The 72,089-nt window shown below is 35.0% G+C and overlaps 3 protein-coding genes and 1 long non-coding RNA gene across 6 annotated transcripts; 3 read left to right on the top strand and 1 right to left on the bottom strand.

The window, feature by feature from the left end:
• The first annotated feature begins 35,358 nt into the window (after nucleotides 1–35,358).
• Nucleotides 35,359–40,674, top strand: LOC127091111 (L10-interacting MYB domain-containing protein). 3 transcript variants are annotated; one of them, XR_007791875.1, is made up of 4 exons: nucleotides 35,557–35,820; nucleotides 36,007–36,330; nucleotides 38,690–39,269; nucleotides 39,453–40,674. XR_007791875.1 is itself a non-coding variant. In XM_051029661.1 (3 exons), exons 1-3 carry the CDS (start codon nucleotides 35,707–35,709, stop codon nucleotides 38,957–38,959), a joined length of 708 nt encoding a protein of 235 aa, XP_050885618.1. In that variant the 5' UTR covers nucleotides 35,557–35,706; the 3' UTR covers nucleotides 38,960–39,322. The 3 variants fall into 3 exon arrangements, 2 of the variants coding, with proteins under 2 accessions (XP_050885619.1, XP_050885618.1); XM_051029661.1 differs by lacking the exon at nucleotides 39,453–40,674 and having other exon boundaries at nucleotides 38,690–39,322; XM_051029662.1 differs by lacking the exons at nucleotides 36,007–36,330; nucleotides 38,690–39,269 and having other exon boundaries at nucleotides 35,359–35,820.
• Nucleotides 40,187–40,861, top strand: LOC127096098 (protein ALP1-like). Its single transcript, XM_051034717.1, has one exon. It carries the CDS (start codon nucleotides 40,187–40,189, stop codon nucleotides 40,859–40,861), a length of 675 nt encoding a protein of 224 aa, XP_050890674.1.
• Nucleotides 40,862–47,024: 6,163 nt separating this feature from the next.
• Nucleotides 47,025–47,802, top strand: LOC127091110 (uncharacterized). Its single transcript, XR_007791874.1, has 2 exons — nucleotides 47,025–47,309; nucleotides 47,398–47,802. It is a non-coding gene; the product is annotated as an uncharacterized LOC127091110 (long non-coding RNA).
• A 5,017-nt stretch (nucleotides 47,803–52,819) lies between these two features.
• LOC127091109 (transmembrane ascorbate ferrireductase 1) lies at nucleotides 52,820–65,604 on the bottom strand. The gene is made up of 4 exons (XM_051029660.1): nucleotides 65,260–65,604; nucleotides 63,784–63,832; nucleotides 63,481–63,680; nucleotides 52,820–53,260 (listed from the first exon to the last, which is right to left on the bottom strand). The coding sequence occupies exons 1-4, from the start codon at nucleotides 65,401–65,403 to the stop codon at nucleotides 52,955–52,957; spliced, it is 699 nt and encodes a 232-aa protein (XP_050885617.1). The 5' UTR covers nucleotides 65,404–65,604; the 3' UTR covers nucleotides 52,820–52,954.
• Between the last annotated feature and the right edge of the window lie 6,485 nt (nucleotides 65,605–72,089).

Raw genomic sequence — 72,089 nt, 5'->3', positions numbered from 1 at the left:
ATCTGTCTTCCGTTTATTTCGGAACCAGTGGGTCAGAATTGTGATTGTTTGTTCCTCAGATGGTTATGATCTGTTCAGAGACCAGATTCAGTGCAGATGATCAGATGGCTTGGAGGATGGCAACGCATTGCATTCATTCATCAGCATCATTACATCTTGCATTAATTGCATCTAACACATGTTTATCCATATGCAGGGACACTTTTGATCGAGATTCTGGTTGAGAGACTTTCTGTTTAGAGATGAGGACCGGCCTGAAATACAACATTGCCTACAGTTTCTTCGATCCAGAGATTGGTGTGCTGAAGGAGATGATAGCATTGATCACTCCCGACCATGTGGGGACGTTTAGAGAGGCATATGGCGGTATCCTGAAGATGGTTTTCAGGCTCACTGACAGTGACAGAAGCGCCATCCATACCCTTCTCCAGTTTTATGACCCGGGGCTGAGATGCTTTGTATTTCCAGATTATCTGTTGGGACCTCTGATGGAGGACTATGCTGGCATCCTGAGTATTCAGATCCGTGATCAGATTCCGTTCCATGTCACCAGAGCAGAGCCAGATGTCCTTGGGATTTCACGCGCTCTTTATTTGAGTCCGGAAATGGTCAAGGAAGGATTGAAGGAAAAGGGGAAGTTACCCGATTTTCATTTGAGTTTCTTGGAGGCTAATACCAAGGAACATGCTGCTATGGGTAACTGGAAGACGGTGTGCGCATTGATTGCTGTGAGCATTTATGGGATTGTTTTGTTTCCTAATCAGAAGAATTTTGTGGACTATAATGCTATCAGATTGTTCATGCAGAAAAACCCTATTCCTACTCTGGTCGGGGATGTTTACTATTCAGTGCATAACAGGAATGAGAAGAGGCGTGGTGGCTTGATCAGATGTTGTTCCCAGTTGCTCTTCAAATGGTTCATGGGGTATTTGCCTTCTCGAGGTGCCTTCGTTCAGATGGATCCTAGTGTCAAGTGGTCCTTCAGGTTGATGGGTCTGCGGGCTGATGATATTTCTTGGACTCATAATGGTTTGGCTGGCCGGGATCTTATATGCAGTTGTGGGAGTTTACCTAATGTGCCTTTGGTAGGAGTTCAGGGTTGCATTAATTACAACCCAATGCTTCTCAGGAGACAGATGGGGTTTGCTATAGAGGGTCCTCCTCTCGGGCAAGAGATTCAGGAGTCCTTCTATTTCCCGATTGATGGTAACCAGACTAAGCTGAGGCAGGTATTGGATGAGTGGCGTGACATTCAGAGGAAGGGTAAGGTTCCTTATGGGGAAGTTAACTGTCGGTATTTTCCACTATTCAAAGATTGGTTGCGAAAGAGGATTGAAGCTACATTTCTACCATTTCCTGGAGGTGATCCTGCGTGTCCTATGATTGAGGGTCCAAGTTCTTCTGTCAGCATGGAAGAATTCCTTGAGATGAAGAGGGCCAGAGACCAGTTACTTGCAGAGAAAGTTGAGTTGGAGAGAAGTGTTGCTCGTTTTCAGGCAGTTAATCAGGAGATCAAGGTAAAGATGGAAGAACAAGACAAGCGACATGCTTTGGAGGCCAAACGCTTCGAGATGGATACAGCCTACTATGGGGAGATCAGCCAAGCTTTAGCATCATCCAACCGGGAGCACGACATCACGAAGGAGAAGCTGTTCAGGGCATCGAAGGTCATTGAGGATGAAAAGAGGAGGCAGATCCTTGTCAGAGAGCAGAGAGATGAGAGAGCCAGAGTCCTCGCTGCAGAGTGGGAAGCGGAGAAAGCAAAGATCAGGGCTGAGAGAGATCACTATATGGCAGAGAGAGACCACTACTTCAGGCAGATGAAGATTCATCAGAAGGAAGTGGGGAGACTACAACAGGAGAACACCGAGCTCAGGTTCGCCGCAGAGTTCGCGAGGATGGAAGATGAGATAGGGCCATCTGTGGGACCCTCATCCAGTTAGATCTTTCATTTGTGTTGGATTACCGTCAGGCTTGTTGACGGAATTCACTTGTCTGTATTTCTTTCCTATTCTGGAGGATTGTATTTGATTTTATCTGGTTGATGTATGACTATGGCACTGTTTGTGCACTCTTTGGTTATGTGATGGTTATTTTCAGTCAGTGATTAATCTTCAAGCTTTATTTGCTTTGCCGTATGCACTCACACAGGCACACACATGGTTGGGGGTATCATGCTAAATCACATATCTCCGATCTGCACGATAAAATCAAACGCTGAATATCAGAATATTGATGCCGAATTATTATTTGTCTCAGTGATGCCAGGATCGAGAGACAAAGTGTCCTTCATATGAATAGACACTGCATCCATGCATTGATCATAATGACTGTGCTTTATTTTGCAGGTGTTTGTTATTAACGTGCTTGCTTGTGACAGGAATCATTGCTCGCGCTCGAAGGACAGTACCTTTGCACTCAACACGCCCTCACAGATATTACACCCGAAGGAATACACCCAGACTCATGGAGCTTCCTAGTGCAGACATGCTTGAACTAAAGGATAAGATGAACGAGCTGATCAATATAATGCAAGGTTTTGCAATTGGTCAGAAAGCGCTGGCGGATAAAGTTGAGAAACTCGAGCGGGTTTCTGCTCAGAACAGTGGGGTCAACCTGGATGGAGTCTCCAACCAGGGGCAGGGATCTCGTGATGGGGGAAAGAGGACAACCATTGGTGTGGTGAATAATGCTGGTGCTGGTGGCCAACCGGGGCAAAATATGAAGGACAATTTTGTGCCTCCGTTCTATGGTTTTGATGAAGATCAGGAAGAGGATAGGGAGGCTGACCAATTTTCTATGCAGAACGAGCCTTTCGTGCCTTACAACATTCCTCCTCAGAATAAGGAAATTCAGCTGCTGACTGAGAAAATCAAAGTGCTGGAGAGCTATGCCACGCCTGGGGTGGTAAATATGTCCAACATGGGGCTGGTGGAGGGGATTGTAATCCCTCAGAAATTCAAGGCGCCCGCATTCGACAAATACAATGGCAGTTCTTGCCCGGAAACCCATCTCCAGGCATTCGTCCGCAAAATCTCGGCATACACCGCAGATCAGAAGCTATGGATGTACTTCTTCCAGGACAGTCTGTCCGGAGGATCCCTGGAATGGTATACCAAGCTGAAATCTGCCGATGTCAAGAGCTGGCAGGATCTTGGTGACGCATTCTTTAAACAATATCAGTTCAATGCTGATATGGCCCCGAGTCGTACCCAGCTGCAGGGTATGTCTCAGAAGAATAACGAGGGGTTTAAAGAGTATGCTCAGAGGTGGAGGGAGTTGGCTGCCAGAGTGCAACCTCCACTGGTGGACAGAGAGATGTCTGATCTCTTCATGGGTACCTTGCAAGGGGTTTTCGCTGAAAGGATGGTTGGATGCCCGGTTACCAACTTTGCCGACATTGTGGTGGCTGGGGAGAGAATTGAAAGTTGGCTGAAAATGGGGAAGATACAAGGTAGTGCTTCGTCATCAGCATCGAAGAAGCCATTCGGGAATGGTCAGCGCAAGAATGAGGGCGAATCAAGTGCTGTGTATGCCCAGGGAGGACACGGTAGGGATCGTTACTACCAGCACACTGCTGCTGTAACCATTCCTGCTGGTAATCAATCAGTCCGACAGCAACGTCGGCCACCTCAACAGAGAGCTGGGTATCAAGTAAGGGGAAAAGGGGTTGATCGCCATTTTGACAAGCCACCCGTGACATATGCGGTTCTGTTCAAAAAGCTGATGGATCTTGGTTTGGTTCAGCCGAGGGCGATGGTTCCGATGAGAACAGATCAGAGGCCACCTAACTATGATGAGAACGCCCAGTGTGAATTTCATTCTGGAACACCGGGGCATAACATTGAGGGCTGTAGAGCATTCAAGAATGTTGTCCAGGACCTGGTGGACTCCAAGGCTATTAACTTTGCACCATCTCCGAATGTTAATGCCAATCCCATGCCGGCACATGGTCAGGCAATGGTGAGTGCAATTGTTGAAGATTCGGATCACGTCTATACCGTGGGTGAAGAGACTGATGGTAACTGCAAGTCTGATGGTTGGATAAAGCTGTACGTACCAGGGCAGCAAGTCCTGAACTGGAAGGCTTAAAGAGATCAGCACTGTCACTCGTCCGGAAGAGTAATGATTTCTGTTTTGATTTTATCTGCATGAAAGCCATACGTGTTGCCCGACACGTAATGGTCCATTGTAAGGGCCACCTCATGTTTAAATTTGCATTTCTGCATCATTAATAAATGGATGTTTTTCAGTCAAAAAGCGGTGTTCCCTGTTTTTCATTTATTTTTACAGTTTAAAAACAAATAAAAATGGCAATGTTTATTTTCATTTTTCCTTTTTGTTTTGTCTCGTTCCTACTTCAAGAATAATTCTCCGGATCTCGTTGATAACAACTTGGTTACCCCTCATATGACTTCGACAAACTGAGCTATCATGCCGAAGAAGGAGGCGAAGAAGATTGTGATCTGCTGGAATTAGCCAGGTTGTCAAAACAAGAGGAGAGGGTGATTCAGCCGCTCGAGGGCGATGCGAGATTGTTATTCCAAGCACCGCCGAGGTCAGGAAGGAAGTGAAATTAGGGCCGCTTCAGAGGCAAGTCGAAAGCAGAATGGTAGCCCTGTGGAAGGAGCATGTGGATACCTTCACCTGGTCATGTAGGGATATGCCAGGGTCGAATATCGGTGTCATTGCGCACAAGCTACCGCGGAGAGGAGGCTGTCCTCCAGAGAAGTTGAACGTCGATGCTACTTATCAGAGAGCCATGGTGACTTTGTTTCATGATATGATTCATCATGAAATCGAATGCTATGACATGATAGCAAAGTCCCAAACAGGAGTGGGGCATCTGGTGGAGATAATTCAGACTGAGGTTGAATTCGAGTAAGGGCGCTATCAGAGTGCGATCCGGTAAGCTGTTGGGGTTCATTATAAGAGAGGAATCGAGGTTGATCCTGCTAAAAAAAAAAAAAAAAAAAAAAAAAAAAAAGTGCCTGAACCGAGGAAAAACAGAAAAAGAGGTTCGTGGTTTCTTAGAAAGATTGAACTACCCGTCATGGTTCACATCTCATCTAACAGCCACGTGCGAACCTATATTCAAGATGTTGGAAAAAAAAATCAAACGGTCAGGTGGAATAATGATTGCCAAGGGGCATTGAAAGAATGAAAGGAAAAGCTGCAGGAACCTCCGATTCTGTTGCCTCCCTATGGAGAGAGACTGTTAAATCTGTACTTGACGGCCCTCGAGGGGTCTACGAGGTGTATTGGGTCAGCATAACGCGTCTTGTCGAAAAGAGCATGCAATTTACCTTAGCAAAAAGTTTACCGACTGTGAAACAATACATTCACTGTTCGAAAAAACTTGATGTACTTTGGCATAGGCTGCTCGCCGACTGAGACAGTTTATGCTGGTTCATACCACTTGGTGGATTTCTGAGATGGGTCCGATCGAGTATGGGTTTGAGAATCCAGCATTGACCGGACGGGTTGCGAGAAGAGCAAAAGAATGTTGACTGATTTGGGATACTCTCAGAAGGAGATTAAGGGGAGTGTATTGTCTGATTACATCGCTCCGCAACCCGTTGAGATTATCAACCGGTGAAGTTTGAGTTCCCTGATGAGGACATCTCGGGGTGCTCTGATCGAAAGATTGAGAGTAGCCGATCCCGGAGGAGGGGTCTGACCCTGAATCCGAACGGATTCGGATGTCTGATGGGGAGGTTAAGGTGGATGAGCTTTTGTTGCCCGGATAACGTCTGAATGCACCGACGGTGCGATTGTGCAGAAAATGGTGGTAACCTACAAAGACTGGCCTGAGATGTCGCCGTTTGCGTTGCATGGATATAGAACGTCGGTACGCACATCTACTGGGGCAACTCCTTTCTCATTGGTATATGGGATGGAAGCGGTATTACCTGTTGAGGTCCAAATTCCCTCTTTGAGAGTCCTGATGGACGTAAAGTTGCAAGAGGCTGAATGGGTAAGGACCCGGTATGAAGAGTTGAGCCTGATTGAGGAAAAGAGGCTAGCGGCCATCTGTCATGGGCAGTTATACCAGCAACGAATGAAGCGTGCTTTTGACAAGAAGGTGCGACCTCGGGTGTATCACGTAGGTGATATGGTGCTGAAAAGGATCCTTCCTCCTCAAAACGATTGAAGGGGCAAATGGACACCGAATTATGAAGGTCCATTCGTGGTCAAGAAGGTTTTCTCTGGCGGAGCCTTGTTGTTAACGACCATGGATGGCGAGGATTTTCCATCCCCTGTGAATGCGGACGCAGTTAAAAAAATACTTCGTATAAATTGACCCGCTGGACGAAAAGAATAAAATAGTCCAGGCAAAAATGGGCATCCCGGCGAACCAAAAACAGAAGGAAAGGTTCGGGCAAAAATTAGGGATATAGATGAAAAAATGTACACCCGGCAAGTCGAAAACCTGAGATAGGCGACTTGGGCAAAAAGGGGTATCCCGGCGGACTGAAAACCCGAAAGGGCGGTCCAGGCAAAAGAGGGATTGAAACGAACAGCTGCGTCCAGCATGATCGTTTGCGCTTTGGTTAAGGCATCATGGATAATACCCGGTAGGGATCAATCAGAAACGTCTTGTTTAGAAGGCAGAAAGCATGGAGAGTCTGAGGACATATGGGGTGTAACCGAGTTGGAACTCGATGAGATTACGGGTTTCACATTGCCATTAGGATAGATTTTTCCTTTTGTGCGCAATTACCTCTTTTCAGGAATTGCTTCCTTTTGTATTACTCATTTGAGCCACACACTTTTCAAATCAATAGAATGCAAATTCAGTCAAATAATTTTGTTTTTGTTTTTCATAACCGCTTTGATTGCAAAAACATCCAGATATTTTTGATAAAGAATCTTGCATTTTAAGACATACAGGTTCCTTCCAATGCATGTTTATAAGATTGAAAGCTGGAGATCTTATTTGGAAGGTTGAATGACCCAAGTGTTGAAATCTGGACACGCCTGGGGCACGGTTTTATCTAACGATCTGTTTTGCAGGAACTGTTGGATATTTTCCCTCACTTGCAGGTTGTGATGTGGAAGCATTGACAAAGCAAATCCCCAGAGAGTGCGCTCAGGGACGAAGGAATGAAAGAAATGACGAAGACGTTGCGACGTACGACGATCCTTGATGGTAATCAAGAAGACTCTTCAAAGTCGGAAGGTTTGAAAGTCTGCAATTCCCCGCAGAGTTCGATCAGGGACGAAGGAGGAACGGTGGAGAGACGACGAGAGACGTCCGACGACCCTTGAAATTAATCAAGAAGACTCTTCAAAGTCGGAAGGTTTGAAAGTCTGCAATTCCCCGCAGAGTTCGATCAGGGACGAAGGAGGAACGGTGGAGAGACGACGAGAGACGTCCGACGACCCTTGAAATTAATCAAGAAGACTCTTCAAAGTCGGAAAATTGAAATTTCTGTATAAATCCCAGGAGTACGTCTCTCGTCGAGCGCGGAGCGACTTGGAATGCAAGATGATGGAGCAGAAAAGGTCCCGACGAGTCTGGAAATTCTCAAAAGTGGAAAGCCGAAGCGAGTATTGGAGGTGGATACCATGGTTCGATGAGTCGACGGGTGTTCTGTACTTACTTTTCTCATGTCCCAGCTAGGTCCCCCAAGCAGAGTCATAGGACTAGCTCCCCCAGCAGATCCAAGGTCTGTGAATTCCCCAGCCGAGTTAAGATGGTTATCCCCGGCAGGTTCAAAATGGTGTTTCCTTAGCAGCCAGGCCAGAAGGTTGCTACCCCCCGAGTGGAGCGGGTCTTTTTCAAAGAAAAAATCTCCAGCAGTGTTCATCCTACCAGTGGATTGAACAAGTTCCCGTAGCGGACGAATTTCTGCATCCACAGCTGAGCTGATTCTACCTATGGATTGCAGGGGTTGTCCCAGCGGAGTAGTATGCGGTTCCCTAGCAGGGTCAAGGTGGTTATCCTCAGCAGGTGATATATGGATGTTTCCCCAGTTGAGCCTGGAGGTTGGTATTCCCCTAGCAGAGTCTCTGTGAGTATTTCCCCAGTGAAGTCGGCGGGTGTCTGTGAGGGTTTCCCGAAGCGGAGTCAGGATTGATATCCCCAGCAAGTCAAAGACTGTGTCATCCCCACAGAGTGTTGGTGGTGCTTATCCCCAGCAGTTTCTCGAGTGGATTGGGTGCAAAGGAGGTTCTTCCCCAGCAAGGGTGGCCTTATTCCCAGCAGCAGTGTTATTCCCCAGCAGGATGGAATCGGAGTAATGATGAGTTCTCAGCAGAGTGTCTCATGTTCCCTAGAAGAGTCCCTTGAGGGGATGTTTTTATTTTTATTTTTATGCATTCATCATGAAAAAATAACATGGCATATTGCATAGAAAAATAAATAATCGCGTAGCACTTCCATGATTGTGGAGCATTACGCAGAAAAAATCAATCATGCATCATTTGCGAGCATAAGCTAGTCTCAAGCTGTGGTTACCGTTTGAGGAGTGGTTTTGGCCAGACAGTGAAGGTGTTACTCCGAGGAGTTTAGCCTCATGATTGGATCAGAGTTATTTCCCCCAGTAGTGCGATACTGGAGGAGTTTGTTTCCGTCGTGCGAAGATGGAAGTATGACGCGATCAGTGCGATTCAAGCCGTGGTTACCGCTTGAAGTTTTGTTGCATCAGATGGTGAAGGTGTTACTCTGAGGAGGTTAGCATCATGACGTCAGAGCAGCAATGTTCCCCAGTAGTGCGATATTGGAGGAAATGTTTCCGTCGAGCAGAGATGGAGATGGAATCGAAGGACGTTTTGCGATCAGCGCAATTTTCGGGGTTCAACTGGAGAAAAGGAAGTGTTGCGGCATTTTCTGGGGTTCAAATGGAGATTGGAGTTGAAGATTGTATCCGGGATGAGGTCCTTAGGAGCGTCTTCTGTTCATGTGTCACCTTAGGCTTTGGCGGATGCCAATGGAGGTCGTTATAGGTGTCTTCTGAGGAAGAGATACACATGCTACCTTCCTTTGTGAAGGTTTACCCTCTGACATGTCGCCCTCAGAGTGGTTGAGTGTTATTTCCGACGTTGCCAGCGTAATTATCACGAGAGATTGGAGGAAAGGAGATGCTGAGGCATTTTCTGGGGTTCAAATGGAGAAAAGGAAATGTGGATGCATTTTCTGGAGACGGGGTTCAAATGGAGAAAAGGAAGTGTGGATACATTTTCTGGAGACGGGGTTCAAATGGAGAAAGGGAGATGTTGCGACATTTTCTAGAGAACGGGGTTCATTCTGGCGATCGAGAGTTATCGTCAGGCGACTGGGGTTCAAACTGGAGATGGGGTTCATTATTCTGGCAAAAAGGAGTGCTGAGGCATTTTCCGGGGTTCAAATGCAGAGATCCGAGGATCGTTTGCGCAGAGAAAAGTTTCGGGGTTCAAGAAAATAAGAAAAGAGAAAAGAAAATTTCGGGGTTCAAGAAAAGCAAAAAAAAAAAAGAGAGAGAAAGGAAGAATGACAATCCCGAGGGGATGTGTGGTGATCAGACCATGGTTATCCCTGAGTTACCGTTTATTTTGGTATCCAGGTCGACGTTTCAGAGACTGTTTCTTCGCCGATTCTAACAGGCGTTGTTGATTATTTTCCCATCAGAGCGCAAATTGTTCGTCTGTTCTTGGTATTCAATCACTCTTCATCCTGATCATCCGAAAGCCGAGGCTATTTCGTATCGACAGGTTCACAGTGGATTGAATAGGGGCAGCTGTAACACCTCAAAATTTGTCCTCCTCTCTTGGGACTAGCATAACATATTGCATATCATTTTAGGTCATTAGGCATTGCATATTGCATATCATGTGGTTACATTGTGCAAGTCATCTTCCCAAGTCTTGGTCAGAGGATGGGAAAATCAAAGTGCAAGCTAGGGTTTTATTGATTGATCATGGCCATCTGAGGATTGGGCTGTGAATTAGGGTTTCATGATTCTCCAATGGATGTTGGTCTTTATCTTGATTGCAGTGATACATCATCATCATCATGGTTGGATGTCATCAGAAGATTGAAGAAGATTCCTTGAGATTAGGGTTTTGACCACTGGTCAACCCTAATCAGCTGCATTGGGCCATTCAGGGTTTAATCAGGAGAGGGGGTCTATGATGGTTATGGGGTTCATTCTATGATTATTTTGAGCTTCTTGAGGCTAGGGTTTCACCCTTGAGCCATTTCAGTTGGAGATTGAAGCTTAAATTGATCAATGCATTGCCTGATTCATCTATCAGTTGAAAAAGTCAACTGTGGTCAACTGTACATGATCTGATGGATTTGGAGGTGGAAATGAGTTGGATACACTTCATTCATGTTGGAACAAGTGTTATATGACATCTCAAAGCTTAAGAATGAAGAAAATCAAGTCAGGACAAAAACTGCCAAAAATAGCAAGTGACTTGTAATTGAAGTTTCCAAAAATGGAAAGTTTTGGACCTCAAAGCCACGTATCCAAGGAAGCTTCAAATGAAAATTTGTTCAACATGAAAGTTGTAGATCTTGTTCTCACCTTTCCAAAAAGTCCAAGAACTTGAAAATCCAATGTATGGTTGGAAAGTTATGGCTCAGTGAAATTCAAAAATGACCCGTAATCAGGAGGCCATAATTTCCACATACTTTGTCCAAATTGCAAGTTCTTTATATGCACAAACTCCATTTGATATGTACTACAAGGGTGCATCATTGGATTTGTCCAAAAGTGGCCAAGGCAAAAAGTCACTTTTCAACTGGGCAGCTGAATTGGACCAGGGGCAAAATTGTCCAACTCTCAAAATAATTGGAATTTGGAGATGGGACTTTTTTCTACACCTCATAAATGGAATTTAGAGTGTGTTGGAATCATCATTTCTTGCATAGGCCTTGTAAATTGAGATTTGGCTTGAAAAGTGGAATGGTGAAAATTGGACATTTTGCATTCACATGTGAATTTGAGAATGGAGCAACCAATAAGCATGGGACAAGTTTCTATGGTTCACATATGTCATTTGGAGATTGCATGAGCTGTCAAAACAGCTGGCATGAGCTGGCATAGTGTATTTACATTTTTGCCCTTGTTTACAAATTGCCATTTTCACTAACTATGCCAAATTGGTTAATTACATGATTAGTGATGGATTAGTGCAATGTATATAAACCAAATCACTTCCTAATCATAACAGACTCTCACAATTACCAAGATTGGATCTGAAACTTCTTCATTCTCTCAAGATTGCTCAAGAACTCAACATCTTCAATCTCAAAATTCTTCACCAAATCTCAACCAAACTTGGAAATTCCTTTTGCATTCATCTTCTCTAATCATTATCTCGGACTGTTTTTGGAAATTGGAGGAGGAAAGGCATCGAATCTTGACTGTAGCATGAGGAGCATCAATGGTGAAATGCGAATTTCATGCTCTAGAAGCAACATCAATTGAAACTGAATACACCTATCATCTTCCTCATCTTCCTTGCTCATCTGTTTGAGGTAGATTCGCGCGAAGAACAGCTCCCTCACTACTGCCATTACCAGGTTTGAAGGAATTCGAGTTTCACGATTTGATTATTTGTTATGTGCGTTTGGTAGTTCTTGCTGCGTAGGTCATAGATATGCTTGTGGTTTTGAGAATGATTAATCGTAGCGTGAGAAATCTAAGTTTGAAAGTAGGAACACAAACCCTAAGTGAGTCGATTCGAGAGATTTAGGAACTGTTAGTGAAAAATAGTGTGATATTCATGATCCTCTCATTGAGACGAGTCCAACGGATATGGCCATGTCCATTTTTGTTAACGTTTGTTGTTCTTCATTTTTTTCATTTTCTGGAAAATTCTGCTTGTGAAGACGATGAACAAGGCTGTTTGATCCAAATTTTGGTTTGAAATTTTAAAAAAGCTGTTTACCGCCCGCGCCATGAAGAAATTACGAAACTGCCATTATCATTTTAATTAATTCATTTAATTATTAAAAAAATTGATAACACATCAAAAAATTCACCAAAAATAGTAAAAAAATCAGAAAATTGTGGAAATTTTTTCCTTGACTTTGTTGTTGAGTTTAGAATTTGTTTGACCTATTGGTCAAAGTTGTGCATGGCAATAATATTGTTTGACCTAGACTTATTTCACATGTGCTCAAAATTGATACATTTTACCATTTGGTTCATGAAATGCTCATAGTGTTAAATAAATTCTTGAAAATTTTTGTGATGATTGTGGACTCATTGATGTTCATTTATATGTAAATTTTGTGGATTTTTGATACCTGGTCATGTAGTTATGATTTTTGGAACATAGGTGTGACAATTTGTGTCACACCTCTTGATGTCAACTTGTGGAATTTAATTGATTGACCTATACATGTTAGAATTGAATGATATTTTGCATGGTGAATTGTTGACATGTTAGGATGCTTGGTGAATTTTTGTAGAATTTTTCACTGCTTTTTCTAATTGATCATGATTTTTCATTTCTGGTGATTGAATTTGCAAGTCCATGTGACCTAGGTTGGTAGAATGATTGAGAAATGCTCATGTTGGATTGTATGGCCATGAAATTTGATATGCATGAACTAGACACATGATAGGACCTCCCTGTTTTGGTCTCATCCATTTCTTTGCTGTTTTCATTAAGTTATGAATTTTTGAAGTGGAAGCATGTGTTGATATTGTGATTTGGAGCATGAAATTGTGACTGTTTTTGTTGATTTTCATTGACATGGTTCCATTTGCCCAAATGAGCTCAAATTTGACATGGTAGACCTTGATTATCCCCTGTTTAGGTGTATTTAATTTGAGAATTTTTGGATGTATTTTGGTATGGATTTGAATGCAATACTTCTGTTTGTATGTTTGATGCTTCATATGAACCAATAGGGATTGTTTTGTGCATGAATTGAACATAATGGATGATATAAACATGAGACCAATGATGTTTGCTCTTGTTTGATGTTAATTTGAATTTGGTTTGAAGATACCTTGCTGTTTGAGATTTTTTTCTTGCCTTTGGACCCTAGGCTTGGCCTAGTGGTCTAGTTGCTAATGTTTGCTTGATTTTTCAGGATTAAAAAGCAATGCACATGGATAATGGTCCAAATCAATTTTGATTGATGTTGTTGATGTTTGTACACTAACATAATTGTGTTTTGTAGGTTGTGAAGCATAGGCTTGAGCTTTGGCTTGCTTTGTTTGTGCATAGCTTGTATAGTTTGATTGATTGAACACTTGCTGTTTTGTTTGTCTGTCTGGGTACTAACTGTGTTTGATTGTTTCCAGGTACTTTAGTTGCTCAGTTCCTTGTGAACTATTGCTTTGCTTTGCTTAAGCAACTCGCATTGAGGTAAGTCCTCTTGACTTCATGTAGTCTGGAGACCCGGCTGTTACCGGGCCGGGCAAATAAATGTCTGAAGTCCTCCTTAAGAGGCAATGATTGTGTTTGTTTATTTTTAAGCCCAAGCAGGTGAAAGTCCTTTAAATAAGGCAATTGGTGGAAGGTAGGGGTATGCAGCCTACCCCCCACTATTCAGTTGAGTCTTCTCCTTGCTCCCATTACATGGTTGTAGCATTGAGATCAAAAGCCCAAGATCCGTTGTGTCAGAGTCATCGAGTATAAAAGGGTTCCCCCTATTCTGGACCCATGCTCATTTGTCAGCTCTCCCTGGTTAGGGATATGAGCTGTGAGGTCTGATCCTCACTTCACCTCTTCATCTGCTTCACCTTAGCCTCGTAATGGCAAGGTTAAGAGCAAACACAGCCTGTACAGACGATTGCTTAGGCAGTCAAACCTGATTGATTGAGCCCCCTTGTTTGGCTATAGTGCGTGTTATGTGGATATCTGATTGACATGCTTGTTTGAGATACCTGTTCTCATTTGATGATATATGATTGTATGCTTGTGTGCTAGCTTCTTTCCTGGTTAGGTTAGTTTGCTTATGCAAGTAGGATAGAAAACCGAACTTAGGGTTAACGATGCATGACAACATTAGGCTCGAGTCTCAGCTCCCTAGTTGTGTATCTTTCCCCGGTTTCTGGTTAGCAATTTAGTCCCTTTCAGGGGAACTACATCGCCCTGATCCTCGTGCCAGACGAGGTATGTAGGCAGGTGGTCGTGCGAGACCACTCCGGGCAACCTTTTTCTTTTTTGCGTGCGTTTGCTTGTTATCTGACTGTGTGTTTTGGCTCGGATGCCGACGTAAGCCCAGGATTGGCAGTCGGGCTCCACGTTTGCCGTTTTGTGCGTGTTTTGGTTCGGATGCCGACGTAATTCCATCCAGTGGTTGTCGGGCTCCATGTTTGCCACCCTTGCTTGTTTGTATGTTTTGTGTTGTTTGGCGTGCGTAAGCCGAACTACAGAGGCTCTGATTCTTGTTCCAGACAAGATATGTAGGCATAAGGTGCGATACCTTATCGAGCTCGTTCCTCCTAACCCCACCTGCGTTCCCTTGTGTGTGTGTGTGATGTTTAGCAACCTTTTCTTTATTCTAGGACGTGGATCCCGTCGAGTACGACGGACGTGAGGGGTGCTAATACCTTCCCCTTGCGTAACCGACTCCCTTACCCTTTCTCTCTGGTCGCGAGACCATGTTCTTTCTAGGTTTTTCTGAGCGTTTCCTTTCCCTATCTTGGGATAAATAACGCGCAGTGGCGGCTCTGTGTGTTTTTATTTTTTAGGCTCGCCGGTTGATTTTTCGCAGGATGCGACAATGACATGTGCAGAATTTTGGACCTTTGCCAATCATTCTTTAGGCTTTACACACGCCCATGCAAGCTTGTGATGGAGGGTTGATATTTTTGAACATTGAAATGGAAGTGTGTAGAAATCAATTGCATTGGCTATAAATACAAGAGGAATGAGATCAAAACTTCATCAACACCACACACAAGATTTGCTAGACTGATCAAAACCCTTATTTCCATAGAATTTCTGAAGATTTCTCTTGAAATCGAGCTTGAACTTCATCTTCTGTTTGGAAGTTCAAACTCCAGAAATTCACTTCCTTTTTCATCTCAATTGGCTTCTGCAAGCAAAAGGAAGAGAAAACAAGCAAATCCAGATCAAGATCAAGTGAAATTGGATCAACTTGAAGGTGATTTTTCATAAACTTCATCTCTTCAATATTCTCTTAATTCTTCACCATTCTTTGTGATTTTTGGTTGGCTGAAGTCCTATCAATGTAGGCAACAAGATTGAGTTGCTTTGAGGTTAAATCGAAGCAACTCAGTTCATGATCCTCAAAATTCAAATCCCTGTATCTTTTTATATACCACTAACTACGAGGTTTTGTTCCCTCATTTTTAAAAGCAATCCACTCATTTTGAAATTGATACGACTAACTATGAGGTTTTGTTCCCTTATTTTTATGTTGGTACGTATGCACAAGTCCGAAGGTCTTGTCAAACACAAAAGTATAATCAATGAATTCTTTTCTCATCCCCACACTCTATTTGTTGCAAATATCTTTTATACCAAAAACACATACACACATAAAAAATGGCTCCCTAGGAGTACCTAGGACACTTTTGGTGCTAACACCTTCCTTCTGTGTAACCAACCCCCTTACTTGTGATCTCGGCCATTTTATTACTTTTGATTTGAAAAATTCTTATCTTTGGGTTTTGTTCGTACTTTTCCCTTTTCCTTTGGAAACAATAAAAGCGCAGTGGCGACTCTGGTTTTATTGAGGTTAAGTTTATCCATAACTTAATGGTCATGAATTTACCGCTACACCTTCTTTGACTGATTTTACTTCTCCTGGTCGACATCCTCCAACATCAGCATCCTCAGCAGAAGGTTGTTTTTCATGCTTATTATTACAAGACTTGACTTAGACGAGAGAGCTTCGTAGTCACTAAGAAACTCCTTAGAGAAAGGAAATGAGAGTTCATAAAATGGAAAGTATTAAAATCAACGTCACTCTACAAACTAGGAGGAGGTGTGAGAGCATCACCTTTGGGCCACTTCTGATGCTTTTTCCATGTACATCCTAATTGTTGGTCACCTCACGTTCAGCGTACTAGATGTGGTTTTATCCATACTCAACCATGAAATACCCCTTAGATAATGGACAAGTAGGTGTTGTGAATAAGGATCAAGGAGTGGCCAAGAAGTGTTACCAAGACAATCTTAGAATAGAGAAAACTACAATGGTTTCCAACCCGCCACCAAGTCCAAGTGCACACAACATAAACTTTATGGACCTAGAGCCAAGGTAGGAGTAATTGGAAGATATATTGGTCCCTACGGAAGGCCTCAAATAAGTTCAAATCGGCCCTCAGAATTTCTAGACTACAAATTTCCAATCCTCTATGACAAAAGACGGAGAATGGGAGATAATCCAAATGCTTCAAAAGAATGTATATTTATTCTCCTTTAGACCCTTAAATATACTAGAAATAGATGATGATAACATCAGGCATCGTCTTTCCCTTTACATAATAATTATGACGATTATACAAAAAAAAGTGCCATAAAGGGGGATAATCATTAACCAAGAAGAAAACAAGATGAAAGCGGCGAGGTACATAAATGAAATCAAGTATCTCACATAGTTATCTAACATAGTGTTGGTTAAGAAGTCCTAAGTTTATGGATAATGTGTGTGGATTTCAAACCCAATCTTGCATCTGAATGGAGGATCAGAGTCGGATGATGATCAGAAGCTACTATCATCACAAGCTCAGAACTAGCTTCTGATGCTCGCAATTTGATTATTTGTCTCTGATAGAAATTAAGTGGAAAGCGTTTTAGCTTCTAGTGACATATGTCTCACTTAAATGACACGTATTGAAAAGTCTATTGACACGTGATGGGTAATAACTGCTGGATAATGATGTAATTATTTTTTAATGATGTATCTCGCACCAATTTGTCATTAACTTTTGTTTTATTCAAAATAAAAACCTATTTTCGCTCAAGGCACTTAAACATTTCATCACAAACTCTCTCATTACATAACCCAAACCTTCGTTCTTAAGCTTTCTCCGAAAACACTCATTTTATCTTAAACCCTTTAGAACCCTAAAACTCCACCAATGGAATCTACTTCAAATCAAGCTCTGATGGTTGTAGATTCAGGAAATAATCTTCGTATTAATCCTAGAGCTATGAAGCTTAGAAGGGAAGATCTAAAGCTAATTGTATAACCGATTTTTGACTTCGAATCTTTTAGGGTTAATGAGCATCCTTTAAAATAACTTTTTGAAGCTCAAGGTTGGATGAAATTCTTTGATATGCTCAATGGTCCAACCTTTCCCTACCCGGTGAAATATTTTTTGGTTAGGGTTGAGGTATTTGATGAATGTGTTGATGTTATTGAAGAAATTTAAAAGATTACTGAGAATAAAGATTTCAAAGGGAAATCTAGGACTGGAATGGGTCTGAATAAGTTCAAGGATGTGGAAATCAGATTTGCTGTGATAGGGATAGAAGTGACCATCACTTAGAATCACATTGTGAAACTTATAGGTATGGACAACAAAGGAAGGTGTGTGATGAACACAAAAGACAATAGCCTAGAATCAAGTGTGATCAAGCAACTTATGTTCCTCAAATATGATGTTTTTTGTATAGTGAAGAACATGAAGATTGAGCCTAGGTTTCTATTCAAAATTTTGATTGGTTGTTTGATTCCGAGAGAAGGGAGTAATAATCAAATCTCTTAGGATCACAAACACTTTATCTGGTTTTTAATCAATATGGAGAAAATAAACTTACCTACATACATCTTCAACCATTTATGTGAAGCAATCAAGGAAAACATCAAACATGATAAGAAGAATGTTCTTTATATAAGGCTTCTTTCTGAGTAGTTTCATCAGAGTAGGCTGATTGAGGCTCGTATGGCTTTTGGTCCTACAAAAGATTTGGAAGAATGTTATGGAAATATTCTTTCAGCTGTTGTGTTGGGGAATATGAAAATAATTAAGAAGAAAGATCTTGTGCAACCTCTAACTGGAATAAGGATCAGAAATGTCAAAACTAACTACCTTAATGATTTCTCAACCATCTTTAAACTAGACAATCTTGAAGTTATTCAGGAGTACATCAACATGGATATGGAAGAAACTTGAGTCATACTTACCATGGATGGAATTCCATAGCCCCTAGAAATAAGTGTGTACAAGTCTTCATGAAAAAGGAGCATGTTATTTATAAATATGAGAAGGTGGTTAAAAGGCCAACTAAGAAGAAGGTTGTACACCAGAAGGAAGTTCATAAGGAGGTACAAGAAGTGGCCTCTACAATTTTCTTGATGCCTACCAAGATAAGAAGTGATCCACTAGCAAAACTCCTCAGAAGACAACATCTTCTAATTTGGTTGGTTTTATGAAAAAGAAGCTAAGGAAGATGGTGCTATAAGAAGAAGAAGAAGAAGATGATGATGATGATGATGACGATTATCTGCTAATAAAAAGGACCAAGGTTGTTGAATAAGGATCTTAGAACCTCTCCACATAGTCTATTCAAGAAAGATCTAGATTGATAGAATTTGCATTGGTCAATTAGGCTATGGAATAACCTTCCATTGCTGAAGCAAGTGGAAGTTGAAGCTGAAGCTGAAGTTGTGTTGAAGGAGGCTAAGGGTAATTCTGAAGCTGAAGCTTCTCATGTGCCATCAAAACTATTACTAATGCTCTTGAAACTATTGTGTAAGAAGAACAAGTTGCTTCAGATGTTGCAGAGGCTTCCCACACATGTAACCCTCTTAATTATGTATCTGATAATGTATTAAATCCTTCCAATTCACCACTCATTACCAAATCACCAACTCTAACACCACCTAAATCTCCTACACTATCATCAGAACATACACATTCACCAAAACATGACTAGAACTTATCTATGGATCATGTCATGCCATCTCCCAAAGCAACCTATGATTCAGATTCTCATAACATCGGTCAAATGCTTAAGGACTTTTCTCAAAAAGAAATTGTCCCTAGAGCATCTGTCCTAGAGAAACTAATAAGTGACCTAGTTGATGAGTTACCTTCTGAACAAAACCAACTAGCATGTCTCTTTGATTCTGAAAAACCCCATCCCTAAAATATCACGTTTGAACTCCTCATTAGTGTTTCCATCTCTAAGTCTACAAGCTCAAACCCAAGTTATGATTATGATGAATCAGACTTTAGACCTATTAGAGTCATTCCTCTCCAAATTGTTCCCCTTGAAATTGTTCCTCTTGAAAGTAAACCCTATGACATCCAACATAATGTCTAAACCAATTATGTTGAACCTGGCCTTACTAACCTTGTTCATTCTAAAAATCAAATTTAGTCTGAAACTGAACAAGTGTTAATAGAAGGATAATCTATACCAGAACCCTAAACCCAGCCTGAACATGAACAAGAAATCCCAGCACAAACCACAACTGAACCTCAACCAAACCTTATTTAAAATAAACTAGAAATTGAAACTCAAACTGACCTTGAACAAGTCACTCAGGACCAATCTGAACCTAAAACCACAAATTACCAAACTGTATTAAAAATACAACTTAACCATCAACCCCAACCATCTGATCATCACCTTTCTCCTTCTAAAGAAGTAGATGTTATGTTAGAATCTGGCACAGTAGCTCTACCTAGTCCATCTACACCTCACCCCACAAATCTCAGTCTACAGATAAACCTATGACCTCATATCAAATACCAAATGAAAGAGTTTAGGATTGTTATCTTTGATAGAGTTCAAAATTTGGTTGCTGAGAGGCTTATTGCATCTGATCATATATCTTATGCAGCTAAATAGGACACTCTTTGAACTTCTGTGGATACAATTCTATAAAATATCAAGTCCTTCTCATATGAGTCTGTAGCTTATTCTAGTCAGAAGCATGCACACTTAGAGGAAAATTGGATTATGTAGCTGCCAAGAGGTTATGGTTGCTAAGAAAGAAGAGATGATTCAGATGAAGATAGTGATTGCTAGGCAAGATGTCATGGGTTCTGATCTCAAATCTATCTTGGAGCTTCTGATGCATAAACCTTATTCTTTAGGATTTAGCAAACCCTTTTGTTTTGTCTTCTTAATTATTTTGAACATGCTTTTACACTCTGACTCGCTTCTTATTTGGTTAATGAAATATTTTGTTCAATATATTTTTTATTTCCTTTATTTTTGTTGATGACAAAAGGGGGAGTAGATATATAAGTATTTAAGCACTTGAATCTGACATTTATGATTTTTGCTTAAATCCTGAAGATTTATTTATTGTGCTTTAAAGTTTAAATTTAATTAATCTGGATAGAACCTAGGGGGAGCTTACAAACCTCATCCTTAAGACTATTAGACTCAGGGGGGGGGGGGGGCTTACAAAGCTCAAACCCTGGAGTCAACTTATTAATTAAATTAACAACCATTGTTATTAAATACTTGTGTTTGTCATCATCAAAAATGGGGAGATTGTTGGAACAAAATTGGTATGTACCATATCCCTTAAGTTTTGAAGATAACAAACTATTTAAATAAAAATTAGGTATACTAATATTTTTTCAAGTGTGCAGGACCATAGACTAAAATTCCAAGAATACTCTAAGTATTGGTTCTGTTATTGAATATTTAAAGTGAAGCTTAAGATCAGAAACTGATGGATCAGAAGCTGAATACTAGACTTTGAAAAGTGAATATCAGACTCTGAAGAGGTCAACGTCTGAAGACCAGACTCTGAAGAAGTCAGCCTCTAAAGACTAGAATTTGAAGAAGTTTGCTTCTGAAGGTCAGAACCTGAAGCCAGTCAAAGCCCAAAGACCCATGAGTCTGATAGGTTACTGTCAGACTCTGTGGCTTAGTTTGTTTTCTTCTGAACATGTGAAAACCTAAGCTTTTTCTTATATAGACAACTAGGATGTAACTGATAATTCATTTTGAAGGAAATGATATTCAATTGGCCTTTTAATGACATTAACCATTTGAAGAAACATATCAACGTATCTATTCAAGCTTCTCAACGTCTCTCTTGTGTAATATTTCCAATGATTCTTTTCCTTCTCTATATAAGGAGTTGAAGACTTAAAGAATAAAAAACCCATTGACATTAAAAGAGTATTTACTCTGTAAAAAAATTAGCACAAGTTTAACTTAGTATTTCTTATCTTTGTATATCTTAGAAATCCCTAAGTCTTAAAGAGTCTTCTTGTATTGTATTTTGTCTACACCTCCAATTATATATCAATTGGATTATCCTAAACAATATTTTATCTATTAAGTAGATTGTTAGAAGTCTCTTATTTAGTGTTTGAGTATTTGAAGTCTATTGCTTGGGTGCTTAAGCATTGCAAGTCTCTTGCTTGTGTGCTTGAGCATAAAAGTCTCTTACTTAGTGTTTGAGCATTGAAAGTATCTTGCTTGTGTGCTTCAACAAATTGTAATCTTGTATGATTATATTGAAAATCTCTTGTAAGTACATGATAATTGTATGCGTCTCCTTCTTTCTTTCATTCCTTATCTGTTGCTTATCACTCACCTCTGATTCAGACTCTAGACTTTGCGTTTAGAATCTGACTAATAGTTTGAAAAAGAAAAAAAAAAGTCTAACACAATTTAACTCTCATTCTTGTGTTTTTCTCACCCTCAAAGGTTTCCTGATTTTTCTCGTTTTTTGCGCAACAATTATTAACTCGTTATTTTTATGGTATTTATGAATATGTTATGCTCTTAAGATAGTACAATGCAAAAAATTAAAGTGCTGAAAAATAAAGAACACAAGAAATTATACTAGTTCCCTTTATTAACCAAAGGTATATCTAACCCCTTTAAACCTTGAAGGATTTTCCATTATGCTAGATCTTTGCAAAAGCATCATACCAAGACCTCTCTTACAATCTTCTAACATAAACGCCAAACATTATGGTGGACTTTGCCAATTCAAAGAACCTCCTACAACAAACACCTTATCACCACAAACTTGGTGATTAAGTTACAACATAATTTCGAATAATCTTAAGTATTTGAATCTTGAACAAGTATCCAGAAGTACTTATTCTGTTAACTATGTCTTCACACCAATCAAAATCTGAGTAACTCAGAAGTTTTGAGTTGGTTTCAGCACCAGAAGGGAACAAAACTCCATACTTCAGAGTTCCCTTTATATACCTCAGAATTTTGACAGCAACTTGATAATAAGACCACTTCGATTTACTCATAAACCTACTCACCATTCTAATTGCATAGCAAATATCAGATATGGTATTACACAAATACCTCAAAGAGTCTACCAATTGCTTGAACATTGTCACATCTACATCATCACCCTCAAAATCAGAGTCTAATTTCTGATTTGTATTAGTAGGTGTGACAGCAACTTTACAATTCAGCAGCTCAAATCTCTTCAGAAGCTCAAGTCATATTTCAAATGATGTAAAATTATGCCTTTCTCAGAGTACATAATCTCCATCCCTAGAAAATAAACCATATTTCCTAGATCAATCATCTCAAACTCATTCATCAGCTCCTTCTTGAACATAGCTATCTCATGTTCACAACTTGCTGTTAGCAATGTGTCATCAACATAAAGACACACCAGAATCATATTGCCTTCAGAAGTATGCTAAACATAGACACCATACTCCACCTCACATTTCTGAAATCTCTGCTTCTTGAAAAATGAATCAATTTTCATATTCTAAGCTCTAGGGGCTTCCTTCAGTCCATACAAAGATTTTACGTAATTTGTACATCATCCCTTCCTGATTCTTTTTCTTTTTAATCAAAGAGGTTGTGACACATAAACCTCTTCTTCTAGTGGACCATTCAGAAATGCAAATTTCACGTCTAAATGCATCAGAGGCCAATTCCTGTTAGCAGTTATAGCAATCACCAGCCTGATTGTTTCATATCTTGCTATATGCACAAACACTTCAAAGTAATCTAACCCAGGTTTCTGCAGAAAACCTCTCACAGCTAACCTTGCTTTGTGTTTCCAATTGATCCATCTAGCTTTAGCTTCACCTTATAAACCCATCTCACGCTGATGGGTTTCTTGTTCTTTGGAAGTTCTGTCAACTTCCAAGTCTTGTTTCTCTCTATGGTATCAAGTTCTTATTTCATGGCCTTTAGCCAGACTTTCTACTTGAGATCTTCTTCTGTACTCATGGGTTCAAAGTCTACTAACATGGAACACTGAATAGCATCCCCTTCAAAATCTACTTCAGTATCTTGCAGCACGCCAAACTCTACAAACCTTCTCAGAATATTTCTGATTCTTTGTGGCCTCTAAACTTTTTTAGAACCTTCTGATTTTGAAACAATATCAGATGCTAGAAATTTAGAAGTACCGACTTCAGAAGCATGACCACCTTCAGAATCTGGACTACCACTAGAATCTAAATCACCATCAGAATCTGGATCACCAGAATTTGAATCACCATCAGAATATGGACCAGGATTAGATTCTTCCTCAGAATTAATCTCGCCTTCTAATTCTGACTCACTCTCAGAATCATTTTCAGGCTCTGACTCATCTTTAGAACCAGAATCAATATCTTTAGAAGTTAACTCTGCAATGGAGTTGGATTGAGACTTGCTCTAATCCCATACTTTTGACTCTTTCACAAATAATATCTCTGCTGAATTCAACCTTATTAGTGAATGGACAATAAAGCTTATACGCACCTGTACTGTGATACCCCACCAGTAACATCACCTTGCCTCTATCATCCAGCTTCTTTCTAGTAGCATTTGAAACATGTCTATAATAGACAAAACCAAATACTCTGAAATGAATCACACTTTTCTTATCTCCAATCCACCTCTCAAAAGGAATAATTTCCTTCAACTTCTTGGTTGGACACCTGTTGAGCCCATATGTTGCAGTGGAAACAACTTCTCCCCATAAAGTGTTAGGAAGCTTCTTCCCCTTCATCATGCTCCTTGTCATATCAAGCAAAGTTCAGTTTCTCCTTTTAGCAACACCATTGTGTTAAGAGGTATACGAAGCAGTCACTTCATTCCCAATTACATTCTCCTTACAGAACTTCTTGAACTTTGTAGAGTTATACTCACATCCACCATCAGTTTTGAGAATCTTCAGAGTCTGACCACTCTGCTTCTTGTAACACCCCGATAATAATAAAATAATTATTTAAATTGAGTTAATAATATATTTATTAATTTAATTAAATAATTGGAAAATTTATTATTATTATTGGATTATTATTATTATTGGAAAATATATATAAGTTGGAAATAAAGAAAAGAGCCCATTTTGAGTAAAAAGGTTTTTCGTGAAAAACAGAGAAGCGATCGTGAAAGAGGAAAAAGGGCAAAAGGCAGAGCAAGAGGAAGAAGGTTGGAGAAGAGCTTGGAGCTTGAGATTCGCCGGATTAACTCAGGTAAGGGGGTTTATCGTTGATTAATGGGTATTATGGGATAATATGTAATGGGTAGTGATAAGCCGTTGATTTGACCCTAATTGGGATTATTGATGCTGAAGAATTATGATGGATAAATTGTATTTAGACTGTAATTGAATCTGTGTTTGGGTTAGTTGTGAAATTCCGAACGTATAGCTTTTTACGGAATCGGAATCGGAGGTCCGGAAGTCCTCCAACGGCGGAAAATGCGGAGAATTCTGCATTCTGCCTTGTGTTAGCGCAGGAACTGCTGTTTTGTCTGCGTTAACCGGTTAACCCAGGGCGTTAACCGGTTAACACTGTTGTGAATTGTGAAAAGGTGCTGTTTTGCCTGCGTTAACCGGTTAACCCAGGGCGTTAACCGGTTAACACTGTTGCGTTTTGCCAGAAAATGTGTTTTGCCTGCGTTAACCGGTTAACCCAGGGCGTTAACCGGTTAACACTGTTGCAGAATGGAAAAATTGGCTTTTTAATGTTGTGTACATAATTGAGAGTTGGCCTATGTTGGCGTATGATGTAATAGGGATTATTTCCCGCTGTTTTGAGCAGTATAGGTATTAGTAGAGTGTGCTAATACTGTGTTTAATTGATTTACATGATAATGATGTGTTGATACATGTGTTGATGATGTATGATGGTATGCATAATGACGTGAATGTATATATTATGCATGTATGTGTGAATGGACTGTTGTATGGCTTAGAGTGTGAGCATATGTCTATTCTTGAATTGTTGTTGATGCTGCATTGCTAGATGATTAGCGTGCATAGCATAGCCTTTGGGGCTGTAGCTAATTCCCATGGTGAGGAATTAGTGAGTGAATCATTGTGGATTTGTTGTTGATGTTTGCATGCTAGATGATTAGTGTGCATAGTCTAGCCTTCGGGGCTGTAGCTAATTCCCATGGTGAGGAATTAGTGAGTGAGTCACTAGGTCTCAAATGAGTGGGACTAGTGAGCTTAGTAGCCGTATCTGGAGGGATCGGTGAGCTTGAACTATATGTTCAAGAATAGTCGGTACCGCATGTGTGGAGTCTCATTGCATAATGTATGTATGGCGTATAATATGAATGGATGTATTCCAATATTATACGTGTGTTTGTGTTGTTATGGAGTATGATTTGAGATTATACTTGTGTTTTATGTTGGTGTTGAGTATGAGGTTGAGCTGATGTGCTGTTACTGATTGTATGTGCAATTAGGGTGATTAATGTGTTAAATTGCTTAACATGGCATTATATTCTATAATGCTTATTATATTGATTGAGGAACTCACCCTTACAACTATTTTTCAGGTAACGAGAAATGAGTTGAGTAGAAGTGAATGCTTGGAGTCTAGTGTAGTCTCCTTAGTGGGTCGTGCTCTGATAGATGTAACATCGGGATGGGATGTTTTATGTTGTTGAATAATTTATATGTGAATGTTACATGTTTTACATGATTGAGGAGATCTCTATCCGCTGCGTTTTATGCAAATGTTCATGTTTTGAATTAATAAAAGAGCATGACCGTTATATTGAATGGTGTGAATAATTGTGTGACACCCTTGAATGACATAATTACTCTGAATTGTTATATGTTTATTATTTTTAATTAAATATTTGGGGTATTTTAGAAGGGTGTTACACTTCTCATCCTTGATTTTGAATTTCTTAAATTCAGCAAACACCTTGTGTTTGAACTTTATAAGGGATACCCATATCATCCTTGTGGACTCATCCAAAAATGACACAAAGTATTTATTCCCCCCAGTGAAGGTTCTTGAAATGGTCCACACACATCAGAATACACTACTCCCAAAGCATGTTTTGCTCTTGGATCTACTTTTGATACAAATGCTAGTCTTGGTTACTTCCCTCTCATGCACACATTGGATGACTTTTATGGTTTCTTAATTGTAGGAATTCCACGTACCAGTTTCTTTGAATTCAAATGCCCTATGTTTCTGAAGTTCAAATGACCAAATATTTTGTGCCACATCTCACTTTGCTTCATAACACTTGTTACACTAAGGCATTCAGAATCTGCAGTTTTAACATTCACCATAAATGTTCTATTCCTTCCCTGTTCTGACTTCAGAATCAACTTATGATTACAGTCATACAACTTCAAAAGATTATCCTTCATGGTAACTGAGAATCCCATTTTCAATTAATATACCTAGACTCATCAAGTTTATCTTCATGCCAGGAACATACCAGACGCTCTAAATTAGTGCAGATTTTCCATTATTCAGAATCACTCTAACATTACCTATTCCTTCAGCATTCAAATACTTATCATCAACACATCTGATCTTGGTCCTCTTCCCAGAGTCAAAATAAACCAACCATTTCTTATTTCCAATAAGATGGTTTAAACAACCAGTGTCCATATACCACCAGTCTTCTAGAGACACACTATTAGAATCAGAAGCCATTCATAGCACATGTTCATCATCAAAACTTTTGTCTATATTCGCTTCTTCTGATTTCCTCTCCTTATTTGACCAACAATCTGCAGCGAAGTGGCCAAACTTCTTACAACAATAACATTGAACCATTCTCTTGTCATACTTCTCCCATCCCTTCTAACTCCTAGAAGTTGAGGTTTCTGACTTTTGAGACCTACCATGTCTTTTCTTGGCTTCTGACCAAAACTGCTTTTAATCTTTCTTGACAAAAGAAGCTTTCAGAGCCTGTTATACCTCTCTCTCATAGGTTCTTTCAGTCAGGCATAACTCTTGCGCCTCTAGACTGCTTTGCATCTCTTCTATTCTCATGGTGCTAATATCCTTAGAATGTTCAATTGCTACAACCATGTAATCAAATTGAGGAGTAAGAGATCTAAGTACCTTCTTAATGACAGTTTCTTCAGAGAGAGTTTTTCCACACGACTTCATCTCATTTGTGATCAGAATCACTCTGGAGATGTAGTCAGGTACCTTCTCATTGTTCTTCATGCTGAGATTCTCATACTACTTGCGGGTAGTGACTGAAGCTTCACCTTCTTCACTGATGCATAACCGTTGTATCACCACACCAGTGTGTCCCAAGAAGCTTTCACCATCGTCTAATCAACAATTTTCTCAAACATATTCACATCCACACACCTATGAATGTAGAATAAAGCCTTATGATCCTTCTTCCTCAGATCACGCTGAGCATTTCTCTGCACATCTGTTGCATTTTCGAGAAGTGCAACCTGAACGTAACTATGTTGATGAAATCAAGAACATCTTGAGCTCCAAATAACACACGCATTTGAATCATCTAACAATTCCAGTTTTTTCCATCGAACACTGGAAGCTTTGTACTCAGATCACTGTTATCGTTCATCTTTAACCTTGTACAATACACTCAGATCTCACTTAAATATAATGTTTCCCAATCCTGTAGAATTAAGATATGTGATTCTGTTACGATTCTGACCAGAAATTCAACATGAATTCTCTGAACATAAATCAATCACACAATGCCTCACTGTTTCACTTGTGTTTCCCTGTGGATCTGAGTCGGAGCTCTAGATACCAATTGTTGGTGCATAAGGTGATAAAGATGAACAATGAAACAAGAGAGAGAAGAGAGAATAATAACAAACTTCTACTACTCAAAAAATGTTTACAAATGGGTGTGCACACACATATTACTGCAGACTGCAAAAGGAATAAAAGATGTTATTTGTTCACACTACTCACTTGCTTAAATACAAGTGGGACTTAATGAGAAATACTAAAATAGCCTCTAAAAACTTTGTCTACAAGTTTTTGAAAATGAATTAATTATAATAGGTTGGTCAGTCAAATGCGTTGTCCACCTTAAAATCAATCTCAAACACACAAAACAATCTTTTTTGACCCCGTACATTGAAACCTTTTCAAACTTACTCTTTTTCCACCATCGTGCGTAGAAACTAAAATCAACCAACACATACTATTTTCAACGAACTACGAAGCTCTGACTTTCTCATTGCACTATGAGAATATGTAGGCATGAGGGTTTGAAACCTTAGCGAGCTCAATAATTAAAAAAAAAATCTCTTTTCTTTTCTAATTAATTTCTCTTGTAAATAATTAATAAATCAATTAAATAAAATAAATATACCCTTAACAAATAATCAACCTTAGAACTAGAGGAGGTTTTTGTTGAGTACAATGGATGCGAGAGGTGATAATACATTTCCCTCGCATAGACGACTCCCGAACCTATATTTGGTTGTGACGACCATCTTATCCCTTTTTTGTCTTCGGGTTTTATCATCATTTCTCATTTCCTTAGGAAGAAATAAAGTACGGTGGCGACTCTCTTAGTCATCCGCGAACGTGTGAGCGCATCACGAGATCGTATTTTTTGAGACGCGACAATGTGTTTTTGTTGTATACACATTTATATACATCATAAAACACCCCTATGAAAAATTATGCACATGTTTGGAATCAAAGTATGAAGCAATGCAATGAGTTAGAAATTTCGTAAATACGAAAAAGTGAATTGCTCCATCTTGTTATTCGAATACCATAATGTGGTGTTCAAATACCAAATCCCCAATGTTCAATAAAATTTGAATTTTACATATTTTTTGAAAATAAGAAAATTATGACGGTTATGAAAGTGCTATTGCGGCAGTTTAGCTGTCATAATTTAGAAAAATAGTGTTTTTTCAAATTTAAATACTAGTATTCAAATACAAATATGTGGTAGTTGAATACCACATCTTCCCAAGTGGATTGAGGCACAAGTAATGTCAAAGATCACAATAGATATAGTAAGGTGTTTTCGATAGAAATGATTAATTTGCAAGTTAAGAATACCAAAATGCATCTCAATTCCCCAGCTAGACAGGTTAGTGATCAATCTAAACTCAACCACAAATTTATCCTCTACAAGATGAAGAAGAATTGAAGTAAGTAAATGGATTGTAGCCTGAATAACTATACAAATATGTCATTTATTTCAACTCTTAATTTCCCTAAACTCTAATGACCCTTTTTGCCTCCTTTTTTTATCAAGATTTTATTTGAATACATCACCACTTATAAATATAGCTAGGCCTTATTTATTAAAGTCATAGGTTAATCGATTAAAGAGCAGCTTCAGCCCATGGTTCATTCTTTTTTTGGTAAAATTTTCTTTCTTATATAAAGGCGATTTTATGATCACTTTAGCAACAAGAAATCTGATATTGTACTCTTCGTTCATACTCACTCTCTTTATAGAAGTAATTTTATACATCTATTATCTATTATAATATATTAAAATAGATGCACACATTCTCATGATAACACTTCTACTTCGTTTGTGTCACATCATCTCATAGTCTTATGTGACACTTCCCAAAAGTCATTTTTACTATTCAAAAAGCTAAATACAATACTTCTACTCTATTGGAGGTCACGGGTTCGAACCCTCGCAAAGATAAAAAAAAAATATCATTTTAAATAAAATGGTCTAGCAAACCAACCATTACTCTAACTATCTTAGCTACCATTACTCTAACTATGTATATTCTCTTCTTAGTTACTTCAACTAAGAATATTATTTTAATTTTCAAAAATAAAAGAGATGTGAGAATCCAAACACAATAAAATATTTTTTTTTCTTTTCATAAAATTATAGCAATAAAAATAACACTTGAAACAAATGTTTTTAATCTTAAAGTAGTTCTTACACAATTTTAAAAGATAAGTCGCTCATAGTTGATCTTAAAAGATAATAGAGTATGCAACAATATTTTACCATATCTATATACTTTACTTACAATTTTTATATAATACCAAATAATAAACTAAATACAAACAACAAGATTTTTTATTTCTCACATATGAGAATATAGAGTTTTCTCATAGCGAATTATAGTTTTCTATTTTCTTTTACAATAGTGATCATATAGAGTATAACAAAAACAACAAAAATAATGTTTTAAAAAGAACACTCATATTTCAACTGATATCAATAATAAAATCAAATAATTTTTTACATTCCCATTAAAAAAATTAAAATAAGGATTAAATATATGTCACCCCTACCAATGTAGCGAGTTTTGATTTCACCCCCTATAAGATTTTTTTTGGGATTCCCCCCTTACCAAATCCAGATTCCCTCAATAAAGACCCTGAGATCACATTTTCGCTCATAATATGAAAATATGTCCTACGTGGCATTGGGCAACTTGCTAACTATGTAAACTTTCACACGTTGCATCAGTTTTTGATTTAACCCCCGTGAAATCTAGGGCTCACAAATCCAATTCGTGTTTTCGTTATCTTCTTCTTCCATTCGCGTATACGTTCTTATTCTTCTTCTTCTCCCTGGTGCAAGTTTTCTTAGAAGATAACATGGTTGGAAGCATCACAGTTGGAAGCAACAACACACCTTCCGTTGGATTTTCATCTTTACCCAGATGTGGATGCGATCGTTCAATGAAGATGTGGACCGCCAACACTGTTCAAAACCATAATAGGAAATTCTGGAGATATCGTAACACGGGGGTAAGAAAGTTAATAATATTGCACATCATAAAATCCAGTATGTGATATTCGTGTGTAAATGTTGTTTGTGTTTATAGAATGAGAATAGTTATGACCTATTTGTGTGGGATGATGAAATTGAACACTGTATGAATGAGAATACAAATATTCCAACAAGTTCCAAAATTGTGAGATGACAAATGTGAAGTTAGAAATCACAGCAAAGAAGTTAGAAAAAGCAAAGATGATGATTGATGCTCAGAAGAAGAAATATTTAAATTTGAAGATGGCACTTGTGATCTTGTGGTTTATGTTTGCAATGTTGTACAAGTTTATGTAATTTTCATCTTGTTGTAATTTGATGTAGCTTGATGTATTTTGAAGTTTATGCAGAAAATGCATTATTATATTTTGAAGATTATGCAGACAGTGTAAAACGCCTTTGTATTAATGAAATGTTACATTTTGTCGTCATTCAATAATTATGGTAAAAAGTAATGGAATTAATAGTTCATAACATGATTATAAAATGACACAAAAAGTGTGCATTAGTCATTACAAAATGTCACATTTTGATTTCTTCTTTGGAGATTTCTTTGTTATTTTCTTTGCAATTTGAGATCCATTGTCTTCTTGTGTCAGAATACCTCATTCATCTTCTGTCAAATACATTGGTTGGTTAGGGTTTGAACCAGACTCTATGATTGGTTTTTGAAACCATTTCAGCTTTATTCTCTCACTTGACCTCTTTCGCATTGTTTTGCCTTCTTGTTTGACTTTAGCTTTGCCTTTCTTTTTAGCACTGGTTGTTATGATGTCAGTTTCTGTTTGCATAGCTGGATTTGTTGTGTTGATGTCAGTTTCAGTTTCTATTCATGCTTTATTGCCACTTTGGTTTACATTACCTGCATTAGCCTTGACCTTTTTCTACAACAGTCAAATGACATACAATATCAAATTCATCTTTTGACAGAGAAACCAAACAACATGACTGAACAAACAGATAACATACCTTTCTTTTCAAGGCATTTGGATCTTGTATTTTGCTCTTGCAAGACTGAACACTGTATCCAAACTTATGACATTTTGTACACCTATAAGATACACCATGAAATCCTCTTTTAGCACCATCCTCGACACACTCCCTAATTCCTAGTTTTCTTGGCCTGCCATGACCTTTTTTTTGTACAGAGAAGGTAGAAGCTCTTCACTTTGAACTTCAGACCACATTTCCCGTCCATTTATGGGACTCAAAATAAACCATAACAAAGAGCATATTTTCCCTAGAATAACATTCATCAACAAACATTTCTGGATTATGTTGTCTATTACCTAAAGCTGGAACAACATGCCTACAAGGAATGCCAACCAACTCCTAGAAATTACATGTACAAGACCGCTTGGAAATGTCAGTATGAATTCATGTATGTTATAAGAATGAGTAATCTGAAATTTTCATCCATAGCCCAAGTTGGCATCCAATGACCACTCATAGCCACCTCATTATCAAATCTCTTCCTAGGAATTGGTATAATCTTGTGTGACCACTTATCAAGTTTGATGGCAGAAGTAGAGCACCTATTCATTAAGTACTTTCTAACTCACTCACACATGGTTAGTATAGGTTTATCCCTAGCTACTAAAATTGTCGCATTAAAAGACTCAACAATATTGTTCATCAATACATCACATTTAGGGTAAAAACTAAATGCATGCTTACACCAACATTTTGGAGGTACTCCCATTAGCCATGTTCAAGCCTTGAGATCTACTTGCTTCAGTTCATTCATTTTTAGCATCCATCCTTGACAGTAAGTTACCTTTGTCAACTCCTATCATGAGATCTCTTATTAATGATTTACCTCCAAACTTTTTCTTGAAATTTTCATACAAGTGTCTTAGGCACAACCTATGCTCCATTCTTTCAAACATTTCTTCAAATACTGCTACCAGACCTTGTAACAAATATGAAAATCACACACATTTAAATACAGTTAATAGTAGATAATTTAAAACATAATGAGAAATATGAAAACCACACACCTTTTGTTGATCTAAAATAAAGACATATTTATTATCTTGTCCAACATCTTCTATTAACAACTATAGAAACCACCTCTATCTGTCTTTTGTTTTAGTTTCCACATCACCAAAGGCCAATGAGAAGTATTGGTCATTGGGGTCACACCCTACAAATGTCTTCAAATGGCATCCATCAACCCCAACAAATGTCCTGCATCCATTTATGAAACATTTTTACAACCATCAAAATAAAAGTAAGAAGATCCAAACCTTGGTTAAATTGATGGATTTTGTTTGTCAACATTGATCTTCATAGTATTCCCAGCATTTACCATTTGCAACTCAGCAACATATCTCCATAAATTTGCATATTGCTTCTCTGCATCTCCTTCAATCATCTTCCTTTCTATTAGCTCTGCCTTCCATGCCCTGGCCACAGTAATACCCACATAGTAATTATGTCTCACGTCTTGAATAATATGACAAATCCTAACTGTCTCTCAGATGTTTTCCTTTTCTTCACAACTTCCTTGCCCACCCACCTTGAGTTTGCAGATCTATTATCCAAAATCCTAGAACATGTGCGGTTGTCTATTATTGTCTTTATAGCATAAGTGTGCTTATGGTCCACTTTAGAGCATAGCATTAGAAAACCATATTTAGCCTTGCATCCTATCTTACCCTATAACTCTCATTTTTTACAAAAGTAATTTCCCTACCATTTAATACTGATCACTCACAAATTGTCTCTCTAAAGTCATATAGAAGATTGAATTGCATACCCCACTTAAAATTAAAATTCTTATTCAACCGATCTTTCCTAAACTTATCAAACTTAGGCTCATTATCATCATCAGAAACATCTGGATCGGAGTTGTCTAGTGCATCACTAACATATTCATCATTTTACCATTTCTTCTTTTTGGGACCAGTTAACAATCCAACAACTATGGTACCCTCATTAATGGGTAGAGAAACATCAATTCCATCAAATCCATTTGCAATAACAGTGGTTCCTTCATTCTCACTATCATTAAACCTTCAACTCCCTCATCATCACATTCATCTAACTAGGGTCGGCCCAATCAATTCAGAGGCCCTGTTCTAATTTTAAAAATGGGTGTATATATATATATATATATATATATATATATATATATATATATATATATATATATATATATATAATTTTAATGATTATCAAAACAAAAAAAATCAATTATATTTTTTAATTATAAATTAATCAATTACATCAATAACAAAAAAAATCAAATACATTAAATAAAAGAAATTATAAATTAATCTTCAAAAAATATTAATAATTAAGTCATGGAGAAAAGACTTTAATTAATATTCAATTATATTTTATTATGTTGTGTTCTTCTCTAATGTAGTAACATAAAAAATTAATAATTATAAATTAAAAGCAAATTATAAATTAATAGTAAGAAAATAAATTACATTTAATTAAATAAATTATAAATTAATCATAAAAAATATCAATACTAATACATACTAATTTTGCTTTGAAACCAAATTGCAATTTGGTCTTATGAGAAAAAGTAGGTATAAAAATCGTCACCATTCTTGTTTTGAATTATGATACTACTGAGTAGTATATACAGTATAGTAGTATCTCATTTCATCCTAAAATTTTATTTATTTATATATTATAATTTTATAAAGAACACAACTTACCCCTCATTTCCACTCTAAAATCTAAATTCTAAAATCAATATTGATACAGGAACTAAAATAGGATTTCATCCTAAAATTTAAAATAAATTTAAAATTACTATTTTTTCTACCTTCAAAATCAAATAATCACAATAAAAATAAATGAAAAGTAACTAATTGAATAAACTAACCTGATAAAAGAGAGGATTGAAAAGGAAAAATATTTTTTTTCTGGTTTCAAACAGCTCTAACAGAGAAAGAGAGAAGAGAATAACGTTTGAGAGGAGAGAGATATGAGAACGTGTGAGAAAGGAGAAAAAAAACCTTTGGTTTCCAAATATCCTATTTTTCAACATTTAGGGCCTGTTTGGATCCCTTTCTAAAAACAGTTTTTTTGTTTTTAAAAATTAAAAAATTAAAAATGTATTTGGCAAACTATTTTTAAATTATAATTTTCAAAAACTGTTTTGTGTTTTTAACTTTTAAAAACTAAAAAAGTAAAAGAGCTTAAACATGTTTTTAATTTTTTAATTTTGGTTTTCTAAACACAAATGAAATTGAAAACAATCTATTTTATCCAATTCTTCTCTCTCTTGGACAAAACCCACACAATCTTCTCTCACACAAAAATGCAACAACGAAAAAGTTTCACTCAGCACTGATTCCACACGATCTTCCATTTTTCACTCAGCATTGATTCCACACGATCTTCCATTTTTCACTCAGCACTGATTCCACACGATCTTCCATTTTTCACTCAACAGTGATTCATAGTTTGTAATCTTCAATTTCTTCTCTACAATTTGTGATTCGGATTTTTTTAGGTTGGTATTTTCACTTTTCCTTTGGTATTTTCTTCATCTTGAACTATTGTCAATAGATTTCACAGTATGTAAGATTCAAGTTTAGATCTAGTAGAAATTATATGAATATTTTTGTTTAAAGTTTTGTTGGATTAACCCAATTTGATATGCATAATCTATCCATTTGTGGAATTGAATTTAGAATTTTAGATCTAGTAAAGTTTACATGCTAAAATGATTTTATTGTGGAACTGAATATTTTTTTGTTTTGATTAGTTGTAAGGAAATTATATTTTGGGATGTTGTTTTACAGTAGAATAAAACAATTCTGTTCAATGCTACTATCATTCTACTATCATAGCAATTCTTGGTTGTAAGGAATTTTTTGTATTAATTAGTTCTAAACAGGTTTGAGATTTTGAAAAAGCATGAAGAATAATAGCTATCGTCCGTATTTTGCTGCGCCAGACTCCTCCTCGACCAGGCCTGCCTCTTCCTCGATTGCACCTACTTCTATTGGGGCACCTGCCATTGCTGCACAGGTAACAAACTCTCTGTTTCTATGCCATGATAATCTTGTATGTTCTTCAAATTTTTGAATAATTCATTTGTTGAGAAATAGTTTTCATTGGACTTGAGGCAATAAAATATGTTTATGTTTTTTATTCTTGCGAATGACTATGTGTGATTTTATTTTAGATTTCCTAAGTTGCTTATTTTTATGATAGATGGCAACTAATGTTGACATTAGTGACTCAAAGCTTTGGCCTGATTTTGTAACTAAAGCTTTCATTGACATTATGGTTGATGAAGTTACAAAAGGAAATATGCCAAATGGTGTGTTTCATAATAGAACATGGACCTCAATGACTACTAAGTTGAGTTCCATAACTAATCGATCATTTAAAGCCGGACAACTAAAGGCAAAAATGCATAGGTTGCGGGCCATGTATCGTGAGTTCTATTCACTCTTGCAAAATACCGGATTTGGGTGGAATGCAGAAACAAACACAGTTACTGCAAGTGAAGAGGTCTGGAGAAATTATCTTAAGGTATGTTGCTTATAATTTTACTCTAGTGATTTTCATAATATACATATCTTACATATGGCATGATGCATTATATTACTCTAGTGCTATAATGTGTTCATTCCCACAAGCAACTTTTACTACAACGTGACCATGAAAATCCCAAACCGGCGTTGGAGTGAAATTGCTTACTATTGAGAATATACCGTCTTTGCTTTGATTAGGACAGTTTCCCCACATCCATAGGGCTCCAAGATTGTCAATAGAAAGTGACATCATTCCTCCTGCTTTGATAGAAATTATTTGTAGCCCGGATAGGAGTGAAAAGATAATTACAATGAGGTGGATAACCACGAAGAGGAGCACTTCCTTGTGAAAAACCTTAAGGGCCTTGATAATGAGCATGAGCAGAAATTCAGTTAGGTCGGTCGTTTGTGTGAATTAGTCTCATGAACAAATTTGGTTAGAGTATTAACTCTGTTAGTTTGCTGTTGGTGAATTAAAATTCTGACAGTTGGTGATGTTAATAGTTTGTTTGAAGATTGATTGAACTGTTATAGGGAAAGGAAATTGGAAAAACCAGTTAGGGACTAGATATGTTAGTTATATTGAACTGTTAGAATTAGTTCATTGATGTTATGTTTAAACTGAACTACTATGAATTAGAAGAAGTTAGTAGTGTAGGTTGTCAGTGCTTTGAAAGTAGTTGTGGATTGTTAGTTTGAAACAAATAGTAAAAGTTAGTTTAGTTTGTTAGGTTTTTAACTAGACTGTTAGTAAGTGTTAACGCTTGAATCAGTTAGAAGTTAGGAGGTAAGTTAAACGGTTAGGATTGTTAGTTATGGATTGTTATTCATATTTGTGAAATCAGTCACTGCTATGTTGATTAGTAGTAATGAGAAAATTATTAGTGAATTTGTGTTATGCTATTAGTAGTTAGTGATGGACTATAATGTCAACTAAAGCTTTAAACTAAAGTTAGATTTTAATTGGATTGTAAGTTAGTATTAGGTTATTGGTTAGTTGAGTGATTGAAAAAAATAGCTAGGTCTGATAGCAGGAGCATGAGCAGGTGTTTTGAAAAGGTACAGTTGATTCATCAGAGGTAGAAGCAATGATAAGCATCATGGAAGGAGAGCATATCAATTTGTGGTTTAGGCTGTGTAAGATTGATGGAGGCTACGTCAAGTTGCACCTTCTTGTTGAACTTTGAGAGGCGCATATCATGCACAATTAGTCATAATTGGAACGGGGGTTTTACAATACCAGAGCTTTTTCAAGTTCTGATATGTGAAACCATTTAGCTCCTGTATTAGGCAAAACACTGTCTCTAACACTGTTTTCAACTGACCTGTGATAAAGATTTTCCCTTCTCATCTTATCCCATTTTTATACATAATAATCAACACAAAATCAAGAACAACACCAACATAAACACCGTTACCCGTAGTTGTGTTCGGATTAACCGGATTCTTAAATATGTCGTAGTCGATTGGATATGTTCTTGGTGGCGGTTTTCTATCGAATGTGTTTTTCAGTTTAAACTTTAATGATCCTATGTAAGGTGTAACTGGTAATGTTAATGAAACATTGTTGATAGCCCATTTAGTGAAATTACCGATCAAGTTTTGTGTGTTGAGGAGGAGAATTTTCTGGTTTGAATATTTTGGTGGCTGCGGTGTTCCCATTTTGGAAATGATTTGTTCTGTGAAGGCTTTGCTACGGTTGAAATCGTTCCATAATGGAGTTACTGGCGGTGGTGAAGTTGGGAAAACGGAGGCGGAGATTGTTTTGTAGTTGAGGAATGTTAAGGCTTGTGATGTGTTTGGTTTTCTTCCTCTGACGCCAATTGAGAGCCAGTAGTTTTTGTTTGGGTCTTGATCTGTTGTGAGAAGAACTGAATAGGTTTCGCCGGAGTAGATGTCGATGTCGTCGACGGCGAATGGGTGCACGTAGTTTCCATCTGCTTCCACTACAATGAACTTGTAATTCTGCAAGAAGAGAAAGTGTGGGGTAATGTTATTTGATGAAAGAATGATGACCCTTTTGATGACCCTTTTGATGAAAGTGGCATACCAAGTATACAAGCAGCTGCAGCAGGATCTGTAGGACCAAACTGATTCACAATACCAATAGCATACAAAATTGAAAAGTAAAAACACTTGGTTGAATTTTTTGGATCAATATCTGCAAGCAGAGAAGTTACTTTGAAACCAGCATCAGTACACATGCTACAAGTGGTTTCAGATTTCATATCACCATTAAATTCCTGTGATAAAACATTTTATTGTTTGTTTAACAATTTGATCACAATGCATTTACTGTTTGTTAAATATAGTTATAATGTTTTGAAAGTTTTTAATCTATTTGCAATTGATTTTAGGTACATGATAAAGCTTCTCAATTTCAAAAGAAAGGGTGTGATCATTATAAGTTGTTGGAAATCATATTCAACAAAAATAATGCAACTGGAGTACTTCATCATTCATCTACTCAAGACCCTCCAAATACAGATGAAGAAAATGAGCTTGACAATCAATACCTTAACAATGGGAGTGCGAGTCATGTACGTGTTAATGGTGATAGTTCAGACGATGATCTACATGAAGTTGAGCACATCACACGTAGTGGAAAGAGACAAGTTCAAGTATGATCCAATAAAGAGTCTACATCACATATGATGGGAGAGGCACTTTCGGCATGGGCTAAAGCATCTTTGGCAAAAGCTGAGAGGTATAGGGATAGGAGTGTGGAGGCTACTTCACGTGTAACATCAGACTGCTCTCTTACTAAGTGTGTGACTGTTCTGGATGAGATGGAAGACATTCCACATGATGCATATGGAAAAGCTTTGGAAAAGTTTATGAATCCTGATTGGAGAGAAGTGTTCATCGCCATGTCTGTTGAGAGGAAACGTGGATGGGTACTTAGACTTTAAGGATAAAGTCTTACTTAAACTTATGGTGATAGTAATGAGACATACTTCTCTTAGTACTTTGTTTATTATTTTTATGATTGTGTATTTTGTTCTGTTTGCTGACAATTGTTTGTGTTTTTATGTATTATTTTGAATTTTATAGTTATGTTATAAAACCTTTTTATTGAATGTACCATTCTTAAAGTTTTGTTATTAAATTGTATGACAGGTTCTAACCAGAATTGATATTGATGAAAGTGATGATTCTACTTCTGATGCAAGTGATGATGAATTCGCAGAATTTCTCTTTAATAGTATGATTTATAATTATCATCAGAAATACTTTAACAAAGCAAAGGTGTTGACATCTTCGTTGACTGGTCGTGAGTTTGTTGCTGAAGTATTAAATGGATCTGGAACAAGTTATTTTGATTTATTTCGAATGAAGAAAGAATGTTTTATTAATTTCTGTAATGAATTGAGGGAGAAGAACTACTTATGTGACTCAAGAGATGTGCTTGTTGAAGAGAAGGTTGCTACATTTTTATTCATAATTGGTCATAATGTTCGTCATAGAGTTGCTTCAATCCGCTTTCAACATTCCACTGAAACAATATCACGCAATTTTAAGGAGGTATTAAGGGCAGTTTGTCGATTTGGAAAGGAACTAATAAAGCAAGAGTCCAAAGAGTTTCCTGAAAGAATTAAAAATAATTCAAAATACTATCATTGGTTTAAGGTATGCACATAATTCATATTCTTCTATTGTAGTTGTATATTTATTTCAACATAATTTGATTATGGTTTACTTATTCCTATTATTTGGGTTATGTCTTAAAGAATTGCATAGGTGCGATTGACGGTACACATATCAGTGCATCGGTTCCTGCAGAAAAACAAATTTCATGTAGAGATAGAAAGGCAACAATCACACAAAATGTCATGTGTGCTTGTGATTTTAACATGATGTTTACGTATGTATATTCGGGATGGGAAGGAAGTGCACATGATTCAAAGATTCTTTTGGATGCAATTACAAATCAAAATGCTGAATTTCCTTGGCCACCTAGAGATAAGTCATGGTATCAACATAAAATTATGTTCAATGAAATTAACAAAGTTGAACTAACATATATTTTATTTGATGAAGGTTCCTTTTATCTCGTTGATTCTGGGTATCCATGTATTGGAGGTTTTCTTCCCCCTTATAGGGGTGAAAGGTATCACGCACAAGAATATAGAGGTCAAGGTAGACAACCCAGAAGTCCAGAAGAGTTATTTAACTACAGACACTCGTCTCTAAGGATGACAATTGAGCGTTGTTTTGGGGTGCTGAAAAATAGATTTCCTATTTTAAAGTTGATGCCTCCTTATAAGCCTTCTAGGCAACGACTCATAGTTATTGCGTGTTGTGCTATTCACAATTATATACGCAAGTGGAATTTACCGGACGAGTTGTTTAGGATATGGGAAGAAATGGATCCTATCGAACTTGAGGGAATACAAGAAGGTCCTATCATAGAAGGAACAAGTTCCAATATCGACAACTTAACAAGGTTATCTAATGAAGGTGCAGTTGAAATGACAATGAAGAGAAATCATATTAGAGATGAGATGTGGGTACACCGTAGCAATTAAGTGAATTAATTATCTCTATGTTACATTTTCATACAAGCAACTTTGAATTTTAGTGGTTATTTCTAAATACTTATGTTAGTTTGATTTCATATGTATGCTTCAGATATTGATATACGCTATAAAATTTTGATAACTTTTGTGTGAACAAGTTATTAACTTGACTCTAAAAAGGAATTAAATCATATATTTAATCATAAGAAGTTTCTATTTCGATTTTATTTAGTAATAAAATTTACACTTGTATATTTAAATATGAGTCATTAAAAAATTAATTATTATTTATTAAAATTCTTTTTCATTTTATATTAGTTAAAAAAATAATTTTTAAAAATTGAGTTATCATTTTTTATTTTTTCATTTCTAAAACTGTTTTTAAAAATAATTTACCAAACAAATATTTCTACTTTCTCATTTTTAAAACAGTTTTGAAAAGTCATGTTACCAAATGAATTTTTTAATAGTTCTCTTCTTAAAAATACTTTTTCAAAACAATTTTATAAAACATATTTTAAAAAGTGAAAAGCAAAACTGATTCAAACGGGCCCTTAATATTTTATTTATTATATGTGATACAAAAATATTTTTATTTATTAATTTTTTTATATTCACTAATAATAGTTAATTTGAGGCCCCACAAAAAGTGAGACCCTGTGCTACTGCACAAGTTGCACAGGAAAAGAATCGGCCTTGCATCTAACTCTACCATCTCATACACACACCTAGGACTCTTTACTATGACTTATATACCAGTGACATCATGCTCCACAAATATTCCCCATATACTTGGATCGCACAAACGTATGCATCAAAATCGTAAGCATCATCATTATTCCTAATCTAGAAAAAAGTTTTCATCTATGTCCAGAATTTTGGTCCATATTTTGTACGTCCCTTATATGTAATCCCACCCATTCACCAACTTATGAATGATAACCATTGACCACGTATCAATGAATTGCCCAGACACTATGGTCGAAACACCACCCATTTATATCATATCACCATCATTCAACCTTACAAATTCCCCTCCATGATGAAATACAACATTAAACACTTGCATGTTCTGAAATTACAGATAATAGAAACTTTAAATCAAAGTATAGTGCGAAAATAGTTAAGAGCGTCGTTTAAACGAAACTTTCAAACAAACCCGTGACATTTGCGATTCGTCCGCGTCTTCTTCAGGATGGAGACCGTCCTTCGTTTCGCTCCACCGTGACTGCACCGTTATTTCGTCTTCTCTAATTTCTTTGTCTTCTCTGATTAAATTGTAAGTTCTTTTTTCTTTTAAATAAAATACTAAAAAACTGTGACTTCAAAGTCTTTATTTAGGGAATCCGGATTTAGTAAGGGGGATTCACAAAAAAAGAATCTTATAGGGATGAAGTCAAAACTTGACAGGGGTGACATATATTCAATCCTTAAAATAATTATGTAAAAAAATAATTAAACTAATATAAAAATTATCAATTTTATTCATCAATAACTAAGTCCGATAAAATAGACTTAAATTATATAAAGCTATTTAAAATTTTATTTAATAATAATTTTAAAAAAATTATTTAAAGATTAAAGATCTAAATCAAAGATAATTACTAAAAAAATATGAGAATCAAAACAAAACAATGTCACTCTAAATTTACAAACATGTATTTTTCTTTCAAATAAAACATATATTTTTATATGTGATTTATTCATATCATTCTTTCGATTCTAATTCATAATAAATTATTATAAAATAAATTTAATAATCATATTATGTTAAAACAAATTCTTAACATATTTAAAATTTAATAAAAAATAAATAAATTATTTACGTCCACACATTGCGCTAATCTTCATCTAGTTTTATATTATTTTAATGCTGAGAAAGCGAAAGAATTCAATAAGAGTTGAGTAATTTTTGTTTGAGTAATTGTAAATCAAGATTCTCATTCTCTTCTATTATTGCAATATAAAGGTTACAAGTTGAATTGAATAAAATCTTAGTGTAAAAAAATTGTGAATCGATCCTGTAATAAAAATTCAAGTTAGTAAAACTCTTAAGATTTTTTTTTTAAGACTGAAGTAGACTAATTAATTTAAAGTAGATTTTGTAAATATTTGTGATCACTTTCCTAACTCTTCTCTTTTACTTTATTGTAATTTATTTTTCGCGTTTAAATATTTGTTTTATAACTCTTCTTAATCAAATTAAAACTATTTTTCTAAAATAATTTAAATTAATAATATCATTTCGTTTATTATATTTAATTATTTATTAAATAGTGTAAATTTTAAATATTTTCAATATACTTGTTTTTGAATAAGTCTATGGTACTTTTTGTGTGTAAATTGAGTCTTCGCCATTTCACCCAACAATTCTAGTAAACAAATTGATGTTAAATAATTTCATTTTCATATTGGAGTGAGAGTTAAAACAAAATATTTTCTTCTTCGCCTTCACTTATAAAATCGTGTAAATAAATTATATATCTGAAGTGGATTACAAGAGTGTTAAGAGTATAATAGTATAAAGTTTACAGAAGAAAAACAAGTTTAATTAAAAGAAGAGACTATCAAAGCAATGGTGGCTAATACTTAGTATTCCTATATTGCTTAACTAAGGTTGTAAACTACTGTAAAAGAGAGAAAAGAACAAGAAGACAGTAGTACAAGGTTTGATTGGTCGATCGATCAAACCAATGGTAAATGTAAAAAATATGGTGGCAAATGCCAAACAGTCATAGTCGGCATTTGCCAATTTTGGTTGGTTGCTTTCATTCAAGTGACGACAAAAATCTCCTTGTGGTCATTCCATGCAAAGTACTCCTATGTGTCGTTTTTGGTGGGGTGGAATTTCACGTGAGGGCATCATTCAAGTTCCCTTCGATTTTGGTAGAGATTATCTTGAACTTTGTTGCTCCAAACTTTGATAGGATAACTACTTATCATCTACTCCCTCCGATGATTTTAAACTTACATTTCTATAAAAAAATCTTAATTACTTATGGTTTTTCAAAAATCGTGCATATATTAGCATATCAAGCATAATTGATCCTGAGTGCGAATAAAAAAAAATTGTGGTAGATATTTGACGGTTAATGTAAAATTTTGTTGAATCTCTATGATATAAATTAATTACGTTATAATATGAATGTTAAGTCGTTGTCCATAAATAATGAAAGAGAAAGAAAGAAAGACAAGTTATTTAGATCGAGTGAAGTGTGTTAAAGATGAAAAACATAAAGTCTTGGTTTAGAAAAAAGCCATAAAAGATATATTTCTAAAGTTATTTAATGAAATATATATGATATCACACCGAACTCTAATAAGCTCAACATTATAAAAGAAGATTGAAACTATAATTACTATCGTCAAATTCAAAATCAAGAACTAAAAGAAGCATTGAAAATGACGAGTAACATTATAGCAATTATGTGAGACAACATACCTAATATAGTGTGAAAAATCTTGGAGATATAGGCACTGATTGGATTATCAAACTCTTTCACAAAATTATAAGGTTAGAGAAAATGTCAAATGAATGAAAAAGAAGCACTTTACTTCCAATCTATAAATACAAATTATGCAAATAATATTGGGGTTAAACTTATAAGTCATATCATGAAGTTATGGGGAAAAAGTGGTTGAAAGGAGATTAAGAAGAGAGACTCAAATTACTAAGAATCAATTTGGTATGTCTGAGAGGTTGACCGTGAAAGCGGTCTATCTGCTATGACTTGTGATGAAACAATATCAGATGGAACAATAAGACTTGTGCTTAATTCTCATTGACTTGGAGAAGACGTATGATAAAGTGTCTATATAGATTTTATAAAAATCTTTAGAGAAGAAATGAATTATAATTGTCTATATTTGAGTTATCCAAGATATGCATGAAGGGGTATTCACTAATGTGCAAACGTGAGGCAAAAAGACATACATTTTTCTCATTATAATAGGATTGCACCAAAGCTCAACCCTAAACCCCCACCTTTTTACTTTAATTTTGGGTGTACTCATAAAACACTAAAAGAACTAGTACACAAATGTATGTTTTTTGGGTTATGAAATAGTTCTACTTGAATAGTCAAAGAAGGACTTAAATTGGAGGTTGGAGACTTAAAGACGAGCCTTAGAAACATACAACTCTCATCTAAGCAGAAGTAAGGCCGATTATGTGGAATGCAAGTTTAACAAAAAAGGAGAATGTTTTTTACCTATAAGGGAAAGTTTGAGACATATCATTCCATAAGTTACGCGATTTAAATATTTTGGGTCCGTAATAGAAAATGATGAAAAATATGAGGAAATATAAATCATCAAATTCAAGTTAGGTGACTAAAATGGAGGAGGACTTCGGGACTTTAATGTGACATAAAAGTCCAACTCGAACCGAAGGGTATAGCAAATTAACAAGAAAATAAAATAAGTGTAGTAGAGATGAAAATATTGTATTGGATGTGTGGTAAAACCAGACGACATAAAATTAGAAATAATAATATTAAATAGAGTGTTGAAAATAGAATTATATTCAAATTCTTTTTATTGAAGATAATTATATAATATGATGTTGCATTTGATGTTGGATGTTGCAGTGAAAATAGAATTATATTATCTTTGATCCAATTTATAAGAGAAAATTTATTTTTTAAATTTATTGAATAATCAATGTATCTAGACTACATAACGGATTAGATACATTAATTTTTCGATAAATTTAAGAAGTCAATTTTTTCTTATAAATAGGACCAGATGAAATATAGAATTTAAACATGTAAAAAAAAAGGCATGTAGAGTAAATAAATTGCAAGGAGTCTAAGTCAAATGAAGTAAAAGAAGATTTAAAAAACTATAAAAGAGTTATATTCAAATTCTTTTTATTGAAGATAGTTATAGTCAAATTACTCTTAAACTAAATGACAAGCAAACTATAAATTATAATGATCTAAAGTATTGTATAATTTTAAGTTCGTTGATACTATTGAAGATCATTCAATCTTATAAATAAATTATCATTTCACAATCAAAGAAAAGGTAATTTAAATTTCTTCAACATTGTGTTAGTGGATCAGAAAAAATGGATTAAACTGATAATTTAAATAAATTTGAAAAAAAAAATTCTAGTTTGATTCAAAACCAACCCAAATCGATGAAAATTTAGGTGGTTTGGTTCGGTTTTCGACTTTAGTTTTTAGAAACCGTCAAACCGGTGAACCAAACAAATGGCTATAGTTATACTTATTTGTATGTCAAGTTCTCTTGGTCAATTTTTATATCTTATTTTTAATACATTTTTGTTTCTTCTTCTTTAATGGAATTACTTTTAATCTTATTACAAATTAGTTTTGACGTGTATTTGAGGTGGGAAGCTTGTTAATATGTGTATGAAAACTTTTTATTATTATTGTTATATTTTATTTTTTACTACTTTGTATAAATTAAGTACAACTTCTAAGTTGTTTAAAAAGTGTATGAAATAAATGAAAAATATTATATGAAACGTATTATTTAAAAAAATAGTAGCAAGAAATATATTGAAAAATATTATAGAGGAGAATACACAAGTTAGTATAATATTTGAAAAAAAGAGTGATATAAACCTATCAACTAAATCAAAACAGTTAGTCTGGTTCGATTCGGCTTCATTTTTAAAAATACCTAAAAACTGAACCAAGCCAAATCAATGAAGATATTATCGTTTTGAATATTTTTTTGGCCAAAAATCGATCCAACCCGAATCGATTATACCTCTAACCACAACCATTGATGCACAAATAAAAAAATTGAATTTAGAATCCAACATTTAAATATCTGTTTTTTTTAAATGGTTGATAATAACTTCTCTATCCACTATAAAAAAAAATTAGATATTGTTCTATTAACAAATCAATTAATATCATTTCATTTAGGCTTAAATGCAGTTTTGGACGCTCTGTATCCATTTTGATAATTTTTTAGTCCTTATTTAAAAAAATAGCTTTATGGTCCCCTATTATCATATTCGATAATTTTTTGGTGGTCCCCCTTGACAAATCACTTTCTTTTGCCCAGTTGGCATGTGAATATATGATGTGACATTTTTTAACTTCTATCCCGTCATTAAAATCCTGGACATATTTGAATTAATATTTAAGTCATTTTAATTATTTGTATTAGCCATTAAAATGAAGGGGAAAAAGTACTATTTAAAAGCATATACACAAAAGGGGGAATCGTTGAGCTTCTCTCCCCCTTTTTGAAACCCTAAAATATTGTATCTTCTTTCCTCTCAAATTGTGTGCGATTTCAGTCGATTTGAGCCGAACGGTTTCTATTCATCATATCCTAATGCTCTAAATCGAGTTATTAGAAGCCTTTGCGTTCATATTCGGACTAGTGCATATGTGGTTTAGAATCTCCATTGATGACATCTTTGACATATTCAAACCCATGTCATTGTTTCTACGGTTGTGCGATGTTTAAGGTAATGCTTTGGTTGTTGTTGTCCATTTTATGTCGAACGTCTGGTTCTTGAGATCCCTTAAATCCCTCAACTTTTTCTGTAAATCCAGTTGCAGGATTATAAAAGGTGTAACCATTTTTTCTGGTATGATGAAGAAATGTCTCAAATAGTCAAGAATGTAATCTCTTCTCTACAGCAGAATTTAATTGAAGAAAAAATGAATTGCAATGAAGTCAAGAAAAAAGAGAAGGAAATGAATATTAAAATAAAGTTCACGAAGAAGATGTTGAAATTTTGTGTCAATCACTTTTGTATTACTAATATGATTAGACATGTGTAATATAATGGAGTAGGTCATAGTCCTATGAAATGCAGTTTGTGCAATGCAGTTTGTAAAATTTATGACATATGAGTGAAATAATGTATTAGTATATACTCTAAAATTGTAAATGCACTTTTGTATTGCTATAAAATTGTAATAACATTCTGGATTTTAATGGCATTTCAGTTTTTTATATAAGTATTTATGAGTATGTATATGTTTTTATATCAGTATGTATCACTATTTGATCACAACATCACATAGCCATATTCCATTTCAGTTTGTATTGGTATGTATATAACAGTGTGTATCGATATGTATATATCAGTATGTATCAGTATTTGATCATACAATATTAGTATTTGATATGTAAACATCTCAGTTTCAAAATATCATTCCATTAACATAAGAGCTTGTTCATTACAATAACTTGTAATTATAAACTTAGGCATGACAAAAGTTGGTCATTACAAGCTGCAGTGTAGTCATTACAAAATAAACTTAGGCATGACACAAAGTGTTTCATGACAGACATTACATACTTAACAAAAAAGTATAGTTTCATCATAGACATTACAAAAAGTACTTCAACATGCTAAATCTAATATATGTTTGGTTGTGTTGGAGTTAGTGCTTGTGAAAAAGAACAAATTTCAGTTTTAGTGGTTGGCTTCTTGGTCTTTGTCTTCTTAGTAACTACAGTCTTCCTGGTCTTAGATTTCTTGGTTTGGTTACCACATTTTAGTATAGTCCTATTAGCGGCTCTCCTCCCCTTACAACTCCTAATCTTATGCCTCATTGCTCCACACTTTTGACATGTAACAGTTGTTAGTTTTCTTGGCAGCACATATGGGTTTCTTGGTTCATCATTGGTCTTGTTCCTTATCTTTTTGGGATATCAAAATGCCCTTCTCATCAATGGTGGATAGAGTGGTACCTGATCATGTAAAGGCCAAAGTTATTATCCACTAATGGGTCTGATGTTTCCTTTTAAGTAGGTAGGTTTATTGTCCAATCCAAGTCCCCAGATTCTTCATTTATCTTATTTTCACTAAATTTAACCTCACTTTCAACATAGTCTTTATCTACATCATCATAAACTCATTCACTTACACTAACTCCTTCATCTGCATCAACTTATTCACCTGCATCAACTCCTTCACATGCATTAACTCATTCACTTGCATCAACTCATTCACTTTCATCAACTCATACATCAATCTCAACTTCATCATATCCATGAACTAAATCGGCTTAATCTATAATATCAAGGTTATCAATAGAGTGTTCCACATATACATAAGCTAACTCAATTCCAATTCCATTAATATCTTCAATGAATTTCAACAAACCAGCATCACAGTTTAGGGGCCTAAGTCCTCTGGCAAAGCTAAATCTAGGGTTCCAATACAACATACATTTCACATTTGTATATGCCTATTTTTGAATCAATGGCTCTAATTGCATATAAGACATGTAATCTACATTCCACTTCCAATTCAATTCTGACATTTCACCATTAACATACCACTTAACAGGGGTGTTACAAGTTCACCCTTGTGGTGTATTCTTAATCTAACACTATGACTCTTAGCTGGTCTGATAAACACTTACAATACATATATCAGAATACACAATTAGGATTAAAGGGACCACATATCAACATAAACAATTAGGATAAAAGATTTCAAATTTAACATTTAGGGGAAAAGGGACCACATGTCAAATTAATCAATTAGGGAAAATGTTCAACGATTTGGGGAAAAAGAAACACATTTCAACGATTTAGGGAACATATAAAGGACATATCTGAGATATAACTTGAAATATTTTTTCTTTTTCGATTACAATGGAATATTCATTTTCAAACGGTTTGTTCTTGAATGACCACAACAATCAGTGACAAATACCTAAGCAACTGCGAAGCAGAACGAATATTACTCACTAGAAGAATCTCAAACGAGTTTCAAAAAGAAGAATATACGTTGAGAGCGAAGAAGATGGAAGATGATTACCAATATTCGTTTGAGAGAGATTTTATGACTTAAAGTTTCAACAAGTGACTTTTCTTTTTTTTAAAAATGACATAAGTGTTACTTAATATAAATAATTAAAATGATTTAAATATTCATTCAAATAATGTACAAATTTTAATGTTAAAAATTCTCACATCATGAGTTCACATGATAAAAGAGAATGTTTTATCATGGGAAAAAAACATGGAATCTGATATTGAGGATAAAAAACTATTTTTTTAAAATAAAAATTTTAAAACTATTAAAATAAATATTGAGGATCAAAACTGTATTTAAATCTTTTATTTAATAATAAATACTTATTAAATAGTTTAAATATAGTTTAATTTGGAATAACTCTATCCAACATTTTGTTGCAACTCCTCTTAATTATATTGTATTGTTGTTATAGGGTGTTCAGTAATTCTGTTTTATCTATTGTCGCATTTAACTTTTGAGAGCCTTAACCATTTCAGCCAACAATTATTTTAAACATATTGATGTCAATTAATTTCATTCTTATTTTCATATTGTGGTGAGAGTTAAAACAAAGTATTATCTTCTTTACCTTCACTTATAAAATCGTGAAAATAAATTATATATATAAAGTGGATTACAAGGATGCTAAGAGTATAATAGTATAAAGTGAATAATGTATTAATTTACATAAGCATCCAAGAGATTATCTGAATGTAGGTAGGCTAGAACTTAGGATTCCTATCTTGCTTAACTAAGGCTGTAAATAAAAAGAGATAAAATAAGAAGAAGACAATATTGTTCATGCTACAATTCCCTAAGAAAATTAAATTGAATCAAATTAAACATAGTAAAAATTTATTTGAATATAACTATTTCAATTTATTTAAAATAAAACCGAACTAAAATTATTAAATTAAAATTATTGATTTGATAATACTATTTTGAAGTTTTGTACCGTATGAACTGTTAGATCGAAATTATAAAGAATCAAACTATTAAATTATTTTTCTAATTTTTTTAAAAAATAAATAAAACATATTTTAGTATTTATCATTTTCAATTTCAGTTCTATTTATTTGTCATATAATTCAATTAATATGCCTCAGTTTACTAAACTAATCAAACATTATGTGTCCATATAATTCAATTAAAATGCTTCACATTACTAAACTAATCAAACATGAATTTAATTGAAATACATTAATAGTATAAAAGAATTTTATACTGTCAGTTAATCCTAAATATTGAATATTGAAATAAATTTGACTTTTATTTTAAAAATCTATAAAATAATGCAAATGGGTGATGATGATGAATTCACGGTGTAAATCTTTTTACATCGACAGTGTAGAGTAATTAATCTCATTTATTCTTTTTAAAGTACTAACAATACTACTTGTTCCTAATAAGTGACATTTTAAAATAAAAAATGTTCTAAAATACATTATATATTTTATTTTATAATAAAAATTAATTTCTTTTTTTCTAATTTTACTTTTTACTCCTTATCTATACCAGTTAATCATTTCACATCAATTAAGAAAAATAAATAACTAAAAGAGAGAATGAAATTTTTACTAAACTATCATTATTATGTATTAGAAATGATAAAAATAATATTAATTATAGGATAAAATTTTAAAAATATATTGAAAATTGAAATGAATCATTAATTATGGGACAGAGTAAGTATTAGTTTTATCACTTTCAATTCTTAATAATTTATAGTTTCTTTTTAATTATCATTTTTTAACTTTTTACATATTATTATTATTATTATTTAAATAATAATTCTTTAAAATATCTTTAATTCTTTATCACATTTATATTACTTTTTTTTCGCAATAATTAATTATGAATAATTATAACAAAAGTCTAGTTAATACTAATTTGAAATTTAGAATTGATAATTAAAAAAGAATAATTTAAAAAATATATATATATATTTAAAAAGAAACTGAGGAAGTAATAGATTCTGTACTTTAGTAAAAAATATTCTTTTCTCTTTCTTTTTTCATATTTGTGTGAAATAATTAAGTCGAAGAGTGATTATGATTGTGGGACAGAGAAGGAAGTACAAGGTTTGATTGATTCCTTCGTTCAAGTGACGACAAAATCCCTTTGTGACTATTGTCATTTTGGTGGGTAAAATTATGCGAGGTCATCATCCATCTCTAATATTGTTTCAACTTCAGCTGAGATTTTCCATCAATAATTATGACATCCTTTTTTACACCATATATATTTCTTTTTAATTTCTTTTTAATTGTCACTTTGTAAAATTTAAGATAATATTAAATATATTTTTGTCAAAAATATTCCTATGTAATATAGAGAAAAAAAAAGTAAAATTAATGTAATATATAATTAAATATATTATAGATAAAAGAAGAATTATTATTTAAAAAATAACAAAAATGATTAACTTTTTTGATAAATATAAAAAGTCAAAAAAAGCAAACTTAAAAATGAACGGAGGGAGTATTTTATAAACAATACGTAGACTATGAACAATGTAGATAAACAATACCCTAAGCAGTAATTTTAAGTAGTGAAATAAAATTGTTCAATAATACATAAAAAAAATTGATTAATGAAATAATTAAATTGATCAATATATATTGAGATATTAAAAATAATTTTAATAATAAATTAAAATTGATAATAAAATGCAAAAAAATTGATTAATAAAGTTATGCGGTTAGTTAATAAATGTCAAGATATTTAAAATAATTTTTGGCAGGAAATGCAATTGATTAATAAAATGTAAAAAATTGGTTAACGAAATTATGAAGTTGATTAATCACATAATTTTATATCAATATTATTTAATCTAAAAATAAATAAAAAATATTTTTAAAAAAATAAATATATATTGTTATAATATTTCTCTATTCGTCGTATTAGTGAATCTTGAAATACAATTAGGTGTAAGGATTTAGGATAACAATATCATTTCTCATAATTAATAATTTATATAAAATATCTAAATCAAAATTAATTTTTTTATCCAATCACTTTTTATTCTAGATTCTCTTCGCTCAAAATAATCTTGATCCAAGGCATTGTCATCTTAAGACGACTTAATTAATCAGTAGTAGTATAAAAATATTGGATTGCAGGATTAAAATTCGCGAAATTTCACTTAAAGTAAAATTTTAACCGCTAAACTATTTTTAAAAAAAATACAAAAGCGAGCAAATGGTAAATCATACTAATCCAAAACCAACATATAATTTTCAAGTTTGATGGATACTATTAAAGATGAAATACATACTGAGTCCAACCATATAAACAAATTATGAAATTCCCTTAGTCCCAAGTACAAACCAACAACCGCAAACATTACTTTAATCAACTGATATGGGTGCGTAGTCATCAGCAGCTGGTGGAGCTTGAGATATGGCAGATAATACAACAAATGTACCAAATAAGATTGTGATTATTGCAGTGAAGTTCACAAGTAAAGCCTCAGAACCATATTTTGCAACTCCTGAACTCTCCAAGAATGTCAGCTTCTCCAGAAACCCAAGAGAAGCAGTCGCAAGAGCCAAAATATACACAAACAGCCCAAATAACACATGCCATGGAACTGACTCACGTCTTATCTCTGAACTCCCACCAGGGTAGAAAAATACCACAAACCCAAATATCCACTACATGTATAAACATTACTATGTCAGAAAAAATGGAAGATAGATGTATTCTAATACACTTCATAATCAATACTTAGCAGCCCGAATAATTAATTGTATAAAGAAATATGTATATCTAACGAAGAAAGATTAAATTTTTAATAAAATAATTGTTACACTTTTTTATTTTTCTGATAACAAATCTAGACTTAAATTTATACAGTAAGATATATACTACAAACGAAAAAACCACAATACACATCAATAAATATAAGTCTCTCACTTTATTTTCCTTTCTATTATTACTCTTTAATTTTATATGTAAGATATGTACTACAAACCAAAAAACCACAAAACACGTCAATAAATGAAAGAATTATTTAATTAAGTAATATGGAAAGTAAAAAGCCAATTGCAAAAGCAAGTTCACCCTAATAAATTGTGAAGGAGTAATAACAAGAATAAATTGTGAAGGAGTAATAACAAGAATCATAAATAAGACGCTTATGTTTGTAGTTAATTTAATCCAAAATTATTATCATTATAATTTTTTTTGTAAATTGTAGAACAATAACAACAAAAATAATGAGTGAACAAAAAGTTAATCTTTCTTCTAGACATTTAAATTTTTCATATAAATTTATATAAATTTATTGTTCGAACTACTTTTTTTTTTCAACGTTAGTGTAGTTGAATTTTATAATATTATAGAAAATTAATTTCTGCATAAATCCAACATTGATATCAGAGTCCATTCAGAATTCATTATTAAAATTTTTGAAGGGTAAACTTTTATTTAGTGAGGATAACGGTTTTTACGAGTGGAAGTGTGGAACCATCAATATTGAGAAAAATTAAATAGAGAAATTCAATGTACAAAATTATTTCTCCTATTGCAAGATGCAAATGAATTTTTTTCTTATTTTAGAAAAGCATAGTTTTGGCAAGGAAAGAACAAAAACCTGGGATGTGAAATAAGAATCGAGAATAGCTAGATCTTGAAGTATAGGTAACCATAATCTTATACTTTAAGAGAGATGTTGCAAAAAAGTGCATCTTTAAAGGATGCAGTGAAGAAACAAAAGCCTACAAGTTGTATAATCCATAAACTCAAAAGGTAGTCATCAACAAAGATGTTACCTTTGATGAAGATGGAGCACGAGATTGGTCAGAAAAAGAAAATGAGTTTCTGCTTGTACCAGTTATTATAAATGAAGAAGTAGATAATAAAGTTGATGAACCCACAAATGAACCAACACAAAATTCACCACCTCGTAGATATCTACAAAGGGAGTGTTGTCCACCTCCTCACTTGAAAGATTATGAAGTTGGCAGAGATGATGATTCTAGTGATAAGGACGCAGAAATTACTAATCATGCCTTGTTTGCTGATTGTGATCCCGTGAGATATGAGGAAGCAGCAAATAAAGATTGTTGGATGAAAGCAATGGATAAAGAAATTCATGCAATTGGGAAAAATAATACATGGGAATTAACTATACTTCTAGAAGGGAAGAAGCCAATTGGAGTCAAGTGGGTGTACAAAACAAAATACAATCCAAAAGGAGAAGTAGATCGCTTCAAAGCACAGTTGGTAGCAAAAGGGTATAAACAAAAACCTAACATTGATTATTTTGAAGTTTTTGCTCCAGTTACTAGAAAGGACACGGTACGCATGATCCTTTCCCTTGCTATCTAGAATCAATGGAAGATAAATCAGATGGATGTCAAGTCTGCTTTTTAGAATGGTGTCCTTAAAGAAGAAGTTTACGTAGAACAACCACCAAGTTATTTACAAGGTGATGAAGACAAGGTGTACAAGTTGAAGAAAGCACTTTATGGAGTAAAGTAGGTGCCTAGATCTTGGTACACATATTGGCACGTATTTTATCAATAACGGGTTCCACAAAAGTCCATATGAGCATGTTTTATTCGTCAAAGCAAACAAGGATGAAAATGGTGTTGTTGTTTGCTTGTATGTGGATGATGTTATCTTCACCTATAACAATACTAAATTGTTAGCAGATTTTAAGGATGTCCACTCAATTTGAAATAACAAATATAGGTCAAATGTCTTATTTTCTAGGCATTGAAGTGAAGTAGACAGATGAGGGGATTTTTATTTCACAGAAGAAATATGCAGCAGATATTCTAAAGGAGTTTAAGATGGAATCATGTAAACCAATGTTGATTCCAGGGGAAGAAAGATTGAAATTAGAAAAAGAAAGTGGTAGTGATCTTGTCAATTCAACAAATTTCAAAAGGCTGGTGGGAAGCCTCAGGTATTTGACAGCAACAAGACCTGATATAGTTTATGGAGTTGAACTTATAAGTAGATTCATGGACTCGCCAAGACAATCACATTGGCAAGCAACAAAGAGAATTTTGAAGTATTTCAAAGGAATAATTGATGAATGAATTTTTTATTCAAACTCTACCAAGCTAGAGTTGATTGGATACATAGACAATAATTGGGCAGGTGAAACTGGAACTCAAAACAGCATTTCGGGTTATGTTTTCCATCTCAGTACATGTTGTTTTCTTGGTCCTTTAAGAAATGACAAGTAGTTTCTTTGTCAACAGCATAGGCAGAGTACATAGCAGCAACAAATTGTACTACTCAAATTGTTTCATTACTAGGAATATTAAGTGAATTGCAGTATCCAGAAGATGGTCCGACAAAGGTATTCTGCAACAACAAATCAACAACTTCTTTGACAAATAATCCAACCTTTCATGGGTGTAACAAACACATTGACATAAACATCACTATATTCGAGACTTAATTAAAGAAAAAAAACGGTGGTGGAGTATTGCATTTCGGAAGATCAAATTGGCGACATTTTTATAAAGCCACTCAAAACCAAATTGTTCTTGAAGATAAAGAACATGTTGGAAATGATAAAATCAAGTTAAAGGGATGATATTATAAGAAATAAACTTGGCATTTGAATTTGATCAATAGGGAAACCATGTCCTTACATGCTTTAGAATTAAATCATAAGTTAGTTTCAAGGGAAGCCTTCAATATTGGATGAGATTTGTTTATCAAAGCTAAAAATATGCAACTACTCGTTAATATAAATAGTTGTTATTAATTATAATGATGTACTAATCAAAAAATAAAAATATTTATAAAGAGAAAGCTCCGGCAAGCTTGTAAGTTACATAAAGTACTAATTATTATTTTAAATTCATTAAGGAAATTCAATTTATTTTGCCAACATTTGTTAGATGAAATAAACTTGACATTTAAGTTTGGTTAATAAGGGAAATCATGTTCTTACATATTTTAGAGATGTGAATTAAATCATAAGCTAGTTTTAAAGGAAGCGTTGAATATTGAATGGACTTTGTTTACCAAAGCTAAAAATATACAAGTACTCATTAGTATAAATAGTTGTTATTAATTGTAATGATGTACTCATCAAAAAATAAAAATACTTATAAAGAGGAAGCTCCAGCGATCTTGGAAGTTGCAGAAAGTATTAAATGTTATTTAAAATTTATGAAGGCAATTCAATTTATTTTGCCAACATTTGGTATCAGGGCTTGTTAGATTAAACATCACTATATTTGCCGATAGTTTGCCAACAATTGGTTTTGAGTGGCTTTGTAAAAATGTCAGCAATTTGATTTTCCGAAGTATAATACTCCACCACAATTTCTTTTTCTTTTATTAAGTCTCTAATGTAGTGATGTTTGATGTCAATGTGTTTGTTGCGCCCATAAAAGACTATATTTTTTGTCAAAATAATTGTTGATTTGTTGTCGCATGATACCTTTGTTGGACCATCTTGTGGATACTGAAATTCACTTAATATTCTCCGTTACCAAACTGCTTCAGTAGTCAATTTGTTGTTTCTATGTACTTTGCCTATACTGTTGACAACGCAACTACTTGTTGTTTCTTTGAGGACCAAGAAAACAGGCAAGTACCAAAATGGTATACATAACCCGAAGTGCTTTTTCGAGTTTAAGTTTCAGATGCTCAATCACTATCTGTGTACCCAATCAACTCTGGCTTGGTAGAACTTGAATAAAAAATTCCTTCATCAATAGTTCCTTTGACATGCTTCAAAATTCTCTTTACAACTTGCCAATGTAAATGTCTTGGCGAGTCCATGAAGCTACTTATAAGTCAAACTCCATAAACTATATCAGGTCTTGTTGTTGTCAAGTACCCAAAGCTTCCCTTCCACAAGCCTTTTGAAATTTGTTGAATTGACAAGATCACTACCACTTTCTTTTTCTAATTTCAATATTTCTTCCACTGGAGTCAACATTGGTTTACAGGATTCCATCTTAAATTTCTTCAGAATATTTGCTACATATTTCTTCTGTGAAATAAAAATTCCCTCATTTGCCTACTTCACTTAAATGCCTAAAAAATAAGACATTTGGCTCATATTTGTCATTTTAAATTGATTCGACATGCTCTCCTTAAAATCTGCTAACAATATAGTATTGTTACTGGTAAAGAAAAGATCATCCACATACCAGCAAACAATAACCACATTTTCATCCTTGTTTGCTTTGACGTATAAAGCATGCTCAAATGGACTTTTGTGGAATCCATTATAGATAAAATATGTCAATACGTGTGTACCAAGCACCAGGTGTTTACTTTTCAATCCATAAAGTGCTTTCTTTAACTTGCACACCTTATCTTCATCTCCTTGTAAATAACCCGGTGGTTATTCTATATAAACTTCTTCAAGCACACCATTCAAGAAAGAAGACTTGACATCCATCTGAAATATCTTCCATTGATTCTGTGTAGCAAAGGAAAGGAACATGCGTATCGTGTCCATTCTAGCAACTGGAGCAAAAACTTCAAAATAATCAATGACGGGATTTTGTGTGTACCCTTTTGCTACTAACGGTGTTTTAAGGTGATCTGCTTCTCCTTTTAGACTATACTTTGTTTTGTATACCCACTTGACTTCAATTGGCTTCTTTCCTTATGGAAGTCTAGTTAACTCTCATATATTCTTTTTCTCAATTGCATGAATTTCTTCATCCATTGCTTTCATCCAACAATCTTTATTGGCCGCTTCTTCATATCTCACGGGATCACGGTCAGCAAACAAGGCATAATAAGTAATTTCTTCCTCTCTATCACCAGAATCATCATCTCTGCCAGCTTCATAATCTTTTAAGTAAGGAGGTGGACAATGCTTCCTTTGTGGATATCTACAGGGTGGTGAGTTTTGTGTTTGTTCATTTGTTGGTTCATCAGCTTTATCATTTACTTCCTCATTTATAATAACAGGTATAGGAACCAACTTCTTTTCTTTTTCTGACCTATCCTACACTTCATCTTCATCAAATGTAACATCTCTGGTGATGACTACCTTTTGAGTTTCTGGATTATACAACTTCTAGGTTTTTGTTTCTTCACTGTATCCTACAAAGATGCATTTTTATGTCTTGGCATTGAACTTATTCCACGTCTTCCTCCTAAAATCATCAATGAAAGTAATAAAATATCTATTACCGTTTGATAGAACTTCCACATAGCACAGATCATAGTGCACAAGCTTAAATGGTTTTGTAGCTCTCCAGGCATGCCCTTTTGAAAAAGGATCTTTATGCTTTTTTCCTACTACACAGGCTTGACACAATTGATCAGGAGTTTGGATAACAGGCGAGCCAATAACCCATTTCTTATTTGTAAGAAACTTTATGCTTTCAAAGTTGAAATGTCCAAGGCGCATGTGCCAAAACCAATTATCATCAACAACTACAACTTTTCAACACATATTACCATCATACCTTATGTTCATTAGAAATAGTTGATTCCTTGGCATCCTTGTCTTTGCCATAAGGCTCATCTCAGCATCATTGATAATGCAACATTTCTTGTTGAAGTTTAAGTCATAGCTTTTCTCAGCAAGTTGTCTCACGCTTAAGAGATTCTGACATATATGAGGTACATAGAATACATCAAAAGTGTAATTCAAAGATCCATCATTTAACCTGACGGTGATTTCATTTTCCTAAAACTTGAAGTTTTGAATTATCACCAAGCTTGATTGTGCTAAGGAAATTTTCATCTAAGTCAGAAAATAGCTCTTTATTCCCACTTAAATGGTTACAGCATCCAGTATCTAACAACCATTCGTCATCATTTTTATCAGCTATTGTGTGACATGTTGTAAGCACCATCTTCATATCATCTTCAATTTCAGCAACTCGAGCATGGCTTTCTCTAATATTCAATTGGCACGACATTCTCAACCATAGTGACCATACTTTTTTACAATTATGGCACTGAATATGAGATTTGCATTTTGATTGAAAATGTTCGTACTTTTGACATTTGTGACATTGAATATTATATTTATTTTGAAAAGAGCCATTACCTTGTGTTCTTTGGCTTGAGTCAATTTGAGTATTTCTCTAGCTTCCTCTAGAACTTTGTCCTCTTTAAAAGTGGTTTGTCCTTATTTGCACAAGTCTCTCATTTCTCACATTTGTTTCAGCTTTTAAAACTTGCTAAAATGTGCCACTAGATCTATCGTTCAACCGCATCTCACGTAACTCCAAAGATGCTTGTAAATCATTTGGAGTCATTGTGGTGAGATTGCTACAACGAAATCAAATTGAGTAGAAAGATACTGCATAATTTTCTCCACAACATATTTCTCCTTTATGTCATAACCGTTGAATTTCATTTTATTGACTAGTTTTGTAGATGTTTTTTATTGGCTGCATTTTGTGTTAAAACAGTTACTGTACTTAGATGTCTTGACTGATGTCATGACATGCTTAAGTAGTATGCTGCAGGATTAGCTAATACAGGATTTACTGAATGTCAAACTGGATGTTATGACATTCATCCCTGACAGCAGATACTGAATTATAGACTACTCAGTTTTGCTGTTATAGTTCAGTATTTAGTTCAGGCTGATTTTCTGTTCTGTTATGACAGTCATTCAATACAGAACTTACTGAATGTCAAACTGGATGTTATGACATTCATTCCTGACAGCAGATACTGACTTATAGGCCAGTTAGTTTTTCTGGTATAGTTCAGTATTTATTACAGCTCAGTATTTCTTTCAAACTGGTTTTCAGGAGAATAACAGAGTTAGCATATGGCCTATGTTCTGGACGTCAAACTGAATGTTGTGACATTCACTCCTGACAGCATATGTTAAAGTGTAGGCTAGTTAGTTTTTCTGTTTCAGTATTTATCTCAGGCTGTTTTTCAGAAATCTAACAACTGTGCTAAAATCCAGAAAACTAACAGAAGAGCTAAATTCAATAGCCCTAACAAATAGCCTATTTGTTAGCACCCTAATATGTGGAAATTAGGTTAACTTGCTTAACCTTAATTTTAGGAACTAAAAGATTGAAGACCTTGATTGTAGCAGAAGTTTTCTGCTGTCATGTAAGATGTCACAACATCATGACTGTGACATCGCGCCTGTGTATAAAACTGAATTAGTTAATTCTGTTATGTGTTAACTGATTTAAATATTCTGGGATTAGTTAGAATCCTATGTGGCGTTATTTGTGGAGGTCTTGAAGACTCAATCAGAATATTTGGTGAATATACAGTTTCTAAATATGGAGATATTTTAGGAACTAAAAGATTGAAGACCTTGATTGTAGCAGAAGTTTTCTGCTGGCTTTGTAACAGCAAAGGAGAAGTTTGCTGCGATTTCTGAAGGCCCAAATCCAATTGGGTGTTTAGGTTATAAATAGCAGATTGTAACCTAGGTCTTAGAAGCCTCAAATAATGTAAAATTAGGGGTGTGTGTGAGGTAAACCTCCCAACCTGTGGGAAGGTTACCATGTGTTTCTCAGTGCTCGAAGGCATGAGATTATTTGTAACTCAAAGCCTGTAGGTAAGAGTTTGTTATGGTCTTGAACGAAGCTGTGAAGCAAGTTCAAGTTGTTTAGCATTACATTGTATTTGTAGTGATAGGAATGGAAACTGGAGGTTTCTATCTAGGAGTTCCTAGGTATAGATTGCATTGGGTAGGGATTAAGTGATAAGTTGTAAACGAGGGAGTTTAACTCTGAATTAATACTGCTGATAGTGGATCTTCTTCCGGGCTTGGTATGCCCCTAGAGTAGGTGATGTTGCACCGAACTGGGTTAACAATTACTTGTGTTTTTACCTTCTGCACGTTATAATTCTGTCTGTTATAAAATAAGGTCAACCTATAATGCTGTAACAGATGATGTTCAAATCAATGTTGAGACATCATGCTGATAATTGTGCAGGCTCAACAGAAGTAAGTGCTATGTTTGATCTCTGCTGTGTCTTTGTACCAGATGGACAGAACTGGGTGTTCTTCCATTCTATGGTGATATAGTAGCAGATGTCGTGACATCTGTGAATGTGTGCATATCAGTACTGAGTTTTATTTTGTATAACTGTCTTGCTGTATTAGTAACAATGTTGGATCAGATGTCATTACTTGGAGTAGAACATCTGAACTCTGACTACACCAGAATTTCAAGATTGTCCATTGGTAAGAAATAATCATGAACGCTTTCATCTCTTCTTTGCTCCATTAACTCAAATTGACGTTTTAAATCTTGCAACCTCGTTCGTTTAAGTGGGTCAGCACCTTCATATATTCTAAGTAAATTTTAACAACACCTCTATTATTGTTTTGGCATGGGGCATACTCGTTGAGTTGGCGATCTTTCTTAATTCGTTTCTCATCAGCTTTACCTTTTTCGTCTTCAATTGTTTCAGCAAGACTATTCTTTATAATTTCTCCATATATGTTGGTTGCTAAACACAACCCCGTCAAACGTTTTCACAAACTTTGAAGCCAAATGTTGACAAAATAAATTGAATTGTCTTAATGAATTTAAAATAATATTAGTATTTTTTTGTAACCTATAAGTTCGCTGAAGCTTTTTCTTTATAACTGTTTTTATTTTTTATTAATACATCATTAACAACTATTTATACCAATGAGTACTTGCATATATTTAACTTTGGTAAACAAAGTTCATCTAATATTTAAGACTTCCCGTAAAACTAACTTATGATTTAATTCACATCTTTAAAACGTGTAAAGACATGGTTTTCCTTATCGACCAATTCAAATGTCAAATTTATTTCATTTTAACAATAATACTCCATTAAACATACTTTATTACCCTCTCTACATTTATAATTATTGTTCTACAAAATTTACGAAGAATTCATAATGACATAAAAGCTAAATAAGTTTTGTATTAAATTCACCACAAATATAAGTCTCTCATTTATAATTCATTCTATTACTCCTCCACAATTTTTTGAAATAAATTTCCTCTTGCATTTGACTTATTTACCTTCCATAAACTCATTGTAATCAACTTTTCTCATTCTATCAATTTCAAATAATTAATAGCACATGCTCTCATATAAGTCGTGTTACCAATCGCGGATGGCGGATTATGTCTCATATGAGTCATGTTACCAATCGCGGATGGCGGATTATGTCTCATATAAGTCGTGTTACCAATCGCGAATGGCAGATTATGTCTCATATAAGTCGTGTTACCAATCGCGGATGGCGGATTATGTCAGCTAGCCATAAATCTTCCGAAAAATATCAGGCTTGCAGCCTATGACAAAAACATAATAGACGTGTAATAAACATTGAAATAAGGACCGTATTGAGTTTTTAGAAGCTCTGTATTGTATAGATTAACTATGATTTAATTGTTACAAAATAAATTTAGGCATATGGTAGCCTGTCTTACATGATTTAAAAAATAACTATTAAGGCATTAATTAGGCTTTGCAGCCTATGACAAGTGACATAGAATCCACCACGTCTCAACATCGTGACGTTTATTCGGTAACAGTGGGGTGGCAAAACGGGCTCAGCCCGCAGGACATGCCCGTTTTGCCCGCACTTTTGTGCGGGGCGGGCCAAGGATTTAGGCCCTCACCCTCAAATGTATTCGCCCCGCTCCGTTTTTTTCGCGGGCTTTTGCGGGCACGTGTATTTACATAAATTTTTGCGTTTTTAGGCTTAAAGAGTGCAGTGCCCGCGGACTTTCCCCGCTCCGCCCTCACTTTTTTGCGGGGCGGGTCTAAGTTTTAGGTTCGCATCCTCAACTATGACTGTCCCGTTCCGCCCCGTTTCTTTGCGGGCTTTTGCGGGGCGGGCCTAAACAGGGCGGGCATGCCCGTTTGCCACCCCTAGGTAACACCAACATATTCACAGTAAACAGAAAGCATAAATTTACCATAATCATATTGAACGGCTTACCTGAATGCCATAAAAGGAAATAACCCCAATTCCAAGCCATGAATGTAAGCTGTACAGATTGGCAATCCCACTTTCATTGTGATTCTTGAACGCAGCACAAATTCCAATTATTCCAAGTATTAACGCAATCGCGTGGAGAACAAGGTGTATCAATTTCTTCACTTCCTTCTTCAAGGGAAGAGATTTGTAACTTATAATCGCTACAATTAATTTTTTATGAAACAACTTGTAGGTCAATAAAATCCAATGTCGTTGACTCAAAAAGCAGTAACAAAGTGAAATGTAAACCTCTATTTTATTTACCTTCACCTCCAACTATTATTAAGCCAATAAGCATAAGAACAGGATGAAGCTGGATAAAGAAAAAGATACATAAGATAAGAGATTTTAAAAAATGATAAAGTGTGGAAATGCTCAACAATAAATGCTTTTTAATATATATTTTTAGGATAACAGCAAGTGACTAATATGATATAATATATTCAATCAACTTGCCTAATAAAGCACTATTCTGAATACATTTCTTTGACTTTATGATCCATGATAACAGATCATGACTAGTTGATTATTTAAATTTGAAGTACCAGATCTCTGAATATCACTTTTTTTAATAAGAATATTAATTTGCCTAATAAATATATTTATTCATGGCGCGAGTTCCAGACCCCGAGATTAAACATGTGGAGATACAAATTCAATTAATGAACCACTACCAAAATAATTCAATCAAACTTTATCTGCGATTATATTATTAAAAAAATGAGAACCATACCTACTACATACACGTAAAGGATACAGAACTTATACCAACCACAAATATAAATTTCTACTTTCTCCTTAACGAAAATTCAAATTTTTATATATTTTCTAAAACTACACTTTATAAAAATATAAAAAGAAAATTATAATTAGTTGTTATTTATAGAAAAATAAAAGGAAAAATAAATTAAACGTAATTTATATTTAATTTTATTTTAAAGAAAATAAATTTTTAAAATAAAATAAGATTAATGTTTTTTCTTATAATTTATAACCAGAAATATGCTTACTATTTAGTTTATAAATAGTTAAGGAAGGAGTATAACTTTATGGTAAACGTGAAATCATTATTTTTATTATTTGGCATTTATGATTTATTGACATGTAATTTTTTTCATTAAAAGTGTATATGAAAACAAATAAAAACACTCCGATACCTTTAGATTTAGTCCTCTTATCCAATAACTATATTATTCTTTATATATATATTCTTTTTTCTCTAAAAATAAATTAATATTTTAAATCAATTTTTACTAAATGTAGTGCTACCCAACTACTTATCGTCATACCTAAGAATTTGTCAAAACAAATGGTTCAATTTTAACTTATTCAAATAAATTAATTTATAAGATTTTCAATCAAATGCGAATAAACCCCATTTATTATTTAATATCTAGATTAGTAGTAGGTTAGAAAATTCTGGAAATAGCTTTGATTTCAAAGATTCCCCACTTTTACAGTAACTTTCTTCAAAATCTAAATGCAGCAAACAAACAAAAAAAAATAAAAAAATAAAAAAATAAAAACTTTAGGTGCAGATTAATCATCTCCAAACTAAAACTCAAGAACTCTTTAATTTGCATAACCTACTTACTCCCCCAGAATCTTGAAACAAAATTGGATGGTGATAATTAGAATGAAGAGTAAATTAACAATTAATTTTCCAGAAACAAAACCGTAATAGGATTAAGAGTAAAACAAGAAAGAAATTGATAAGAAAAATAAGAAGAGAGACTTTACATTGAAGATGAGAGCCTTGTTGGTAGAACTCCAAGCCAAACCACCTCTGAAATGGAAGTTCCAGACCAACACCAACACGGCGGCGACAACACCGAGAAGGTGAACAACGTACGTGAACGGAACGGCGGGTACACCCAACGCCATCTTCAACGGTTATTGGTGTTGTTGTTGTTGGGAGAAGATTCTGGGAAGATAAAGGCGCACTCTGACACGAGTTTCGTCGGTGTAGTTGTTAAGATATACGGTGTGTGGAAGTACAGGTCATCTGACTACCCTTCTAGCCCAACGATCATTATCCAATAATATTTTTTGTTTTATAACTGGATGCTCGCCACGTCGCGCTTTTTGGTACCAGTCTTTTAGGTGTGGAGCCGTGAATGTAGTTTAGTGGGTCCAAATTTAAAACTACTTTTTTTTTTAAAAGTACAAAATAAATTTAAAAAATAAATTTAAAATTACATTTGATACTTAGAGCTTTGTTGTTAGGTGGACAAATTACTATAGCGCTCTCTAGACTCTCCGATATTAACCAAGTATGTTAACTAAACATGGTTGGTAAGTTTAGATAGTTCACCACAATTAGTTAGCATATTGAATAAATATGGATTCTTCTATAATATTGGTGTTGATTTTGGAGGGGAAAATATGTGAAAGAAAGTATAATATGCATTTTCGAATTAAATCGTGTAAAAATGCATGTATTTTTTTTTTTTTTTAAATCCAAAAAGAATGCATGTGTTCTACCAGTTTTTTTAAAAATTCGAAAAATAGTAAACATCATTATCGTTTTTTTTAATCTATAAACATTCACGATGGTACCGTATTTTTTGAATAATTTTTTAAGTTTGATAGGCTAAATAATTTTGTTTTATTTTTCATTTAATAATATCAGATGGAGTGATTGCTTCTTGGTAATGTGATAGAGCTGAAGTTGCTACGGAGGCTCGAGCAAGACAAAGTGACTTAGAGGACTTGCATCTCCGGGCAGGGAGAGTAGCCTCGAACAGTTCTCATAGGAGGCGACTGGCTGATCAGGCTCAATTTCGTGCACCCTGCACTACCTGGCGTAGAGTATCTATATCTCTTTTTGGATGGACTAGAGATGATGATGATGATGATGATGCGCTAGTTGATATTCAGGTAGCAGTTCAGGATGACATGCCGATGGTGGTAGAGACAGAGGTGCCCCATCCTTCTAAGGCAAAGGTTCCGACTACTACATATGTTACTTTGCAGATGACTATTTAGGTGCCTTCTCCTTATACGGCTACGGCGCACCTACTATGGATGATATAGAGATTACTCCTCTTGTTGAGACAGAGGTCACTGCATCGACGTCGATAGAGTCGTCTTTACGGATTGAGGGTTTCCTTGTGGGCCTAGTGACTATTTTGTGCTTACTCGATATGCGGATCTTGTGGCATTCAGATTATGGCAGACAGAGGTATGTATATGATATGTCGATGATGTGACTTTATTCATTATTGATAATTTGAAATTAACTGATGCTTTTCTACTTTGTTTGCTTGTTACTAATGGAGCTGAAAAAGTTCTTAGAAGTCGTAATGCCACAAGAGGTGAATGCGGTTGTTGAGGAATTGCAGTCTCTTTCCACTAGTGGATTGTCGGTGACCATGCTCGATGGTCATCTATTGACAATCTTTGTTGAGAGATGACACAAGGAGACATCTCCATTCCATCTTCCATTTGGTGAGATAACGATGACATTGGATGATGTCTCTTATCTGTTCCATATTCCGCTGGCAGGTAGCTTTTTCATCGCTCTTATCATTAGTCAAGAGACCGCACGTATGACTGTTGTACAACACTTAGGGGTTACTGAAGAGTAGGTCATAAAGGAGTTTAGGTATATGATGGGTGCTCACTTTCGCTTATCTTGGATGATGGAGAGTCATGGTGATCTAGTGCGTCATAGTATGTATGAGGAACTCGTTAGGGTATACATGTTGCATCTTGTAGGATGTATTATCTTAGCGGATAAGTCTAATGTATATATCGATGTGAAGTACATCTGGTTCTTTACTCGCCTTGAGCATTGCAGCGGGGCATGAGGGTGTGCTGCATTGACTGTTCTATATGTTGCGCTTGGAGAGGCAACTATTTTTTAGACCAGACAACTTTCCGGTTGTATGAGTTTATTTCAAGTATAACCAAATTATTATTTCTTATTATGTTAGTTCTTTTTATGACATTTTTCTGGTTATATGAGTCACTCAAGCAAGAAAGTCATAGATGTGAAATGGATTTATATGCTAAAGCTTAGACCCAAAGAGTGAGATATCCAATAACAAGGCAAGGCTGGTTACAAAAGGGTTCCTTCAATGGGTTGAAATTGATTTTAATGAGGTATATGTGAAGGAGAATTGCGATCCAAAACGCAGCGGAAATTAAAATTTTCTCCTTTAGAGATCCTTACGAATGGTCATGATCAGTGATAGAATATTTACCTCTTGTGACAATTGAAACCTTTGGCGCAGATCTCTTGTGAAGATCAAAACCTTTGATGCAGATCCACGGAGCGATCACGAACGTTGAACGATGACAACGTCTCTACTCAGTCCACACGAACGGATTCCTTCAATCTCAGTGCTAGCTGGTACGAATGAAGGCTTTGAGTGAGTGAGAGAGAGAGAGAGAGAGAGAGAGAGAGAGAGAGAGAGAGAGAGAGAGAGAGAACGAAAATAATGCAACCGCAATGAATGCTTCTGCACAAGGGTTCTATTTATAGAACCACTTGTGTGGGCTTCAAGCTAAAAAGCCCACTTAAGTGTATTTTGGCCCATATCTTATAATATGCCCAAAATCACTTAAGCTCATGGTACCTTACCATATTTCGTATTCTACTTAAGTACACCGTACCTTTACGATGTTCTACAATTCACTTAAGGGCACCGTACCTTACGGTGTTCCTTAGTTACTCTATCTCTCATCAATCTGTCCTTTGTGTGTGACCCTGTAGGTTTTCGCGGCATTGGCAATTATATTAAATCATGTATTTAACATAATAAACAGTGAGCGGTATCTAGCAACACATCACTGCTACCCAAGACACGAAAATGTCATGTGATCTGACAATTCCTTCTGTGATAATACTTATGTGTATAATTACCCTTTTGCCCTTATATCTATATGAAGGAGAATTGCGGTCCAAAACGCAGCGGAAATTAAAATTTTCTCCTTTAGAGATCCTTACGAATGGTCATGATCAGTGATAGAATATTTACCTCTTGTGACGATTGAAACCTTTGGTGCAGATCTCTTGTGACAATCAAAACCTTTGATGCAGATCCACGGAGCGATCACGAACGTTGAACAATGACAATGTCTTTACTCAGTCCATACGAACGGATTCCTTCAATCTCAGTGCTAGCTGGTATGAATGAAGGCTTTGAGTGAGAGAGAGAGAGAGAGAGAGAGAGAGAGAGAAAATGAAAGTAATGCAACCGCTATGAATGCTTCTGCACAAGGGTTCTATTTATAGAACCACTTGTGTGGGCTTCAAGCTAAAAAGCCCACTTAAGTGTATTTTGGCCCATATCTTATAATATGCCCAAAATCACTTAAGCCCATGGTACCTTACCATATTTCGTATTCTACTCAAGTACACCATACCTTACGATATTCTATAATTCACTTAAGGGCACCGTACCTTACGGTATTCCTTAGTTACTCTATCTCTCATCAATCCGTCCTTTGTGTGTGACCCTGTCGGTTTTCGTGACGTTGGCAATTATATTAAATCACGCATTTAACATAATAAACAGTGAGCGGTATCTAGCAACACATCACTGTTACCTAAGACACGAAAATGTCATGTGATCTGACAAAACCTTTTGTGATAATACTTATGTGTATAATTACCCTTTTACCCTTATGTCTATATTGAACACAAGGCATAGACCGTGTCATCCTTGTCCAGTTCAATATTGGGCCCATAGACATTTATCCTGTTATGCAGGATGGGCAAATTCCATCTAGGTCACTCATGTCCCTCAGCATGCTTCGTGGAGTACCCATCAACTGTCTTTATGGTTATCCAGTTACGGACAACGTTTGATCAGCAATAAAGCACTCGACTCTACATCTAGGGTCCATAGTGGTTTCAGGTCGAAGAGTGGTATACAACATTATCACCATGAGAATAACTTATGACACTTTGCATAACTTTCTATATAGTATTCTCATAGAGGGTCAATCCGGTATAAATATTACTCTTAATATTCATACCTATGTTTAAGACTTGATAACTCCTTATCCATGATCCATGAGATGTGATCATCAGTCTATATACATAATAGTCTTAATGCTTTAATGTCATCCCACTTCACAATAAAGCTCGACTACGGATACTTTAAGAATAGTGTCCTTATGTTTAATGTGATCTCATGATTAAGTCATACTTGATATATTAAACAGACTAGCTATTCTAGGGACTTTATTAAACAAACGTAATAAAGAAAAAGCCTTTTATTATTAGTAAATAATTCGATACAAGTACCAAAAGTATTAGCCTCTAGGGCTTACACCAACAATATGCACTAGTTGCTAGACTTGAAACCATAAGAATAATGGTTGAAATTGAAACATACAAGGGGTGGATAATGTATCAGATGAATGTAAAACCTGCATTTCTCAATGGACCATTAGAGGAGGATGTTTATGGTTATATGTAGATGATTTATTGGTCACATGATCAAATGAAGTTGAATTGACAAGATTTATGGCCAACATGAAGAATGAAATTGAGATGTCAAATCTAGGGAACTTGGCTTATTTCCTATGGATGGAATTTTTTAACACAAAATATTATATTTACTTGCATCAAAAGAAATATGCAAGAGATATTTTGAAGAAATTCAAGATTTGCAATTGCAACCCTGCAATCACTTTGATGGCAAAAAAATCCTTACCCATGGATATCCGTAGATAAAACTCATTACTGACACGAGTACATATTGGGTATTCAGAGGACTTATTGGGTATTCACAAGTAAAATTAACTAGTATTTTATTACTCGTTAGTTCACGGGTACATATACAAACTTGATGGTACATGTGTCTATGAATATTTGTATTCACTAATAATTGTCAAAAGTGCTTAAGTATTATTTTGTTGAATCTAAAATTACTATTATTATTTTTTTGTTAAATATGAAATTATTATTATTATTATTATTATTTTGTTGAATATAAAATTATTATTATTCTTATTATTCTTATTATTATTATTTTGTTTAATCTAGTATAATTATGTGGTAAAAGAATGAATAAAATGAATGCAATTCATTTTTTTTTTATTATTTCGTGTTTGTCATACCCCAAAATTTACCCGTTAATATTACAAGGCATTTTTCAAGGCACTCCAACTTGTTTTTCAAGGCACTGACCTTAAAGGAACAAAAGCCCAGCTCACAACAGACCCAATCCAGAAAAAGGCCCAAACTAGCTTGCTCGCTAGGCGAGCAACTCCTTCACCTAGCGAACCTTTCGCTACAATACTCGCCTAGCGAAGCTTGCGATATATCAGAATTTTCGGGCTTCATTCTGAGCCCATTAGGTCACCAAAAGCATTATAAATACTAAGGACTTCAGTCACGAAAGGGGACAGACGAAGACGGACATAAACCCTGGCATAGAAACCCTGGAGACTAACTCAGAGAATTCCGAGTAAAGAAACCCTGAAGGCCGCTCATCCGCACCCCTGGCATAGAAACCCTGGAGACTAACTCAGAGAATTCCGAGTAAAGAAACCCTGAAGGCCGCTCATCCGCACCGAAGTTACCTCCGCCCAACTCCATCCGATACCAAGAGTGGTCAGTCCCTTCAACATCGCAGCTCAGTTGCAAACAGGTTTGCGCATCACTACTGTTTTATGCTTTTAATCGGTAATCTCTACATGCATAAGGCATCATGATTAAATTTTCGGATATGTAATTTGATTTCACATGTGAATTTAAGTATGCTTGAATATCCTGAATGTTTGTCCATGTTATTCCTGTAACTAAATGCCATAAAGTTCAGGGTTCCGGAGATCATGCTGCTATCAAACCCAAAACCTTTAGCCGCTCGCTAGCACATCGCTAAGCGAGCCTGTAGCGAGCACTCGCTAAGCCTTCGCTAGGCGAAGCAGGAGCGAACGAGACAGTGGCTGTTTTGTTTCTTTTCTGTTCTGCCTTATGTTTATCTAATCAAGATTTATTATAATTATGCATTATTTGGCCTGACTTTATGACTGTTGTGTTTATTTTGTGGTGCAATTTTCAATTGTACCTTATCTCGATGTTCTAACCCGTGTGCTGAATTGTGTAAAGGCTTACATATTCCCGAGGAAACAGTCGGCTAGGGATTCCACTTTATGTGTGGGATACCCTTATGGAGATGGATTCTGAATTACTTAATTTTAATGTGGAGATTCATCCTAAATTACCTAGCTGATTTTAATGTATTGATTTCATCGATTTTAATGTGGACCTAATGACTTAATCGATTACGGCTATCTAATTAATTGTAAAATTTTGCCTTTAAATATGCGATGTTGGACCTCTCTTTGTTACCCTACGATATTACGGTATTATGGTCATGTCCCGCGAATGTGGGGATACACTTAGCAAAGACCCTTCAGTTAAATCATCATAGTCCCTCGAATGTTGCCTTTGTCCCTCGATGACCCTTCGGTATAGCCTACGGTTAAATGATGATCATCCCTTCGAATGCTAAGGTATCCCCACAAAAGTTGCCTTCAATGACCAGTCGATGACCCTTTTTATATCCAAAGGATAAAACTACTTACTTCTCAATAGTAAGGACAGT

This window comes from Lathyrus oleraceus, chromosome 6 (assembly GCF_024323335.1).
Source record: "Lathyrus oleraceus cultivar Zhongwan6 chromosome 6, CAAS_Psat_ZW6_1.0, whole genome shotgun sequence".
NCBI classification, from domain to species: Eukaryota; Viridiplantae; Streptophyta; class Magnoliopsida; order Fabales; family Fabaceae; genus Lathyrus; species Lathyrus oleraceus.
Note: the sequence above shows the minus strand (reverse complement) of the source record. Positions and strands in the feature narration are given on the sequence as shown.

What these genes read in the sequence shown, in the direction of transcription:
- LOC127091111 (XM_051029661.1), top strand. Translation starts at nt 35,707, where the DNA reads ATGAAGAATAATAGCTATCGTCCGTATTTTGCTGCGCCAGACTCCTCC. An exon ending in CACCTGCCATTGCTGCACAG is followed by an intron (nt 35,821 to 36,006) that starts GTAACAAACTCT and finishes TTTTTATGATAG; the next exon opens with ATGGCAACTAATGTTGACAT. An exon ending in TCTGGAGAAATTATCTTAAG is followed by an intron (nt 36,331 to 38,689) that starts GTATGTTGCTTA and finishes AATTGATTTTAG; the next exon opens with GTACATGATAAAGCTTCTCA.
- LOC127096098 (XM_051034717.1), top strand. Translation starts at nt 40,187, where the DNA reads ATGATGTTTACGTATGTATATTCGGGATGGGAAGGAAGTGCACATGAT.
- LOC127091109 (XM_051029660.1), bottom strand. Translation starts at nt 65,403, where the DNA reads ATGGCGTTGGGTGTACCCGCCGTTCCGTTCACGTACGTTGTTCACCTT. An exon ending in ACAAGGCTCTCATCTTCAAT is followed by an intron (nt 63,833 to 65,259) that starts GTAAAGTCTCTC and finishes TTCTTTATCCAG; the next exon opens with CTTCATCCTGTTCTTATGCT. An exon ending in TTTCCTTTTATGGCATTCAG is followed by an intron (nt 53,261 to 63,480) that starts GTAAGCCGTTCA and finishes TTATACATGTAG; the next exon opens with TGGATATTTGGGTTTGTGGT.